At 39.6% G+C, this 72,089-nt stretch overlaps 2 protein-coding genes, 1 long non-coding RNA gene and 1 pseudogene across 5 annotated transcripts; all 4 read right to left on the reverse strand.

The window, feature by feature from the left end:
- Window positions 1–10,664: 10,664 nt before the first annotated feature.
- LOC129454574 (uncharacterized) lies at window positions 10,665–25,501 on the reverse strand. 2 transcript variants are annotated; one of them, XM_073858066.1, is made up of 3 exons: window positions 25,208–25,501; window positions 18,017–18,464; window positions 10,665–12,281 (listed from the first exon to the last, which is right to left on the reverse strand). In XM_073858066.1, the coding sequence occupies exons 1-3, from the start codon at window positions 25,262–25,264 to the stop codon at window positions 10,861–10,863; spliced, it is 1,926 nt and encodes a 641-aa protein (XP_073714167.1). In that variant the 5' UTR covers window positions 25,265–25,501; the 3' UTR covers window positions 10,665–10,860. The 2 variants fall into 2 exon arrangements, with proteins under 2 accessions (XP_073714167.1, XP_073714166.1); XM_073858065.1 differs by lacking the exon at window positions 25,208–25,501 and adding an exon at window positions 18,554–18,874.
- Window positions 21,204–48,052, reverse strand: LOC141349143 (uncharacterized; annotated as a pseudogene).
- LOC141349189 (uncharacterized) lies at window positions 42,166–47,308 on the reverse strand. The gene is made up of 3 exons (XM_073858142.1): window positions 47,185–47,308; window positions 46,639–46,704; window positions 42,166–43,571 (listed from the first exon to the last, which is right to left on the reverse strand). Exons 1-3 carry the CDS (start codon window positions 47,306–47,308, stop codon window positions 42,337–42,339), a joined length of 1,425 nt encoding a protein of 474 aa, XP_073714243.1. The 3' UTR covers window positions 42,166–42,336.
- A 1,674-nt stretch (window positions 48,053–49,726) lies between the features above and the next one.
- On the reverse strand, window positions 49,727–53,769 carry LOC129440872 (uncharacterized). Of its 2 annotated transcripts, XR_012359660.1 has the most exons (5): window positions 52,133–53,769; window positions 51,873–52,045; window positions 51,721–51,772; window positions 51,246–51,638; window positions 49,728–51,142 (listed from the first exon to the last, which is right to left on the reverse strand). It is a non-coding gene; the product is annotated as an uncharacterized lncRNA (long non-coding RNA). The 2 variants fall into 2 exon arrangements; XR_012359659.1 differs by having other exon boundaries at window positions 49,727–51,142; window positions 51,246–51,772.
- Window positions 53,770–72,089: the final 18,320 nt, after the last annotated feature.

Consider the following 72,089-nt stretch of genomic DNA (forward strand, 5'->3'; position numbering starts at 1 on the left):
TTACAGAAATATTGTACTTTGAACGTTAAAATAGCACTGCAGCCCCCCGATGAAATTTCTGTCTTAGAAATGGCCCCAAGCCAGTTTGAGTTTGAGACCCCTGTCCTAGAGCTAACATATATAACGAGAACAGGATAGGACCTAAAACTGATCCCTGTGGTACGCCGTATTTAACCATGGAGTGATATGACTCCTCCTCATTTACATAAAGTGATAGCGATTGGTTAGATACGATCTGAACCAGGTTAGCGCCTGACCACTGATGCCAACACAGTTTTCTAGCCTATTGAGTAAGATTCTGTGTTCTAATGTGTCAAAGGCTGCACTAAGTTCTAATAATATAAGGAGTGAGATTTCGCCACGGTCGGATGTTAGGAGAAGGTCATTTGTAACTCAAAGCAGCGCTGTCTCTGTGCTATGGTAGGGCCTGAATCCTGATTGGAACTTTTCATACGTACTATTATTTGCTAAGAATGTGCGTAGCTGGCTTGCCACTACTTTTTCTAATATTTTAGAAAGAAAAGGGAGATTTGAGATATTAAGATCTCCCTGGTCAAGGTGTGGTTTTTTTAATGAGCGGTCTAATTGCTAGTTTGAAAGCTGTTGAAACGTATCCTAATTCTAGTGATGAGTTAAGGATATTTAGTACTGGGTTTGATACTACAGGGAATACCTCTTTAAGTAGTTTTGTGGGAACGGGGTCTTTTATACAGGACGATGATTTGGATGACGTTACTAATTTAGATAGCTCTTCTATTGTAGTAGGTTTAAATGACTCAAGATGTTCGTATGGTAAGTTGGCGTTAAATGTATTATTGGGTAGAGTGGTGGCTGCTTGCGTACCTACAATGTTTTCCCTAATAATCGTAATTTTCTTAGTAAAGAAGTTCATGAAGTCGTTACTATTGTGTGGGAGTTTACTAGTCGGTTCTGTTTGTTCTTTATTTCTAGTCAGTTTCGCAACTGTGCTAAAGAGGAAACCAGAGTTATTATGATTTTCTTAAATCAGTGTACTGAGATAGGTAGATCGTGCGATTTTTATAGCCTGTCTGTAGTGTTGAACACTCTCTTTCCATGCTGCACGCCATATCCTCTAACTTTGTGTTTCTATAATTTCTTTCCATTTTTGTAGCTGCCTTTTTAAGGGCTGCGGTATGATGGTTATCGGCATCCAGTGTGTTAGAACAAATACTGTTCAGGTTTTCTATTACAATATCTAGATTTTCACGGTTATCTGCTACATGTTTCATTTGGGAAAGGTCTGGAAGAGTGCTAATAAAGCTATCTTTAGTGGTAGAAATTATTGTTCTGGCTAGTCTGTAGCATATTGTGGATCAAATGATCCTATCTAGAAGTACCGTGTATGAGACAAGGCAATGATCTGAAACTGCATCGCTCTGAGGTGATATTTTGATGTCATTAATATTGAGCCCGAGTGACAGAATTAAGTCTAATGTGTGTCTACAGGTATGCGTGGGCCCTGTCACATTTTGTCTAATATCGAGAGAATTTAGAACATCCATAAACGCTAATCCTAATGTATCTTTTGGGTTATCAACGTGTAAATTAAAGTCACAAACGATAAGAGCTTTATCTACAGTGAATACAAGCTCAGACAGGATATCTGATAATGAAAATCTGCATGGTCTATAGATTGTAGCAAGGACAAAAGAAAGCTGTTTGTGGTTATGATCAGTTATTTCCATATTTAAAAACATTATTTCAAATGAATTAAATTTTAGTTCGGATTTATGGTTTGGTTTACTTTAAAAAATTTTGTTGTATATTGTAGCTACACCACCCGCTCTCCCTTTTAAACGATGTTCGTGTTTATAATAGTAGTCTTGTGGGGTGGATTCGTTTAAACTAATGTAATCGTCTGCTTTAAGCCAGGTCTCTGTTAAACAGAGTGCATCTAAGTTTTGGTCAGTAATATATTTCATTGACAATAGGTTCTTTATTGGTAAGCGATCTAATGTTAAGAAGGCCGAATTTTAACATTCGAGGTTCATCTGTAAATGTATTGTTTTCTAAATTTATGTTAATAAGATTTGTACGAGACGAGGTAAACGGTGCTCTGTTTGTTTGTTCGAGGAACGGACACAGTTGAAATGTGTTGATACTCTGGTAAGATAGACTCTAAGTGCTGGGATATATGTGATCTTGACATGTTAAGGCAGCTAACAGACGGACGGGTAAGCCGATCTATCAGTTTCTTGACCTGGGCCCTGGGTAGTCAGACTGTATTAGAACTAAGACTATTGGTCAGATTTCTAGAGAGTATAGCATTTCCTTCCGGGGACGGATGGAGGCCATCTCTCTTTAGCAGGTCAGGTCTCCCCCCTGAAATGCTTCCAATTGTTAATAAACCCTAAGTTATGCTGAGGGCACCATTTTGACATCCAGTTGTGAAGAGAGACTAATCTGCTATAAGTTTCATCACCCGGTAGGCAGGGAGGAGATCAGAGCATATAACATTATCTGACATTGTTTTTGCAATTTCACACACCTCTTTAATATTATCTTTGGTGATCTCTGACTGGTGGAGTCTGGTGTCATTCGTGCCAGCATGAATAACAATTTTAGAAAACTTACGCTTAGCATTAGCCAGCACTTTAAGTTTGGATCTAATGTCTGACGATCTGGCTCCCGGTATACAGTCAGCTATGGTGGCTGGTGCCTCAATGTTCGCGTTCTTGAGTATCGAGTCTCCAATAACCAGGGCACTTTTAACAGATGTCTCAGCCGGTGTATTGCTTAGAATGTCGAATCTGTTAGAAATTACTAGGGGGGTCTCCGGTGGGCACCGGATATGACTATGCCACCTGACAGTCACCCAGTTAGTCGGCCGCCTTAACTCAGTTGCCGGAACCGAGCAACGTGTGTATTACGCGTTACAGTAGGCACACCCGAAACAGTGTTTGAAACATTAGCATTAGTGGTCTTACTGTCCTCAACTAGCGTTCGGATGCGCGCTTCTAGTTCTGCAACCTTCTCCGTCAGCCTTACTACTTCAATACACTTAGCACATATAAGCCCCTCTGTGCTGACGGAAGAAGCTAAACTGTACATGTGGCAGGTAGTGCAGGTTACAATAACAAGCGGAGTCTAACCGCTTTCATGCTGGGTGATGGCGTCTCCGTTCGCCCGAACGCGGTCCGTGAAGCTACATCGCGAGGGGTGCTCGCTTGCAGTACGCCTCGGTCGCCTGCGAACGTCTGGAGCCAGGGTGATTTGAGGCACACTGTACCGCAAATTGGATCTGCAAAGGCCGGGCAGCAGCTCCTCCACAGCTTCCCGATTTGCCATTAAAACAGTAGGTACTGTATAGTATGAATCCTGGTAGTATGAATGTGTTGTAGTCGAGACCAAGTCATGACCAAGACCAAGACAGGCCGAGACCGAGACAAGACCAAGACTTAAAAGGGTCGAGACCAAGTCAAGGCCAAGATGGGCCGAGACCAAGTGAAGTTCAATACCAATGCAAGTCACTGCATTAAAAAAACTTATGATAAAATGTAGAATATGCATATGATTAGGCACTTCTTGTCTGTGTGTGTGTGTGCGTGTGCGTGCGTGTGTGTGTGTATGACATCAGAGAAGTTGATAAAATAATCAAAGGCATTGCAGATATGTGGGAATTTATCTTTGTCTATAAGCAAATAAAAGTGAACGAACTTGGGCTGAAATCAACCATTTATTCTGAACTGTCTTTCCATGGCTTGCCATCCACTTAACACAACGCAGGAGAAACTTAAACAGTGCTTAAACAATGCATCATATGCCAAACCTGAATAAACTGCCTAAAATGAATGATAAAAAATAAATTTGTGTTGTGCCATTGTTGTGGTCTTGACCTGTCTTTAAATAAAATTCAGAGTCCTCTTTGTCTGAGACCGAGACGAGACCGAGTAAAAATAGGGCCGATTCCAAGACGAGACAAGACCTTTAAAAAATGGTGTTTCCTTACTGAATAAATCAGTTGAATCTAGGGGTGTAATGATTAACCGTGCAAATGCGCGTTTTCTCAATGAATGAATTTGAATTAATAACGGTGAAATCCCGGCACATCCGAACGCCAGGGGGCGCTCTCTTGCAGAAACTTCCTTTGTGCCATAGAAGTAGCAGCATTATAAACGCTATTCCAGGAAATGTCTATATTTATACGCTGTTCTTCAAATTGTTTCAGGTATTTTCATGACAATAAATAATTTTTTGAATGATTATTATTTAACGAGTGTTGCTTTATTAAATGCACGTTATAAAAGACTCCGACTCATAACGATTGTAGATTGATAAGGACTTCCTACTGACCAAATGCCGTAGTACACGCACAAGCTGTGCATGAAACAAAGAATCGCAGCCTTGTGATTCAGAATTGATTTCAGACAGGCATTTTTAATGGGACTTGCGATTGAGATTCAACTAGGGATGTAACGATTCAATGACTCAATCATTAACAGTGACTTGCTGCCTCCTACTGGCGGTTTTAATTTCAAAATATAATTTATGTCTGTGTTAAAGCATCTAAATGCCACTTCAAATGCAGCTTCTGTGTTTCCTCTCCATTGCAAATATTTTGTTGATACAGTCCTTTTGTGTCTTATTATAATTTAATTTGATTACATTTATGAAATTTACACAAAAGATGATGCATGCATAATTAGGTAACCTAAAATACTATGTGAAGGACAAAAGATAATTTAATAGTTATATTACCGTGTGGTGAACCTATGAACCTTACATATTTAAACACATATTTAAATAATTGCTTTGTGTTGTTGGCCAGAGAAAAGAAAAAAGTGAGGGACAGGGAAACCAGGGACAGTCAGGTTTAGAATCTCAAGAAGTGTGTTGAGCTTTTGTTAATTATTTTTTTTTGGAGGTGTGTCTGTTTAGCAGATGAGCACCACTGGCTCAACAATTTATAGTAGGATCAGCCAATTTAACAAGTGTTATGAAAAAAAGTGTCTTTATTTAGAAGTCTTGCTTTTGGGTTGGATGAGGTAGTTATTAGGAATATGCAACACATCTTCTGTTCCAGGAGTCAGACTGTCCTGAGACAGCGAGAGTAGAGGAAGGGTCAGAACCAGGGAAAGAGACAGAGAAAGCAGCACAAGGAGACTGCAAGTATTGCAAGCACCGCACAGGGGACATGAGCATAGTCTATAGTTCAGATCTCAGTGACTGCACAAAGCCATACCAACCACATCCCAAGTGTATCGAAAAACAAATACTTCCACACAAGTCATTGGCATTTCAAGAGAAATGGTACAAAGACTTTCCATGGCTACATTACAGTCCATCAGTAAGAGGGGTCTTGTGTTTTTACTGCAGCAAAGGTGTTTCTAATCAGTACCCTTTAGGTCATAGAGCTGATGCGGCTTTCATTAGTACAGGCTTTAGAAATTGGAAAAAAGCCATTGAAAAATGTACAGCACACCAGACCTTCCAAGCCCACCGACATTATGTGACTGTGAGTGCACATCAGTCAAACCCAATCAGTGCACAGTTATCCAGTGCATGGGGTAAACAGCAGGAGGTGGCAATTGCTTGAAGAGAATTGTTAGCTCTGTACGGCATGTGGCCAGGCAGGGACAATCTTTAATAGGCCATACTGATGAAAGTGGGAATCTGTATCAGCTCCTGAAACTTATGGCAGAAGAGGGTGATCCCATTTTATTGAAATGGTTAACAGATCACAACATTGCATACACAAGCCCTAAATCACAGAATGAAATCCTGAAAATTATGGTCAATACAATAATCTGAGGCATTGCAAGTGAGATTAGGTCTCCAGCCCTTGTTCAGTTTTCTGTGGTAGTTGATGGTACCCAGGATATTTCTGGTGTTGAGCAGGAAAGTGTCTGCCTGCGCTATGTGGACCATGACCTTGTTCTGCATGAGGAATTTATTGGATTATACAGTTTATCAGAGACAACAGGCCAGGGCATTGCCAAGATGGTAACTGATGTGCTGTTGAGGCTTAATCTGCCCATGTCTGCTTTACGTGGGCAGAGTTACGATGGATCTTCAAACATGGCAGGAAAGTACAGTGGTGCACAGGCAATAGTGAAGGAACAGCAGCCATTAGCCCTCTATGTGCATTGCAGTGCCCTCAATGATTCGGGACTGCCTTTCTTGGGTCCACCAGTTAGGCATCCTTTTTAGCCAGTCAGGAAAATTTGAGAGAATGTTTGAAAACATAGTTACCTCTGAAAATGTACCCATTACCACACTGAAACCCCTTTGTCCAACCAGGTGGACTGTGAGCAATTGTGCTATAATAGCTGTGCTAGGGCAGTATGAGCAGGGACTTGGCGGCCTAGAGGAGATGGCAAAAAGTACATCTAGAACAGCTTCAACTGCCAGTGGTTTATTCTTCAGCAAAGGTAAGACTGTGTTGGGCCTCACACTTACTTCTGCTGTTGTTGGAGAGCTTGAATGCCTAAACATTTCACTGCAGAAGAAGACCCAGACTTTCTCTGGTATGCAGACTGCAGTAGATTGTGTCCGATCCTTTCTTCAGGGAAAGAGAAATGACAAGAGCTATCTTGAACTGTATGAGAAAGCTACAGCATTGGTTAACTCCACTGAATCAGTTGACTCTATTGAGACAGCAAATTCAAGGCGCTTTGCTGGCAAAGCAGTAGATCATTACAGGGCAGAGTTCTTTAAAGTATTGGATTGTGTGAAGGGGTTCAGTTTGGTGACCGTTTCAATCAAGACAGTCTATAGACTCTGCAAAACTTACCGAGTATCCTTTTGATCGGGGTGTTAACTGATTTAATAGTTGAGTATCCTGTGTTGCATAGAGGTTCTCTCTCAGTACAGTTGCCCCTCTTTCACCAGAAATACCCCTGTAGCAGCAGTGGAGAGGCAGCAGAGGTCCTAAGGGGAATGCCAGTGGAGGTTTGGGGGTTGTTTGACCAAGTTGAGGTCCTGGTCAAAATTTTGTTGGTGGTGCCAGTGTCCTCATGTGAAGCTGAGAGGAGATTCAGTGCATTGCGGAGACTGAAGACATGGCTAAGGGCTACAATGGGCCAAGACAGACTCAACAGTCTTTTAGTGTGCAATGTGCACAAAGACAGGCTGAACAGCCTTAACATAAACAAGATATGCCAAGAGTTTGTGGGGCACAGTGAAACCAGAAAAAAAAACATTTGGTACTTTTGTTTAGCGCCTGTCCTATCATGCAAGTTTGAATTAAATTAAATCTATGTTTTATTACTACATATGTCTATAACCTAATAATTTTATTTGTTACAAAATAATTCAATTTCTTTAATATGGGGACACTTTTACAATATTGATGCTTTTCATTACTTTAAAAGTTAAAAGTTACTTGTCTATACTGATCTCACTATACAGTTGTGTGAGGGTTTATTTCTAAAAGAGTTTTGTATGTTCTAATATAACTGTGAAGCAACAATGTTGCTACTAAATGTGCTATATAAATAAATACATGTTGAAGTTAAGTTCAAATTTCATTGTATTTTGGTGGGTTGACTGTGCAAACAACTTAAAAAACATTGCAATGAAAATGTTTTTATGATTTTGAAGATTTTTTGGTCAATTTAGTCAGCTTTTCCATTGAACCAGAAAGAAACTTTAAGAATGAAAATGGAATGGTCTCCAATACACTAAGAATAGTAGTAAAGCTTTTCTCTCTTTACACATTTCCTTTCAAGTAATTTTGCCTGTATTATTGGTGTCCCCTTCAAAAATTGTTCTTGAAAAATTTTATGTTTATCCCCCCCCCAACATTTAGATGAAATTTTCGCCCCTGCCGAGGACGCTAAGTTACAGGCATCACTTAACACGACAGCTTTGTTATATATCAAGACCGGGTGTGCCTCATAAGCCTTGAAAAGTGAAGCTTCTGGCTCTTTGATCGCCCCCTGGTGGCTGGCTGCAGTACAAGTCATAACCCCGCCCTCTCCATTCAAATAAATAGGACTTTGCTCTAAATAAAAAAAATATTTACACTTCCAATAAAAGTTTTCGAAAGATGGTTTTGGTCCTTTCAAGTAGTTGTTATCACGCTGATATATGTTCTCAAGTGTTAATTTTTGTGATAAGTTTCATTTTAGCTTGTAATTTGATGCTATAGAAACGGGGCGTGTCGTTATGATTGGAGTGGTTGAATTGGTCGCACGAGCGTTTGGGCGGAAGTTTGATACCGCGGCTCCGCCTCTGGCTTCACGGACGATTCCTTCTGCGCATGCCTCGGCTCCAAACTGACGTTTTTACGTAACATTTTTGGCTTCAATTCATTACAATGGTGGGAGGCAACGTCGCGTCGTCCATCTTTTTTTACAGTCTATGATCAAGACTCAACATTTATCATCAATCTGGAGTTAGATGTCGGCTGCCAGCCAGTCCCTCCAGTTCCTTGCAATCGTGGAAGAAATAAAAAAAATCAACAAAATGTCGCATTTTTGGGATCCTGCATTATTTGTCATATTCTGTATTAAATTGTCCAGAAATTAGAAATTTCTTGTAAAAATAAATAAAATAAAATACCTGTCATGATATATAGAGTAGGCAACTTGGTGAACATAATTTACTAACGTGAATGAACAATAGCACGCTGTATACCGTTACCATAACAGCCCTGCACCCCACAGTTACAGAAAACCGCATCTTTTGAGTAAGCATAAAACCATTATCTCTACTATATTTCTAAAGTTTATTGGTAAGTTATAATGCATTATTTTTATTTGGTATAGAAAAAAATAGTTTGGGGTTCCTCTGATAACTGCGATTACATCCAACAGCACAACATATCCCGTGCATATTGTAATCTTTTTATGAACCTCCTTTGACCAGCATAATTCCCATGGTCACCAGCAAACCAGCACCAACACCACATATTTCTTGCTAGGGTGCACAGCTGCGACCGGAAACAAAAATGGGGGCGACAAAACAGTGATGTTACATGGTCCGGATGAAGAGGTCCCATCGCAAGTAGCAGCTGCCTCATACGCAAACAAATTGAAAAACAGCTTTGTTCATGCACAGCAGGGTAAATAACATTTTTGAAAAAAATCTAATAAATATAAATCAAACAGCTTATCCATAAATCTTGTGGAATAAACACAGGACATTAGCCTGACCACTTTGCAATACCTTTTCCCGCTAGAACTACCCGGGAGAGCCGCGATCGGATTAGGGTACTTAGGGGTTGGCCGTCTATTAACAAAAGGCTAATATCTTTTTTAAAGTATGTCAGTCAGCCTCCATCTTGCATTTAATTATATTATTTTACGTTCAAATGTATTTTTCCAAGCAATTATGTGCTGAGTTAACTAGCAAACATATGTTTTTGTTAATCCTGTCAATTCATGAATATCAGCTGACGTCACTCACTTGTCTTCCACCATTTTGAGTACCTGAAGTGGTCGCAAAAGAACTAGAAGCTATGCCTTTAATATGTTGTGAGCATCAAAATTGCTATTTTTTACAACACTAAGGAGGCTCGACACAACATGATACTTTGCTCGAAGTATTTGTCTGTACATTTGTCTGTACACGTGAACTCGAGCATTGAGAACATTGTTTGTGTACACAGAGTTTACTAAAAAGAATGTTTTGAACAACTTACTTTGGTTGTTTTGGCGTCCGCTCACCTCCATCTTGCCAGTCAATATGTATCGATCCTTGAATGCGACGCAAGGAGGGAGGAGAGTAAAGATGGACCGCTCTTAAAGCCTTAGTGTTGTAAAAATAGTGTTAGTTTGGTAGCAGCGGTCAGCGGGTGGAAGAACGCATCAGGGATTGAGTAGGCATCACACCCTAACCAAGATATTTGTAAATAGTATATATTTGTATGTAGTAGCGTTTCTTTTTATGACAGTCGAGGTGCGTAAATGTTGAGCCCTCTCCTGTATCCGTTAGAATCATAACATTCTACATCATACTTAACAAGCAGATACTTCAAATCAGGGCGGCACAGTGGGTAACACTGAGCAAAGAAAGGTCCCCAGAGCCCTGGATATAGGTTAGGTGGGCTTTCTGTGTGGAGTTTGCATGTTCTTCCTGTAGCCTCGTTTAGACCGCCAGCGACTTTCTCGCCCGTCACTAAATCTGTTTGTCAAAAACAAATGAGTACCGTTCACTCCAGTAACCAACGAGAGAAGGATGACGTGAACTCCACTGGTTCGCTCCCGTTGGTAGCCGCTCCTGAAAATTGCTCATCATTTGCATTAAAGGCGGAGTCCACGATGTTTGAAAAACGCTTTGGAAAAGGAGATGGGCCGACTACCAAAACACACTTAGAGCCAATTAGCAGTAAGGAGCGTGTCTACTAATCGACATCCTTGCCGGGTTGCGTATGTGTGGGGCGGGTCTATCAACAGAAGGTTCAGATTCTATTGGGGTAGGGGCGTGTTTGTTTAGGTGATTTCAAATATCAACATTGGCTTTCAAACATCGTGGACTCCGCCTTTAAGTTAAACTTTTCTTAACTTTCCCGTTTCGTTGGACACATCCATCCAGTCACTTTTGCTCGTGTCGCCAAGCTTCCATTGAAATTAATGAGATTGGATTGCTCTGCACCTGCTAGTCGCTGGCAGTCTGAATGGGGAAAACATGCAAGTTAGGTAAATTGGACATATCAAATTGCCCCTACCCCAACCCAGGTATGGATTAACTTGTGTGGATCAACTTGTGTATGGTTTAATATTAAACAGTTCTTGCCATGAATATAGCCATAGATGCTGACATAAAAACCACTGAAAACTCATATCAGCATTAAAAAACAATACAGCACCAACATTAGATTTAAACAGTATTAAGAAAAACATTGTAGAATAGAGTAACTAGATACAATAAATATAATATAAAAAATAAAAGTCACTATGATGATTTCAGTGTGGTTTGTTCTTCAGTGTGTTTGTTCTGATGATACCGAAGACTTTTAGAGTTAGCAAATCTCTCTTCACAAATCAAGCAGTGGTATGGTTTCTCTCCTGTATGAACTCTCTCGTGGATTTTAAAGGTATTTGAATGAGCAAATGTCTTGTCACACTGAGAGCATTTGTAAGGTTTTTCACCTGTATGAGTTCTCTGGTGATTCACTAAATTGTCATGTCGATTAAAACATTTCCCACAAACACTACAGTAAAAAGGTTTTTCTCCAGTGTGAACTCTCAGATGAACTCTTATAGAAGTTGAATTATTGAATCTCTTTCCACAGTGAGAGCAGGCGTAAGGTTTCTCTCCTGTATGAACTCTCTCATGGATTTTTAAGTGACTTGACAGAGCAAACATCTTGTCACACTGAGAGCATTTGTAAGGTTTTTCTCCAGTATGAATTCTCTGGTGATTCACCAAATTGTCATGTCGATTAAAACTTTTCCCACAAACACTACAGCAATAAGGTTTTTCTCCTGTATGAACTCTCTGGTGAACTTTAAAAGAACTTGAATTAGTGAATCTCTTTCCACACTCAGAGCAGACGTAAGGTTTCTCTCCAGTGTGAACTCTCTGATGGATTTTTAAGTTACTTGAATGAGTAAACGTCTTGTCACATTGAGAGCATTTGTAAGGTTTATCACCTGTATGAATTCTCTGGTGATTTACTAATTTGTCATGTAGAATGAAACTCTTCCCACAGACACTACAGTGATAAGGTTTCTCTCCAGTGTGAACGCTCTCATGGCGTATCAGATTAGATTTCTGACAGAAATGTTTATCACAGTGTGAACATTGATAGAGTTGAGAGTGAATATTCTGGTGTGATTTTAATGAAGCTGAATCCCTAAATGTTTTGTCACATTTACTGCACTGATACGGTCTCTCATTGGTGTGTAAACGCACGTGTCTCTTCAGATTGCTTTTATGTCTGAATCTCTTCTCACAGTGAGGACACTCGTATGGTTTTTCTCCTGTGTGAATTCTCTGATGAGCATCAAGACTTCCTTTGGTGCTGAAGTAATTTCCACATTCAGTGCAGGAGAAAGACTTTTCACCACTGTGTGACGTCATGTGAACTTTTAGCTTAGATAAGAAGTCAAAAATCTTTCCACACTGCTCACAGTGAAACTTCTGCTGCTGCTGCTTCTTCTTCTCTCTGTGCACTTTTGAATGATGAAGTATCTTCTCTTGTAAGGTAGTAAAGTTGAGTTTCTGTTCTGTGTGTTTTCTCTCATGTCTCTCTAAATGTCTCTGTGAGCTGAATGTCTTTCCACAGGTGATGCAGGAGAGAGTTTGTGCTATCAGTCGATCTTCTGATGTGGAGGACGTTTCTTTTTCAAAACATGACTCACTCTTCACATCTGATAGAAACATGATAGAGTTAAAACAGCTGAAAGAATTAATAGTCTACCCTAGGGATGCACCGGTTGACCGGTCATAAATCGTTTTTTTTCCGGCCGATTTTTCGCAAACATGTCTTTTGTGTGAAAGTATTTCGAAACCTGTGCGAAGGTTGTTCAGATTGTAAGCTGCAGTGTCTGCAAAGGACAAGTTAATCACGGAGAAACAACACTACATTCGCAGGGCTTTCAAGTCTCACGCACGCACTGTAAGATACACGAATTTCAGTCAGTTCACACACTCACACCTTGTCTTTCTAAGAGACTGATAACTTTTCCTGCTATATACAATTAATGGGCGCAGGGAAGTTCTCTGTTGAGTTCATAGCTGTCTCGGATGTCATTTACTTTGATGCGCAGCGCGCGCATGCACGGAACGAAAGTTAGAAGATCAAGATACGATAAATGCTGTAAATAACGCAGGTTTCTTGAATATAGCCAAATACGTGTTAAGTTATGCTTGATTTATTAAAAAACTCTCCAACTGCTTTGCAATCAGAAGCTTAAGCTTACTTGAAACTAACGTAGAGGCTTACTGAAATTAATGAAAGGACCAGAGATGTATTTCATTATTATTGCCATGTACTACTGCTATCTCTCACACACACATCTTAAAATACACGCTGATGGCAAGTTCTGCAATCCTAATGTATATAATATAGATTTTATTTTAATTTTGATACATTTGTATTTTTTAAAGTGCCCATATTATGAAAAACTCACTTTGTCTGGGTTTTGGGGTGTTATTTTGTGTCTCCGATGCTCCCACAAGCATACAAACTTGGAAAAAAATCCATCCATGCTGTTTTGAGTGAGATACAGGTTTCTGAATGTCCTCTGCCTTGAGTCTCAGATTGCGTGAGTTCAAACTCAGCTACGTTGTTACGTAACTAACCGTTTCGTCACATTCAGTTTGAATTTTCCCTCCCTCCACCCCACTCGCAGGTCTCCACCCACCAGGGAGCTAGAGATGTGGCGGTTCTACACGGAGGCCAAGGGTGGCCCGTGCCTCTGTAGGCATGTCACTGGGCACACCCGGTGGCCACCCCGTGCTGACCAAATAAAAAAGTATAAATTTATTTTGATTTTACACGCGAGCGCCAAAAGCGGAACTAACGCGACGCAACGTTCTACACTGGCAAATTAGAGCGACGCACCCAACCACTGCACTGTTGCTGGCTGCGGGTGATGCTCAGCGAGTGTCTCAATTTGTTCCCAATCTCCCGATGTTGTGAATGTGTATGCAGGTTCGGGCACTGGTAAGGACTCTAGCTCACTTGACATTGGGACACTACTTATTCTCCTGTGACGTGGCTGCGCGTTGTGATCATTCACAGCTGTTACTCATCAACAAACAGAAAAACCAACATCTCGCTAACTTTTTAAAGTTTACACAATGTAAAAAGCGCTGTAATTATGTTCTTACATATACGTGCATAAAATTGGAGGAATATTATTAAATGTTACATATAAAAATCTTTACAATTTAAAATAAATATTATTTTAAATATTGAGTAGATTGTGGTCCCTAACTGTCTAGCAATGTGTGTTTATAATTTAAACTAAAACAAACGTTTGTCTTTATAAAAGTTTGCATTTCATAATGTTTATTGAGTAGGCTCGTGTGATTTTCGGTTGGAGGGATTTAGAAAAGGTCACGTGATTTCCAGTAAGGGAATATAGGAACCATCGATGCTCACTGGTTTTTGCGTTGCATGAAATTTTTAGGTAACTAACGTTTGGCATAATGGCAGACTACCTAACCACAGTGCCCTGACTACTGAACAAGGGAGCTGATGAGACCCCAGCTCCTCTTTTGCACCTGCACTCACTCTTAAATAAGTATGTATATGATTGTAAAGTAAAGTAAAGTTTAAGGGGTGTTTTCCCTTACAGGGATTAGACTAGTCCTAGACTAAAATAAATCTAAGAGCTGGCCAACCTCAAAAAACTAGCAATGCCATAACTTAAAATACACCAGTGCCTTTTGTTTTGCTTCAAAATGCACACAAGTAATGTTTTTAGTAAGGCATGTTTGTTAACTAGTTATATTTCCTAATTAAACTAAGGCATAGTCCTGGCTTAAACTAATTCCTGTAACCACCCCTATAATCTTTAAATATCATTTCTTGCCGTTTTTTAATGTGCCCCTCTGGTAAAACACTGGCCCCTCCTTGGCCCCCCTAGTGAAATTTGTCTAGAACCGCCACTGAGCTAGAGAGAGCACAGAACAGTCAGTCACTTCGCTCGCTGATACCCTGCTGTTATCATGTCTCACTGAAATAACAGCGCTATTTGGATATTATGGATTATACTCCCGCCTACTTTTAAAAACAAAGTTTTAACGCGTGGTTATTGGAACCCGGAGTAATCGTATATACAGTGTGTTACGGCGCAAATAATCGGAATCATTGTGTGTCATGAGTTTCTTCTCCTGGAGTGTACTTATTAGTGATACGTTTCTGCATGATTTGTCTGTTGGCAACATAAACCGTTAATAATTATAATATATAAAATAATAACACAGTATGGTCTGTACTGCTCACGATATCACTATGCACGCGCACATGACGTTAGTAGTGGGGCGTGATCAAAGGAGCAGCAGCTCATAAATGTGTAATGACTAGCTCAAAACGGCGCAATCTGAAATGCCCTAAAACAGAGGCTCCTAGAGATGGGTAACAATCTTTTCCTACAAGCTATTTTGAGCAAACAACTTTTGAAACATGCTTTATGGAACTCATACACCTATTTAACTTGTGGAAAAGCAGTCATAAGATGGGCACTTTAATATGTAGAGCAGTTTATTTAATTTGGATAAATTTGTCTGTCTTTTATCAGACTTACCAATTGTTATAATTTATATCGTCGTTGCCCGATGAAACTCACTTATGTCCAAAACGTTTACTTTTCAGAAAGTGAAAAAAACACTGTATATCAAAAGCAGTTGAATGTAGCGTTGTCATACTTGGTACGGCATCTTTACATGTAAACATATTTTTGCCAGTGCAATGATATAATCCACATTTGACCAAAATTGAGTTTAAATAATGGACATACGTGCATATTTTACCGTAACGGTGGTCGATACGCGTTCTTCAATCATTAATTAGAATGGCCAAGTTGCATTTTATATTGACAGATGAATACGCTCAGTTCATTAAATAGCTACGTCTTAGTTTATTAAATACGCTTAGTTTATTTAATATTAATTATAGATTCATTAAATGTCTCTTGCAAACTATGAATATAATAAATCAATACACTGACATGGTAATGCTAGACAGCAGGGGCGTCAGTTTGTGTTGAAAAGTGGTGGGGACAAAAGATCAGATAAAAAACATTACTGCAGGATGGGAAAAATATTGAATAACGCCGCATCAAAAATGGGCATAGTGTAGGCCAGTCAACAACAAGAAAATACTCAGCATAAAACCCTCAACAATGTCGACTGCACACATGTAACAGTCCCTGCAACACCAGCTCAACCGAACAGTGCCAAAGCACCATAACGTAGAAAACAGCAGCGCGTTTAGTCAATGATTACAATGAATTTCATTACATATGTAAAAGAAAACACACCATAAGCATACAACGCAACATGTGACCCTGGACCACAAAACCAGTCTTAAGCATCGCTTGATTTTTCAGAACATTTTAACCAAATGCTTTCAAAAAGTGGTGGGATGTCCGCAGTGACAATAACACCTATGCTAGACAGATACTTTGTTTGCACAGTCCTACCGTGATTTAGTCACTCCTAGTCGGACATCTGGCGTCAGGGGGAAACGTTTACCTCGTTGAAGGAAAGTCATTGTCATGTTTATTCGGCTATATCCAGTGCTGAGCTTCGATGAAACTTTACGAGACCGGCAAGACGCTTCACAGGCAGGAGATACGCGGCGTGATTGACAACTTTGACACCAAATGGATATACGTGAAAATCAGATGACATGATTTCACAACTTTTCATTGGCCATTTAGGTATGTGTCGCATACTGTATACGGAAATGAACCTGGACATTCAATCCGTCGAAAAATCTCAAAATCTGTGTTTAAAAAGTCTGTTGATAATGCAAAACAGGCAAGACCTTCAACCCCTCACTCAACCATCCATGTCATGGTCTCATTTAGCCACTTATGTTTGTATTGAATGTAGCCGACTGCACAGTTACTCCTGTTAATTTTAGATTCTAAATGGGATTGGCAAATAACCACAAGCCAGGAATCGAACTTGTGTCGCCGAAAGTGCGAAAGCACCACATGTCGGAGCGCTGCCCACTACACCATCGGCTCTACTTTCATCCTGAAATAAATTATGAAGTCAAAGTTGTTTTTTAAATTTTTTTATTTTTTTGTAGCCTATAATATGCTGTCAAATATTCGCCCAAGAAAATTTCAGTCGCTGCATCTCTAGTATCAGGGTTCCCACACCTTAGTTAACTTTAAAGCAACACTATGTAGTTTTTTTACCTTTAAATAATGTCTCTAAAATTATTTCAGTGATAGAACAACTTTTAACTGGACAAATTGTACTGTTGCTGCAACCTGAGCAGCCTCCTAGCTGCAACAAGCACACTCTGAAAGTGTCGGTGGAGGGTAGAGCACACAGCACCGCCCCTCCCCCTGCCTGCAGAAGAGTGTCTGATACCAGGCACTGTTGCGCTTTTCAACCACATAGGGGAGCTGAAGTCATTTTTACATGGAAGTTACATAGTGTTGCTTTAAATTCAAGGTCCTTTCAAGGACTTTCCAGGTCCAATACCATAAAAATTCAAGGACTAAATGTGGGGACACATTTCAAGTGAGAGCAAGGTTACATCGTGTTACCTTTTAAATACATTGTTACAGTTCCCTTTCGAGGGAACTCACGCTGCATGACTGCGGTGACACTTTGGGGAAGCCTCCAGGGGTAAGTGCGTCTGAATGTGTATATCAAAATCAACCAATGTTGAGGCTTAATGACAAAGACAGGGTGACTCGGGAGCCAGGAAGTATATCGCTATCTGATATATTGCCAAAGACGGGGTTACAGGGACGCAGGAAGTATGGCAAGGGAGACGCAGCGTCTCGTTCCCTTCTCAGGGAACAACAGTAACATACGTAACCCGAGATGTTTTCATGTGTCAAACACAACTATGCAAAAAAGCATTTTGGTATGAATTCGCAACATTCGCATACTGAAGCTTTTAAAGCAAACAGTTTAGCATGTGTGCTTAAAAAGTCAAAAAAATTTATGATATTATCCTACACTACACAGGGAACAATATGGATTTTTTTCCAGAAAACTTCTTGCATAAAATAGATTCAAGCACTTTCAACGACCTGTATTTATGTATGTATATTTTCAAAAACTTTGCAGGGCCTTGAATTTTCCCCCCAGATTCACAAACTTTCAAGGATTGCAAGGACCCGTGGAAACCCTGTAGTATATATGGTTTAAAGCTCCTGTAAACAAAAAACATTTTGTGTGTGTGTGCGTGCGTGCGTACTTAGCGAACAAAGCTGATTCTGACAATTTTGCTCTTTTTACTTTTAATCCTTTGTATTTACACAAAGGATTAAATGAGATTCTGTATCTTGTATCTTTTCGTTAGTGAGTTTGTGACTGAAAACCCACTTTTATAAAACAGTTGCTCACGTGACAGTTAAAAATTGTATAAATACAACCATAATTAGAGATGAAATAAACATACCTGATAGAATAATATCATCTGCATGATTGTCTTCCTCTTTATAATTGTGATCTTCCTCTTCTGTTGGTTCAGTTTTAATCTTCATCATCAGGTTCCTGCAGTCGATCAGTTTGACTGAACACATCTTCAGTGTGGTCTGCAGGATCTGCTGCTGTTCTCCAGCGTTACAGACAGAATCCAGAGACTCTGTGGAGGTTTGATCAGTAGATTCCTCATCCTGTAAGCCCTGATTACTGTCACACACAGTGTCCTGAGCGTCTGTGGGCTTTGACTCAGTATAACAGAGTAAAGTGAGACTGAGCTCTGAGTCCTGTGTGTGTCTGGATTTCTCTTCAGAGAGTTTAGAGTCCAGCAGTGGCTGTGGTGTGCGCCTCTGATCTCTGCTCATCCACACTGAATCCAGACATCCATCAGTCACATACACTGAAGATTCACAACAATCCACATCCTGCACAACACAGTCATACGATTATAAATGATTTAATGTTGTCAAACAGACAGAGTGATTCATGTAAAGGATGTTTAAGCTGTACAAACCTCTTTCTTCACTCCTTCATCTCCTCTTGACCTCAGCTTTGTCTCCAGTAACGCCACCTCTTTCTTCAGCTGAGAGATTTCTGTGATGAAATCATCAATATCCAGCATGGACAGATCAGTTCCTACTGATTTACAGCACATCTCATCTCTCATCATCAACATCTCAACACTAAAATACACAGAGACAAGACTCTGTTTACACTCATCAAAACACTTAAGAGAGAAAAACACTGAGGATAAACAAACACATCACACGCGAGCTCTATCTTTCTTTCTTTAGTGGGTTTATCGGCGGACTAAAGAGCTGCAGAGCGCCTCCTACTGTACTGGAGAGAGAAGACGCTAAACACTTATTCACATGTCAAGGGGCTTATTAAGAGATACCTGCCTGTATTATCCCGCTTTTCCAGAATAAATTTAGGGAAACATAAGAGGATGTTTTTGGTTAGCCAGAAAAGATTTTTCTACGAAAAAAGAACGTTATTTTTAAGGTTCGTTTAATGTTAACCTAACTTTCGTTCAGGGTCAAACGCTATGAATTATTATATTGCTGTTTCATGCACTAATAATGAACGATTAATCAAACTCTAAATAAATATAAAAAGCCCCAAACTATTGTCAATTATTCTTTACTAATTTCTTGTCATGTATAATGCTTTAGTAAGTACACACAATCAGGTCAACATTTCAATTGAATTGTAATAAAGACAAAAGAATGATAATTAAAGGGCCATACAAGGCTTAAGATGTGTTATGGGTGCCGCCAGGGCTGTCTGAGCAACAAAACAATAGAGACAGACAGTACACTGAATGGATGCTTAGAAAATGTAAATAATAAAAAAGCAACAAATTCACGATAAAAAAAAACATTTAATACAATTCAGTTTTAGAGTTATCATCAGATTTGAAACAAAACATAGACAGACCTGTGGCTTTAGCTAGAGTGCATTTCTACACTGTCAAAAAAATTCTGTAGAAATTACCGTATTAGCTGTTTCCCAGTAACTAACTGTACATTTAAATGTATATTATTTACTGGCAGCAGTTTGTTCAAAGTTAAATGAACATAAAACTTCATAACTACAGAATAAACTAAAATACCCCCCCCACCCCCATGCAAAACATTCAACACTCTTTAAAATAAAAGGTGATTAAAGGTTCTTCAGAGCGATGCCATAGAAACATTTTAGTTTCCTCAAAGGACCATTTAGTAAAAGTTATTTTAAGGGGATTTTTAAGATGTCAAATAAATCTTTGGTGTCCCCAGAGTACGTATGTGAAGTACTAGCTCAAAATACCATATCATTTATTATAGCATGTTAAAATTGCCACTTAGTAGGTGTGAGCAAAAATGTTTTTGCATTTTTTTCTTTTAAAATGCAAATGAGCTGATCTCTGCATTAAATGGCAGTGCCGATTAAGGGTCGGTATTATCCCCCTTATGTTATAACAAGGGGAGCCAAATTCCAATGACTTATTTTTCCACATGCTTGTGTTAGATGTTAGGGTCACATATGTTGATTACATCACGGCACAGTTGCAACACATCAGAAACAGAAAAATACACAAATCCTTCATTTGCAGAAAATTATTTACCAAAACTAAATTACTGTGGTGATCTTTTTCACATTTTCCAGGTCGATAGAAGTACTGGGGACCCAATTAACCCTAACCCCAAACACTAAAACCTGGAAAAAGTCAGATTTTCATATATCTTCTTTAAAGAATTTTTTTATAGACATTTTTTATACATTTTTATAATCTGGCAAACCTTTTTTCACCCTAAAGAATCTTTCATAAAGCAGAAAGGTTCTTCAGATATTAAATGTGCTTTAAAGAAAAATTCAGACAGAAAATGTTCTTCCTGAGTATCCTATCATAAAGATATTTCATGTAGGTTTTGTAAAGCTACTAGAAATGTGTAATAAACTCTTTATAAGTATTGTTTTTCATTATGACATCAGTTAATTTTGACTTTACAAACTTCAAAGTGTTTGCTTTCAAATGAGACGAAACTTGTGCTTTTAGTGCCAACATGCCTTCATAAACAGTTTCTATTTGTGAGTCCAGTTTCACTAGATCTGTACAATTCTGTAGTGAAACTTAATCCACTTGCACTTGTTAATTCTGACATCATGCAGCCCTTCCGTTCATCCAACCAATTTGAAAAGCCATAGGGAATTATCAAAAAATCATGCTATTATACACTCGCATCATGAAGCAAAACTACAAAAAAACAGATCAAAATTTTTATATCCATAAAAAATCTGAGATGACCAGACATGGACTCATCATGGTCATGGATTATTTTTACATATTATTAATATATTGCTGTCAGTGATTCCTTTAACCTGGTGACTGCAGTGTGAGTTTATAAAATTCACTTAAATGTGTGATATGAATAAATAGTGCTCATAATAACAGTTTAAATAATATCCTCTATTGAACTGAGTGAAGGCTTGGACCCGGAAACAGTATTCTCTACTTAAACAGGAACGTTTCCATGTTTAAGTGCTATAAGTGGGTCCCCAGTGCTAGAAACTGTGAGAAAGATCAACCCAGTAACTTTTGGTAAACCATTCTCTGCAAGCATGTGAAAAAAAAACATATACAGAGAAAAAGGGAAAAAAACAGCCGGCAAGAGATGAAGTGATGTTAAATAAAATGAAGATTGTTTATTAAAATATTCTTAATTGTGATCTTGATCGTTACACAAATAGTAGCAGATCTAGAAGGTGTTATAATACTAAACACAGACAGTGCAGTTTCACAACATTCTCATCACGTTAATAAAAACCTTGAGAAGGAGACCATTGAAGACTCATATCAGTTTCTCTCCAGTGTGAACTCTCTCATGGATTTTAAAGGTACTTGACCGAGTAAACGTCTTGTCACACTGAGAGCATTTGTACGTTTTTTTTCTCCTGTATGAATTCTCTGGTGATTCACTAAATGGTGACGCTGCACAAAACTTTTCCCACATACACCACAGTGATGAGGTTTCTCTCCCGTGTGAACTCTCTCATGGACTTTTAAGGCACCTGAATGAGCAAACGTCTTGTCACAATGTGAACATTTGTAAGGTTTTTCACCTGTATGAGTTCTCTGGTGCATTACTAAATGTTCACGCCGCCCAAAACACCTCCCACAGACACTACAGTGATGAGGTTTCTCTCCAGTGTGAACTCTCTGATGAACTTTAAAAGTACTTGGATCAGTGAAGCTCCTTTCACACTGTGAGCAGACGTAAGGTTTCTCTCCGGTGTGAATTCTCTGATGGGCTTTTAAGTTAGTTAACTGAGTAAACGATTTCTCACACTGAGAGCATTTGTAAGGTTTTTCACCTGTATGAGTTCTCTGGTGACTCACTAAATTGTTATGTCGATTAAAACTCTTCCCACAAACACTACAGCGATGAGGTTTCTCTCCAGTGTGAATGCTCTCATGAACTTTTAAAGAACTAAGAACAGTGAAGCTCCTTCCACACTGTAAGCAGACGTAAGGTTTCTCTCCAGTATGATTTCTCTGATGGGCTTTTAAGTTACGTAAATAAGTAAACGTTTTCTCACACTGAGAGCATTTGTAAGGTTTGTCACCTGTATTAGTTTTCTGGTCTAACAGTAATTTGTCACATAGTTTAAAACTCTTCCCAAAGACACTACAGTGATGAGGTTTCTCTCCAGTCTTTTCAGAGTGAATATTCTGGTGTGATTTTAATGTACCTGAATCCCTAAAGGCTTTGTCACATTTACTGCACTGATACGGTCTCTCATTGGTGTGTATAAACACATGTCTCTTCAGACAGGTTTTACGGCTGAATCTCTTCTCACAGTGAGGACACTCGTATGGTTTTTCTCCTGTGTGAATTCTTTGATGACCATCAAGACTTTGTTTGGTTCTGAAGTAATAGCCACATTGAGTGCAGTAGAAAGGCTTTTCACCACTATGTGTCCTCATGTGAACTTTCAGCTTAGATGAGAAGTCAAAGTTCTTCCCACACTGCTCACAGTGAAACTTCTTCTTCTTCTTCTTCTCTCCATGTACTTTTGAATGATGAAGTTTCTTCTCTTGTAAGGTAGTAAAGCTGAGTTTCTGTTCTGTGTGTTTTCTCTCATGTCTCTCTAAATGTCTCTGTGAGCTGAATGTCTTTCCACAGGTGATGCAGGAAAGAGTTTGTGCTGTCAGTCGATCTTCTGATGTTGAGGACGTTTCTCCCTCAGAGCATGATTCACTCTTCTGATCTGAAAGAAACATGATGCAAATGGCTTCACTTAGTGAAGTTCTGTTGAAGTTTTATGTCTTGTTACAGACATAAAGCTCTACAATCTTGTATAATCATTTTGTCTGTGTCCATTGCATATCGCAACATTTTACTTCCTCTGTGGTTCAAACTGTTCTGGGTCAGTATGTCTACCTTGAACTGTTTAGTGCAAATGCTGATATCAGATACAAGTCTGTTAAAAGATTATTTAAGCAGGTAGTCAAAATAATCGGATACAGGCAACAATTCAAATTGGGCATCAAATTTGCAGTGTAAATTCAGCCTTGTTTGTATTTGTTTAATTGTTGTAGGGTTTTCAAAAAAAACATATATTGAACCACAAACAGTAGCCATTGTTTTAAAGTAATGGGGAATAAAGTTTTTTTTAACAACAAATTTTGTATATCCACTAGGTGGCGATCTTACACAACTTGTAAAACCCAGAAGTATTCCCTTAGGGAAAACAGTTCAAAGTACTCTGTGTGTTTTGAGGGTCGTTCTGAATCTGAATTCTATCAAATTATTCCTTCACAAATATGCAATTATCTTTTTGCTCAACATTTGGTATTTCTTAAGAAACCTACCCATATTTGAGAGGGGATGAAAGAGAACAAATGAAGGTAGGAAGAAACCTTTTTGTTTTGTTTGAAAGAAGAGGGTCTGTTCTTTCTTTTGATATAGGGTATGTTTATATTTTTAAAGAAGAACATTTTCTGGAGGGCATTAAACTTTTGTGAAAATCATTAAAAAATGCTGCCGCTGGCTGGCAAAAAAATAAAAACGCTGGGGGAAGAGTTGACATTAAGGGCTGCACGAATAATCAAAAATAGAATCACCATCTCGATTCATAAATGCAATCTTCTTTCTAAATGATGGCGATTCACTTGCATATACAGTATTTCCCTGTATTCAGATGCTGCATTCATGTGTTCACGTATTTACATTACAATCAAGGTGCTACATCAGTCAAACTTGCTCACATTCACAGAGTGTAAAACAAAAACCTATTCATTCACCAATCAGTGTTTGGATCCTAACGAATGAATGGTGCTATAGGCTAAATGAATGCACTGTACAACGATTAAGTGCACGCATTGAGAAAAGAGAGGTATGTATTAAAGGGCCGTTCACATTAAAATGACAGTTGCAATGAAATTCACTACGCAATGCTTTTTCCTACCACACTGACAACGCCAAAGGGTAAGATATTAACTTAGATTACACAAACTAAATTCACTGTTTAGACTTACACGAAACACAGCGTGTTGAGGACAGCTGCTCGTTACCCGCGGTGTAAATGCAACAAGAACAGCATATTTACATATTCCGTGACATGTAAACAATTGCAACAGATTTTATTACAAGAAATAGCCAATAAAAGTTTATGTCATTAAAGGCAAGTATTTGTGTGAGTGCCCCGCGTGTGTGCGAATTAGCATAAAGTTATCGTTATAATGTGGAAGCTAATATAGTTATGGTTAATGTTATATTAATCATTATAATGTGAATGGCCCTTAATTCATCGAAGTTGAGGGAAGAACATAGTAAAATATTGAAAAAAAACCCTATGTTGGCCTCCATGCAAACATATTGTACAATAAATTTTATAAGCGGAGGGTTGTGGGGGCCTACATCAATATTTTTTTAGGGTGCCCCAAATACTCTAGCTACGGCCCTGGGGTATAATATGTATAAAAGATATCCTAAACTCCTTTCAGATTTTAGTCCTTACATTTTTGGGGTCTTTTTGTTGTGAGTTTTTGACTGAAAACCGCCTTTTATAAAACTGTTGCTGACATGACACTTAAAAAAGTATAAATTATTAATATATAAATACAACAATAATTAAGGAGACATACCAGATGAAATTAAATCATCTGCATGATTGTCTTCGTCTTCATTAGTGTGATCTTCCTCTTCTGTGGGTTCTGTTTTAATCTTCATCATCAGGTTCCTGCAGTCGATCAGTTTGACTGAACACATCTTCAGTCTGGTCTGCAGTATCTGCTGCTGTTCTCCAGCGTTACAGACAGAATCCAGAGACTCTGTGGAGGTTTGATCAGTAGATTCCTCATCCTGTAAGCCCTGATTACTGTCACACACAGTGTCCTGAGCGTCTGTGGGCTTTGACTCAGTATAAGAGAGTAAAGTGAGACTGAGCTCTGAGTCCTGTGTGTGTCTGGATTTCTCTTCAGAGAGTTTAGAGTCCAGCAGTGGCTGTGGTGTGCACCTCTGATCACTGCTCATCCACACTGAATCCAGACATCCAGCAGTCACATACACTGAAGATTCACAACAATCCACATCCTGACAACACAACACACTCAGTGTAAGATTATAAATGATTTGACAGACAGAGTGATTCATGTAAAGGATGTTTAAGCTGTACAAACCTCTCTCTTCACTCCTTCATCTCCTCTTGACATCAGTTTTGCCTCCAGTAACGCCATCTCTTTCTTTAGCTCTTTCAATCATCCAGCATGGACAGATCAGTTCCTACTGATTTACAGCACATCTCATCTCTCATCATCAACATCTCAACAATAAAATAAACAGAGACAAGACTATGTTTACACTCATCAAAACACTTAAGAGAGAAAAACACCGATGATACACAATCACACGTGAGCTTTCTTTCTTTCTTTCTTTCTTTCTTTAGTGTGTTTATCGGCGGACTAAAGAGCTGCAGAGCGCCTCCTGCTGTACTGGAGAGTGAAGACGCTCAACACTTCATTCATCTGTCAAGGGGCTTATTTCGCGAAACCTGCCTGTATTATCCCGCTTTTCCAGAATAAATTTAGGAAAACATAAGGGGATGTTCTAAGGTATGTTTTTGGTTATAATGCTTAAGTAAGTACACACAATCAGGTCAATTTAAATTGAATTGTAATAAAGACTAAAGAATGATAATTAGAGCCATACAAGGCTTAAGATGTGTTATGTGTGCAGACTGGGCTGTCTGAGCAAATAAACAATAGATACATTGAATGGATGCTTAGAAAATGTAAATAAACAAACGTTAGCAATAAATTCACGATTTGAAAAACATTTAATACAATTCAGTTTTACCGTTATCATCAGATTCGAAACAAAACATAGACACACCTGTGGCTTTAACTAGAGTGCATTTCTACACTGTTAAAAAATTCTGTAGAAATTACAGTATTACTGTACATTTAAATGTATGTTATTTACTGGCAACCGTTTGTTCAAGGTTAAATTAGTAAAAGTAAAAGTTATCTTTACAGAATAAACTCAAAATAACACCCTCCATCATGCAAAGCATTCTACACTTTAAAAATAAAAGGTGATTAAAGGTTCTTCAGAGCGATGCCATAGAACCTTTTTGGTTCCTCAAAGAACAATTTAGTCAAATGTTCTTTAAAGGGGACATTGCACAATCTTTTTTTTTAAGATGTCAAATAAATAACTCTGTGGTGTCACCAGAGTACGTATGTGAAGTACTAGCTCAAAATACTATATCATTTATTATAGCATGTTAAAATTGCCACTTTGTAGGTGTGAGCAAAAATTAGCAGTTTTTTCTTTTAAAATGCAAATGAGCTGATCTCTGCATTAATGGCAGTGCCGATTAAGGATCGGTATTATCCCCTCCCCTTATGACGTAACAAGGGGAGCCAAATTTCAATTACTTATTTTTCCACATGCTTGTGTTAGACAAGCATTTTCTTAAAATTTAGAATCCATTTAATACGTAAAATAAGTAAGTTGGACCAATAAGTGCTTATGGGGAAAAGAGTTTTAATGAAGGTTGTTGTGTAGCATAGTTCTTCAGGAGCAATGTTGTTGCGTCAACCTTCTACATTCTTAACCCAAAGTTCTGTCGGTGGGACAGAACATTATACACAATGACAAAAGGGCTTCAAACAAAGACAACCTTTTAGAGCCCTATTACAGAAGATTGTTCTACCGAGGAGTCTTCCCTGAGGAATAGTGGTGGGGCCATACATCTGTAGGTGGCATTTGGTTCACACCTTTACTGCAGGCACATATGTTGATTACATCAGGGCACAGTTGCAACACATCAGAAACAGAAAAATACACAAATCCTTCATTTGCAGAAAATTATTTACCAAAACTAAATTACTGTGGTGATCTTTTTCACATTTTCTAGATCGATAGAAGCACTGGGGACCCAATTATAACACTTAAACTTGGAACAAGTCAGATTTTCATATATCTTCTTTAAAGAAACATTTCTTTTATACATTTTTATGATCTGACAAACCTTTTTTCGCCCTAAATAATCTTTCATAAAGCAGAAAGGTTCTTCAGATGTTAAAGGTGCTTTAAAGAAAAATTTAGACAGAAAATTATCTTCTATGGCATCGTGAAGCACCTTTATTTTCAAGAGAGTATCCTATCATAAATATATATATATTTATAAGTATTGTTTTTCATTATGACATCAGTTAATTTAGACTTTACAAACTTCAAAGTGTCTGCTTTCAAATGAGACAAAACTTACGCTTTTAGGGCCATGCCTTCATGAACAGTTTCTATTTGTGAGTCCAGTTTCACTAGATCTCTATCCCCGACAGGAAATCACTAAATCTGTACATCTCTGTTGTGAAACTTAATCCACTTGCACTTGTTAATTCTGACATCATGCAGCCCTTCCGTTCACCCAACCAATTTGGACAATTTCCTGAACAAGGATGCACCCCAATCTTTGATACAGCATCATGTATTTTACTTTACTTTGAGAAATCTGTAACCAGATATTCATCATTTCCCAGGTAGGCAATATTCTCATTTGATTATATTTGTTTCTTCGTATTTGATTTGGAATGTAAATTGGCTTCTGAATTATGTTTTCCCACCTGGTTAATAAATTGTTATGTTATTTTATTCTGTGCTGCTCGAAAAATGTTGACACTGCAAGTAATATCATTGTATCCGTAGTTACCATAAGGACTAAAATCAGGCTAGGATCGGCCCAATCCCAGTTAGATAGTGAATAATACAACAACTAAGGATTTGAGAGATACGACTAGCAATTGGCGTTAGTTGAAGTGTATTTAGAAGCGTGAAGGCTAACAATGTGTTTCTGTCTAGAGTAACATTTCTGATTACTCTAAATAGGGTCAGCCTCAACCTCTGTTTATTTCAATGTTATTCTATTCATTAACTTAGATTAGGAATAATTATTGTAATAATTAAGTGCCACCTATAACGGGACTAAATAAAATATATTTAAAGGAGCGGTGAATCAAATACCCAGTTTTAACTGGATAATTTGTCATGTAAGAGGTCATCATACTTAAATGAACATCCTGCAAGTTTCAGAACTGAAAACGTCCATGCTACTGAAATATAACAGTTTTTGGCACCAAGCCAGTATTACGACCGAGTAGAATTGAAGCACCTCCCCAAAGCCAAATACAATAACCACTTTTGTAGCCCCGTCCACAGCTTCACGTGACAAACGTGTGTCTCAACAATCAGTAAACATGTCTTTAAAGATTGCCAAATGTAACCAAAATGACTTTTAAATACATTTTTTCGGAGAGACTTTTATTTTGACGCGGTGATCTGGTATGATAGAGTAACCATGGAAGCGGAGTTTCAGTTTTCGGTCGTGGATGAACCATCTATGGGAAGAACACAGACGCTGTATAACCTTAACTCGGAGGCTCTGAACATAACACTAGGAATGCGTGGTTAAAGGTTGTTTTTAAAGAAATTCCAGCTCGCGTGGGGAGTGTTTGTTTACTTTGTGTACCACGGATTCATTTGTAAAGAAGTCGATGCTGGATTTGCAGAGAGACTGTGATTAAAAGCACCACTAATATTGGATCTGACAAAAATGACACAGCAGTATACACAGTAAGTAAAACATTTAACTTTAAGTTACTGCGTTTCACTATTGCTTTGTTAAAAGAGATCGCTTGATATGTCCTGTTGCAACATCCGTGTCTAAACACACATGTTTGACTGTTTTAATTTACTTAAAACGTTACACGATTAATAAAGGTACAACCCTTAACAATACGATTGTAATTTAACAATAGAAATATACAAAGTTAGTGATAAGGAAGGACTTATCAGCCGCAATTTAGATTATGATGCCCACTTACTGTGTTGTATATGGTAATTTAGGCAAGTTCAAAAAGCTTTTTTATCATATAACTGTGGTAAGTAACATTACGTGTATGTAAGTGCAACCTCACAAGCACAATAGAAATATACAAAGTTATTGATAAGGATTTATCAGCCGCAGATTAGATTCTGATGTGCGCTTACTGTGTTGTATACGGTAATTTAGTCACGTCGAGTTTAAAGTTTTGTTTCTACTTTACGTATTGTCATTTATGTGTATCATCTTTAGTGCCCAGAATCTTTTGTGGCTCAAACATATTTGTGTTCGGCTGCTATTTTTACACATTAATGGTTTTTAAAACATTTCCCCACATGTAATGACGGGGAATAAAGCTGTATAGCAGTGGGCGTTTACGTCTAGGTGTTCAATGCAGCCCGCGCCTTCAAACGAACCATTTCTCCAGACAGCCACTTATCCATGTTACAAAATAGCCTATTACTTATTGCTTTTGATGTTTTTGAATGTAAAAACCACACGAACCTCATAAGTTGACATCAGACAACACAATAAAATCGACAAATTCACCGCCCCTTTAAAGTCGACCCCGCAGAGAGCGGCCGCTTAAGCATATAGTCCAACCTCTGGCAGCGACCAATACTGATCCACTTATGACCGTTGACCAGTATATTAATTATGAGGCAAGTACTAGGATCATGTGCGACTGTGAGAACCGAATGAACGAGTGCAATACCAGAGTTTATTCAGAATAAACAAACATCCATCCAAATTCTTTAAGTCTTAAAAGTAATAATCAATCCGATTTGTAATATAATGTAAACGATATCTTTATCTTTTTGGAGTCAGATAAATGAACCTAAATCACGTAACGCCAAAACATCATCTGCAAATTGCCGGAAAAGACAGAACACTCAAGAATCCTTTACCATGCCGTTGGTTACCGCCATTGGGCCAACAGGATGGATGGGTGACATGTCTACCCCCTTACAAAGCCATAGGGAATTATCAAAAAAAAATCATGCTATTATACACTCGTATCATGAAGCAAAACTACAAAAAAACAGATCACAATTTTAATATCCAGAGATGAAAAAATCAGAGATGACCAGAAATGGACTCATCATGGTCATGGATTATCAGGGTTTATACAGAAATCCTTGAGTTAAATTTACTACTTTTTACTACCTTTTTTACTACCTTCAGAATTTTTTTTAAAACCATCACGACACTGAATTGCAAGTGTTAATCAGCGACCTTTCTATTATTTACACAGATTTTGACATATATAACATACAAAAAAGAATTAAAGTGAGAAAAATTCTTTTGACTGAAATATTTTTCAGGCCAAGTCATATTCCTTTACCTAACACATTATGTAGGCGAGACCAATAGCATTTTAAGGGGAGATTTTTTTGCCATAAATTCCATATTGAAGTCTCATGTGGCATATAGCTAGCTGTAGTTTGCAGGGCATTTCAGATTAAGGCGAAACAGCTAAATAACTCACTATACTGTATAAAAAGAAAACATGAATATCACCACCTTTAATGAATCTTTTATTAATTATTTATTAATTGTAAATGTATTAATTTTAGCATTTACTAATAATTTTTAATCAAAGTTGAAACTGTTAACATTAGTGAATGCACCATGAACCACCGTCAATTACTGTAATGACATAAACAATAATTAATTAATGATTATATACTCTATATTTTTCATTGTTTGTTTATGTTATATAATGCATTTACTAATGTGAACAAATACAACTTTTTCATATCATATTATTCAGTACACATAAACAAATAATCCAGGGTCTGTTCTGTTGACACAACAGCTTACAGTCACAGCTCTAATACAGTATGTATAAATATAAACCCTGAACGAGCAACTCGAGTCAAACTCGTGTAAAATTCGCACAGGATGTCTGTAACCATAGTGACAGTTGTAAATTGAATGACTTTACCTTTATCAACAAATTATTATGTTACAATAGAGGCAGCGCTGATGTGCTAGTTTGTGCACAATGTTTCTGCTGTTTACTTTCTCTTAAGACCTAAATGGTCGTGTTTATATGAGGATATTTGCAAAGACGGGATTTTTGAGGCATATGTGTTATTTAAGGCCAATAAAGCGGCAAAAATACTTACAACACAAGCTCAATGAGAAACGAATGCGCGGTGTGGGATTTGATTTTGTTTTATTAATCGTGCTGTTTATAATCTTAATTTATGTGTATTGTTACAACAATGATTTCTGCGCTGAGTACAAGAAAGTTGTCTGTGTGGTTTCGTTTGGGGGAGAAACAGGATTAGCTGAGGAATTTATATCTGGAAATTGTCAAAGATAAGAGAGAGACAACCATGTATTAACCAATGCTTTAATATTCATAGGATAAAATATGCAATATATTTCTTACTTAATCAGTATTAATCAGTGAATAATTGATGTAATAAATATAAGATGTTGTCTTTGATAAATGTGTATTAACCAATGAAATGAAGGTTGCATACAGAATAATCTAATGGGGGGATGGCAGCTCAACTTGGAAGAACAGAATCTCCTGCGCTTGTTCTTTGTGTGTGTGTTTTCTTCCCTAACAGATGTTTTTTTGAATAATGATTAAAGTGTTTTGCTTAGAAGTAGTATTGCAGTAAAAGATTTAATATGTGTTTATCTATCTAAAGAAGTTAATGTGTGCCTTATTCATATAACCAATTTTACGAATAATGAAATTATGTCATGATATTGAAATGTGTTCTACATAATAATCACTTTTATCTTACAGTTTGTTTTTTATGAATAAATGAATGTTTTATTAATGATTTGTTTTTAAGAAAGCATTGTAAAATGCTATGTGAAGTCAATCATATGTAAAGTGGAAAAGTACTGGTGGGAGAAGGGACAAACTGCAGGACTCTCAAAGTTGGGGGAGAGCAGTTGTTTTTTCCTTTGTCTGTGTGTTTATCTTTGCCTATAGGCTTAAATTGGGTGTGGTGAGGGAGTCAGATTCACGAGGAAAAGCAGCCTTTGTGGGAGGAGATTCTAAGAAGAAGATCGACGTCACATACTTTATAAATAACTGTTTTCCCCAAATGCTGGCTGTTAGTCGATTGCCTATTGTGGCCTTGAGACTGCCCAGTGCACTGTAAAACTTTTTCATATCTGATCAATAAATAGTTTAATTTTAATACCGTGCCTTTCCTCTAATTATGAACATGCAAATGGACACTTTAAAGTCCAACAACTGGTGACCCCTGACGTTTTGTGGAGGGAAAGGAGAGAGTGAGCGGAAGGAGGGTTTCACATTGAAGAAACCAGAGTAAGCGAGGATTCCCTTTCAACACAAAAAGAGCGCTCTATTAAAATAAGGTAAGCAGAAGCCTGTTTTATCAAATTCTGCTAATTGGATATACCAAATTACTTGTGTTGATAAGGAGATCCGAACTGAATTACAAATTTATATTTTTATAAATTGATCAGAGTGAAAAACTTTTAATCTAATTGATTACAGTATTAAATTTAAGGGTTGAGAAACCTTTGGGTGAAAGGCCCAGGAATAATCTAATTGATTACAGTATTAAATTTATGGGTTGAGAAACCTTTAGGTGAAAGGCCTAGGAATAATCTAATTGATTACAGTATTAAATTTAAGGGTTGAGAAACCTTTAGGTGAAAGGCCTAGGAATAATCTAATTGATTACAGTATTAAATTTAAGGGTTGAGAAACCTTTGGGTGAAAGGCCCAGGAATAATCTCATTGATTACAGTATTAAATTTAAGGGTTGAGAAACCTTTAGGTGGAAGGCCTAGGAATCATCTAATTGAGTACAGTATTAAATTAAGGGTGTGGAAACCTTTGGGTGGAAGGCCCAGGAAATTCCATTGTGTGCTTGGTTCTGCAGTTACATTTGGGTATATTTCATTTTGACATTATATAAATAGAGGAATTGTATTTACAGTTGTATAAAGAATGGTTGAATTTCAGAAAGAGTGTGATGAGTATGGGTGTTCACCAGTGTATGTACAATGGCAAAAAATTATTAAATTAATGATGGCCCAAACTGATCCTAAAGATGTTAAGAAAAGACAAAAAGAGGTTGCATTAGCGTGGAACACGTTGAGAGAAGAAAACTGTTGGGAGGCAGAGGAGAAAAAGAGAGTTCCTCTCACGCCTATTATTTTTGCCATGGAACATAGACTGGTAAACAAAATTAAGATTGTAAAAGCAGAAGGAAAAAAGTGGTTTGGTAAAGGGCCAAATGTGACAAACTTAGAGAAAGAGTTGAGAATTTGGACGAGATTAGCTCTGGTTGCTGCTGCCATGCAGGCTATTAAATCAAATAAAAAAGGGGAAGTTGACAGTGGTGCTGCTGCAAAGCAAAAGGAAGTTAAAAAAGGAAACAGTCAGCCAGACTCAAGTGTGACACCTATGGCTCCTCCTCCAGCTCCACCCCCGGTGAAATCGATCTATCCCTCCTTGCCCACACCTCCTCCTTATGAGGAAGCCAAAGCCCCAATGCAACAGCCTGTTTTTCAAATCAATAGCGGTCATGTAGATGTAGAGGATAGTGAAGAACTAAAAGAAATAAAACATGAACTGTACAAACTAACACAAACTGTTATGAAACAGGGAGAGTTTATGACTTCTCCTAGAAAGTCTATGGTTGTTGAAAAACCTATTGATTTACTGCAACCATATTCACCAAAGACACCAGTGATACACCCGCCCAGTGGTGGTGATGTAAATGTTGCACATGGAGCATGTGGGGGCCCTGAGGGTGACACACTTGTTGGTCTTGGCCAAGAGAATGAGGAAAAGGAAGAGTTAGATAACCGTTCTGAAGCCAGTGAACAGAATGAACACGGCACACACTCTAAAGCACCGAGTGTTCGTAGTCACGCTTCAGAAACATCAGCAGAATTAAGACATAGCAAAGAACATAAAAGAATGGAAGGGATGAAAAGAGAAGTTAAGCAACTAAGGAAAATAGTGTTAGAGCATGACCGTAATAAGCACAGCTTAATACATTCAAAAGAACCCCTGAGAGTCTCTATGCAAGGTGAAATGTTTCTTGAGAGGTCAGGCACCAGATCAGGCTTAAACTACCACCCACTTTCTGATCACGAGTCACAGGGCCAACTAAATGTAGAGAGACCAGACACAGGAAGCGAGCGGAAACATCAAGTTCATCAGTGGGTAGCATCTCAATCACTGAAGAGTAAGTTATTAAACATAGAGCCAGCACCACTTCCAACAGCCACCTCACAACTTTTCGGAGAACCAGACCAAGATAAGGTAGATGGTACACAATTTCCCATAGTGGTGCACAAAGGAACTAAAAAATATCAACCATGGACACATAGTGATCTTACTGCTATAATGAGTAAACTACCACCAATCACTAGTGGTGGAGGGAGATGGTTAAATAAATTAATTACAATGAGTCATGGTGTAGCTCTGGCCGTGGGTGATATCAGATGTCTGTTAGGGCAAATTTTAAGTAAAGCTCAAGTACAAGATTTTGAAGAAAATGCCAATTTGACATTGACAGACAACGAAGCATTGTATAGTACGGTGAGTACAGACATCGGTAAGGCGCTTAGGGCCCAGTTTCCCACTCCACCAACAGTGTACCAAAATATCAAATTCAAAATTAAACCAGATGAGACAGGAGCAGCTTATTATTTCAGATGTAATGCTGAATGGGAACAATTAACAGAAGAAAATGGGTTAAATAACCCAGTCACCAGGGACATATTCAGGTCAGCTGTAATGGCAGGTGCACCAGCTGGAGTCAAACACACCATGGAAAATAATCCAGACATCCCATCAGCTTCTAATGAACTATGGGAGAGACATTTGATATTTTACATAGAAAAGGCCTTAGATAAATCTAATAAAGAGTTGGCTGAGGTTGATAAATTGAAAAATGAACTACTTAAATTACAATTGGAGCAAGCAAAACAGGCCACTAACAAAAAGAAACAAATGCCACAACAAGCCCAACCACCCACCACTTCAGGTCACCCCAATGAGCAGAGACCTAACCAGTATCCAAACCAGTATGGCCCACCAGATCCATATACAGGCCCACCATATTCAGGGAATCCCTGGGGAGGGTATCAACAGTATAGAGAGGCTCCCAGAGGTAGGGGTAGCGTAAACAGAGGAGGATACGGCGGCCCTGGAGGTAGTACATGTTATGTGTGCGGACAAAAAGGTCATTGGGCCCGTAGATGCCCTCAAGCTGGGCCACAGCCCCAATATTCCGGTGTAAGGTATCCACTTAACGCACCAAATGCAAGGGGATGGGGTCCCAATAGAGGAGGTGGCGGGCGTGGAAATGGTGGTTTTGCCAGGGGACCACCAGCGCCACACAACTCATCATCACCTGATTTAATGGCGCCTGTGCACCCATCATGGGGTCAGGGTGATGGTGCAGAGGAATGACGGGGCACACAGAGAACCACTATGAGGGGAATGGCTGAGCCCCTCATAGACGTAGTGGTAAATGATAGACCACTAAAAGCTCTTGTGGATACTGGGGCTACATACTCCACTGTAATAAGAGGCACCATACAGTCAAAAGATCTGAGTAATAAAACAGTGAGTGTGATGGGTTTCTCTGGTGAAATTGAAAAGTGGCCATTAACTAAACATTTACCAACAACAATTGCTAATCAATCTGTCTCGCATTCATTTCTGTACTCCTCCAATGCACCCATTCCTTTACTGGGCAGAGACTTGCTAATTAAATTAGGGGCCAGCATACTATGCTCACCAGATGGGGTCATAGTCGGATTTCCTGATGGGAATACCATAAATTGTTCATTGGGGTCAACAGAGACAGGAAATCAATGGATGTTGGTGGGGGGAAAGTATAAAGAGTCAGTTGACATTTATTGGGCAGAACTAGAGACAGATTGGGAAGAGGAGATGTCCAGTAATAGTGTAGTGACCCTTTACAACACATATAAGCCATGGATACAAGACATAGCTTTATTTCTACCACCCATAGATCCATTACATTGTACTATGTTTTATGACAGGTTTGATAACAAACCTATGAGGAACTTTTTCAGACGAGTGAGGGAACCAAGTGGAGGTTGGTGGGTGATGGCATATTTGTGTGCCAACAGGGTGTGGCTGCCACAATAATCTTATCAGAAAAACAAAAAGAATGGTATAAAATGTCTGACACAGCTGCACCTCACATTTCACTGGCATTGCATCTTAATCATGAGGCTAGAGAGCTAGGCAGTATGGTTAAGAAACTTCTGACAATTACTGATTGGCAGAAAACACACATCACAGGGGTATGGCATTCACATAGCCATGATGTGTATTGGATCAAACAACAAACTGAGGATGTCGCAATTTTAAAACATGAGCAGCTGGCCAGAAGTCATGATAGAGAAAAACAAAAACGGTGAGGGCACAGAACAAATGATTGAAAGCATGCCACATGACCTATGGTCACAAGGCCCCACAGATGTGGGTTTTTGTAACATTACCCCAGTCTCATTCAAACTATCCACCTCAGAGCCAGTATGGGTTCCTCAATATAGAAATAAGCCAGATGCAGAGGAAGGGGTGAGGGCTACAGTAGAAGGTTTATTGTGTAAACAAGTTTTAACTCCAACATTTTCTGAATGGAACACACCAATTTTCCCTGTACCAACACCCAGCTCAAACAAGTACAGGTTAGTACATGATCTCAGGGCTATAAACACCTTGATGGTGACAGGAACACTGAATGTACCAAACCCATATGTGGCCCTGTCCAATTTGTTGCCTGAACATCAATGGTTCACATGCATTGATTTGGCTAATGCCTTTTTCTGCATACCCATTGCTGATGAATGTAAACCATGTTTTGCTTTCACCTATAGGGGGCGCCAATACCTATAATCGTTTGCCCCAGGGGTTTGTTCTGTCCCCAGGAATTTTTAATCAGGTGTTGCAACAAGAACTGACCAAATGTGTACTACCTGAAGGATGTGTATTGATTATGTATGTTGATGACCTCTTATTAGCAGCCACGTCCATGGAAACGTGCATGAAAGCTACCAAATTGGTTTTGAAACAGCTACACATCAGGTTTCAAGGTGAGCAGGGAAAAATTGCAAGTTTGCAGACCATGTGTAACCTTTATGGGCAGAATGGTAACAGCGCAGGGTTCAACATTAACCCCACAACAGAGACAGAGCATCATTTCTCACCCAAGGCCAGAAACTGTTAAAGATATGTTATCATTTCTAGGCCTCACGGGTTTCAGCAGACAGTATATACCAATGTATGTGTCTGCTACTGCACCTTTAAGGGAGTTAGTGAGAGAGCAGGGCATGAAAAACCTGAAAGCAGAGTTACTGTGGACCCCAGAGGCAGAGCTGGCCTTCATTTCACTAAAAGCACAACTATCACAGGCAGCCCATTTGAATTGTGCAGACTACGCCAAGCCGTTCATCTTATCTGAAACACAAAACAGTGCACACGGGGTGTTATACCAGAAGTCGCCAGGTGGTAGGAAGGTTTTGATGTACAGTAGTGTTTTATTGGACCCCATTGAACAAAGACAGCCAGCATGCGCACGCTACGCAGCAGGACTTGCGAAATTGATAACAAAAACATCACACATTGTCATGGGCCATGCACTTACAGTACTAACCACACACTCTGTGATGTCATTTGTAAATTCAACTGCTTTCACTTTCTCTCCTCTCAGGCAGCGGAAGTTAGCAAAGATTTTGGCAAGCCCCAACATTACGTATGTGCATGAGGGAGTTAACATGGCAGATCTAATCACTGAGGGTGAGCCACATGATTGCATACCATTGACTGAAAAAGCAAACAAATTGAGAGATGGTTTGTTCGCGGTACCACTGACAACTCCCCCACCGGTAATCACGTTATTTATGGATGGCTTTGTTTTAGAGCATCAGATGGTACGCAAAAGGCAGGTTTTGCAGTTGTTGAACAGGTTGAAAATGATTTTGTAACAAGACTGAGTGGTAGGTTGAACGGTAAACAGTCAGCACAGAGAGCTGAAATAATAGCTGTTATCAAAGCCTTGCACTACACTGGTGAAGAGAGGGTGATTTTTTATAGTGACTATGCATATGTGATTGGTGCAGTATATATGGAACTGCCATATGGCAGATAGGTGGGTTTGAAACCAGGAAAGGCCGGCCTATAATAAATGTTAGCGAAGCCTGACACATAATACAGGCTGTGAAGGTACCTAATGAAGTGGTTGTTGTCAACTGCCTAATAAACCACTTATATCCCCAACCATGGTTTCCCAAGACAAAGTTAGATCTGACAAACTGACAAACACGCACTGGAATTGACATATAGTTTCGGGGCTGCTTATCACCCCAATGCCAGAGCAAAGCTGAAATAATAAACCTGACTTTGACATTAAAACTTGACTTGACAACATCTGTGCACAGACAAAAATAACATGGCTTGAGGTATTACCTATTGCATTAATGTCTATTCGCTCTTCTGTTAACAGGATTTCTGGTTTCACATCCGTTGAATTGCTTACAGATCGACAGTCTCCAGGCCCACGGAACGTCTTGGTGTAGGATCCAATCCTGCCACTAACTAATGATGTTTATTTCTAGAAAACTAACTGCTATGATTAAACATTTTTCCTGCCAGGCTACACGACACCGGGACAAAGACTAAGCTGTTACAAATGATGATTGAGTGAAAGTGAAGGTGTTCAGACGGTGCTGGGCCGAACCGAGACGGTCTCTCACAGAAACCGGTGTGGACCTGAGGACTCAGGTCCAAGAGAGGGAGAGTGTTGAAAGTGAAAGTGAATCAGCTAGAATACAGAGAGAACAAACAGGAAGTGAAACATCAGTGGTAACACTCACACAACACCAACAACAATTTCAAAAGACAATCTGTAAAATTGTGCATAAAAAGGTGACATTTTTTCCTAGCCCAGCAACAGAACCTTTAGCACACTGCACAGATTGTTCCTACGGAGCAGGTATAGCCGTACAATTCAAAGCGAAGTACGGTACACAAAAGGTTGTAAGACAGAACAAACACACAGGTGAATGTGCAGTTACCCATGAGGACGACGGCAGATTGATTTTTCATTTAATAACAAAACAAAACTGTACTGATTTACCAACATATGAGAATTTTACCAACAGCTGGGGTGTGGGTTAGATAAATTGGACTTCCATAAGGTGGTGGGAATCCTGACAGAAGTGTTCAGGGACCTGAACATCACAATTACTGTTTATTTATTATAACCTGGGTAGCTACATATCATATTGACCTTTGAATTTCTTAAGTTTCTTATATAATCTTACATTTCAATGTTTCCTTTTGAATCTAATTTTTAAGTTTCTTATACAATTCTACAGTATTAATTTTACATTTCATTTTTTTTTTTGAATTTATGATTGTTTTTTGAGTATTTGCCAATAGGCATAAGTGTATTTTTCCACAGAGATGAAGCTATATGGAGATTGGAAGGTTCTGTGGGCCCTAGGGGTTATGACTGCAATTATAATTACCATAATATTTAGCATAAACAATGAAGGTAATCTGAAAATTGACAAAAGGTCCAAAACTACATCACAAGATTAGTGTGTAAAGAGATATGGGGGAATTGAATTAAATTACACAAAAAATTTAACGACGTCATACACCTTTGATTTATGCAGTATGATAGACTGTGGAGGGCAATAGTAACCTCCATAGTAGTGTACATTGGTGTATTAGTGGCTATCCTGGTGACCTGTGGATGTTGTTGTATTCCCTGTCTTAGATCCCTGTGCAACAGATTAATAGTGTCAGCAATAGAGAAAAAAGAGAACAATCAGCCCCATATAGCATGCCCCTATTAGGCCTAAAGAACCTGGATGAGGAGGAAGTAGAAAATGTGTGACCTCTTTCAGAGGTCAAGAGAGGGAATTGTGGGATTTGATTTTGTTTTATTAATCGTGCTGCTTATAATCTTAATTTATGTGTATTGTTACAACAATGATTTCTGCGCTGAGTACAAGAAAGTTGTCTGTGTGGTTTCGTTTGGGGGAGAAACAGGATTAGCTGAGGAATTTATATCTGGAAATTGTCAAAGATAAGAGAGAGACAACCATGTATTAACCAATGCTTTAATATTCATAAGATAAAATATGCAATATATTTCTTACTTAATCAGTATTAATCAGTGAATAATTGATGTAATAAATATAAGATGTTGTCTTTGATAAATGTGTATTAACCAATGAAATGAAGGTTGCATACAGAATAATCTAATGGGGGGATGGCAGCTCAACTTGGAAGAACAGAATCTCCTGCGCTTGTTCTTTGTGTGTGTGTTTTCTTCCCTAACAGATGTTTTTTTGAATAATGATTAAAGTGTTTTGCTTAGAAGTAGTATTGCAGTAAAAGATGTAATATGTGTTTATCTATCTAAAGAAGTTAATGTGTGCCTTATTCATATAACCAATTTTACGAATAATGAAATTATGTCATGATATTGAAAAGTGTTCTACATAATAATCACTTTTATCTTACAGTTTGTTTTTTATGAATAAATGAATGTTTTATTAATGATTTGTTTTTAAGAAAGCATTATAAAAAGCTATGTGAAGTCAATCATATGTAAAGTGGAAAAGTACTGGTGGGAGAAGTAACAAACTGCAGGACTCTCAAAGTTGGGGGAGAGCAGTTGTTTTTTCCTTTGTCTGTGTGTTTATCTTTGCCTATAGGCTGAAATAGGGTGTGGTGAGGGAGTCAGATTCACGAGGAAAAGCAGCCTTTGTGGGTGGAGATTCTAAGAAGAAGATCGACGTCACATACTTTATAAATAACTGTTTTCCCAAATGCTGGGTGTGAGTCGATTGCCTATTGTGGCCTTGAGACTGCCCAGCGCTGTAAAACTTTTTCATATCTGATCAATAAATAGTTTAATTTTAATACCGTGCCTTTCCTCTAATTATGAACATGCAAATGGACACTTTAAAGTCCAACAGCGGCTAGCGTGCTCCTCTGACACAGAAACAGCGGACGCACTGTTGTTTGTGTTTGAATGGCTTAAAATCACTTGTTAAACTGCTGTGCTTAAATATATGTACAAATGTTACGTTTTTGTGACCACACGCAAATGCAACTGCAAGAACCGACAGGTGGATGACATCAAAGTCGCGCGAGAGCATTTCGGAAGCAGTCTCCTCTTATGATTCCTCGTCAATCGCTCTCAAGGGATTTGGATGTCATCTGCCTTTTGGTTGTTGTGGCGCCACATGAAGTTTACCCACGAGTTAAACAAATCCGTTGTACCAGCCACTGGCTATATCAGCATAGCATTAAAAAGCGTGCCGCGGATGATCAGTAACGTGAGAAATCATTGATTTACCCCCAAAATACAGGACCCCTTACGTTAGTCATACTGTGCAAAGACACGCAATTACCTGTTTGGTTTTCTTAGCCCACGAACTGAAAGGCTTGCCAATCTTCATCATTTCGCTAAGCCTTTTACAACTTTATCGATCTTCAAAACATCGGAGCCTTCCTGCATTATAAGTTTGACCATGCTAGCTGAAACTTTTACCTCAGATTAACGTGATACAGTCAGAAAACCCGGAGTGGATCCGGTCCGTAGTGATTACAGAACGCTTACTGCGGAGAGAGGAACGTGATTTGGCTCCACTCCAGGCTTTGATCACACCCCAGAGACGAAAGATCTTTGATTATTTGCCCAAATATGCGGGTGATTTGAACTAATTTCCAGGCATCATAACATTACAAAAGGCAATCGAAAATTTACTACCTCGTCAGATGACGCTTACTACTTTTTACTACTTTTTACTGGCCTTAATTTGGCATAATTTAATTTACTACCTTTTACAACCCCGCGGAAACCCTGATTATTTTTACATATTAAAATATTGCTGTCAGTGATTCCATGAACCTGGTGACTGCAGTGTACACTGTGAGTTTATAAAATTCACTTACGTAAATGTGTGATATGAATAAATAGTGCTCAATAACAGTAGAAATAATACCGTCTATTGAACTGAGTGAAGGCTTGGACCCGGAAACAGTATTCTTTACTTAAACAGGAACGTTTTCCATGTTTAAGTGCCATAAGTGGGTCCCCAGTGCCTCCACCAACCCAGAAAACGTGAGAAAGATCAACCCAGTAACTTTTGGCAAACCATTCTCTACAAGCATGTGAAAAAAAATCATACTCAGAAAAAAAGGGAAAAAACAGCAGGCAGGAGATGAAGTGATGTTAAATAAAATGAAGATGGTTTATTAAAATATTCTTAATTGTGATCTTGATCGTTACATAAATAGCAGCAGATCTAGAAGGTGTTATTATACTAAACACAGACAGTGCAGTTTCACAACATTCTCATTACGTTAATAAAAACCTTGAGAAGGAGACCATTGAAGATTCATTTCAGTTTCTCTCCAGTGTGAACTCTCTCATGGGCTTTTAAGGAAACGGAATGAGCAAACGTCTTGTCACAATGTGAACATTTGTAAGGTTTTTCACCTGTATGAGTTCTCTGATGCATTACTAACTGCACACGCTGCACAAAACTCCTCCCACAAACACTACAGTGATAAGGTTTCTCTCCGGTGTGAATTCTCTCATGGGCTTTAAGGTGAGTTAAATGAGTAAACGATTTCTCACACTGAGAGCATTTGTAAGGTTTTTCACCTGTATGAATTCTCTGGTGACCCACTAAATGGTCATGTCGATTAAAACTCTTCCCACAAACACTACAGCGATGAGGTTTCTCTCCAGTGTGAATTTTTTCATGGGCTTTTAAAGAACTAAGAACAGTGAAGCTCCTTCCACACTGTGAGCAGACGTAAAGTTTCTCTCCATTGTGAATTCTCTGATGGGCTTTTAAGTTAGTTAAACGAGTAAACGATTTCTCACACTGAGAGCATTTGTAAGGTTTTTCACCTGTATGAGTTTTCTGGTGTAACAGTAATTTGTGACGGAGAATAAAACTCTTCCCACAAACACAGTGATAAGGTTTCTTTTTAGTGTGAATTCTCTCATGACATATAAGATTAGATTTCTGACAGAAATGTTTATCACAGTGTGAACATTGATAGATTTTCTCTTTAGAGTGAATATTCTGGTGTCTTTTTAATGTACCTGAATCCCTAAAGGCTTTGTCACATTCACTACACTGATACGGTCTCTCATTGGTGTGTTTAAACACATGTTTCTTCAAATTGTTTTTATGTCTGAATCTCATCTCACAGTGAGGACACTCGTATGTTTTTTCTCCTGTGTGAATTCTCTGATGAATATAAAGATTTTGTTTGGTGGTGAAGTAATTTCCACATTCAGTGCAGCAGAAAGGCTTTTCACCACTGTGTAACTTCATGTGATCTTCCAGCTGAGATAAGAAGACAAAATTCATCCCACACTGCTCACAGTGAAACTGCTGCTGCTTCTTCTCTTCGTGATCTTTTGAATGATGAAGTTTCTTCTCTTGTAAGGTAGTAAAGCTGAGTTTCTGTTCTGTGTGTTTTCTCTCATGTGTGTCTAAATGTCTCTGTGAGCTGAATGTCTTTCCACAGGTGATGCAGGAAAGAGTTTGTGCTGTCAGTCGATCTTCTGATGTTGAGGACGTTTCTCCCTCGGAACATGATTCACTCTTCACATCTGAAAGAAACATGATACAATTAAAACAGCTGAGAGGATTAATAGTCTACCCCCGTCCAGCTCCAGGGTGAAGAAACGCATTATCCTTCCTGTGTGTTAAAATGCAATATTTTACAGTGCAACTAGGGCTACAACAACTAATTGATAAAATCTATTTAAAAAAACAATATTGAAATTCATTATCGATCAGTTGATCTGTGACGTTACATACTCCCGCTGGGGGGAAAGAGTTGACACTAAGGGCTGCATGATTAATCGAAAAAAGAATCACCATCTTGATTCAAACATAAATGCAATCTTCTTTCTAAATGATGGCGATTTACTTGAATATACAGTATTTCCCTGTTTCAGATGCTGCATTCACGTGTTCACGTATTTACATTACAATCAGTGCTTTAAGTGGGCCGGAACGCCCTTCACAATGTACACTTATTCGTCCCACCGAGAGCAGAGACTACATTACCCATACACCCTTGAGCTTGTGTTTGTGTGTGAAACGCGCAACCATAGCTGCTCGGTTAAAATGAAAATACAATGAACACTTAATATGCCCTCATTGTTTTAGACTCTCAGTAGTAAAAGAACAAGGTCAGAATCAGAGGACTCGCTGGCTGACATCCCACCACGCCAGAATGATATCGCTGCAGGTCAGACGCAAGCTTTTTCCAATACCCTTTTGTAGGTACGTGACAATTTACGCCAGGGCTTTTCAAATCTTACCCTGGAGGGCCAGAGCACTGCATAGTTTTGCTCCAACCCTGATCAAACACACCTGAGCAAGCTAATCAAGGTCTTCATGATCACTAGACAATCAGAGGTGGGTAAGTTTGATTAGGGTTGGACCTAAACTATGCAGTGCTCCAGCCCTCCAGGGTAAGATTTTAATAGCCCTGATCTATGCTATCGCGGCTGTCAGTTTGGTTCCCCTCTACGCAACTTTCCTTAGGCGATGTGCAGAGTAAAAACATTCTTGAAATTGTAATATACATTTAGTTTAATTGCTAAACTACAAGTGAACGAACTTTCAATGAATTTGAACGACGCGCACAGTTTTACCACCCGCAAAATGGAAAACAATGGGAAAAAATAAAGTGATGACTTTCTAGTTTCAAATGGCCAGTATTTTGTTATTCTTGAACCCATAGACATGGTATTGGTGTCATATTAAAGTTTTCACATATCTACCTTTTGCACATTTTATTTATGTTCAATACAATAGCTATTTCTAGCTCAAGCAAATCCACAAAATTATATAAGGATTTATTATTTTTTACAAGGTCGTCTGTTGACTGCTGAATATAAAACCCCTTCAAATATAGGAGTTGAGTCAGCAAAAAAAAAAAAAAAAATAGAGTACCATTTACATTATAACGATAACTATAAAAAAATAGTTTTGAAAATCGTTTTATATTAAAGTCAAAAGCAGAGTTCACACCACAACTACAACAAAAAAGATACAACGAACAATATCGTTGGGATCACTTTCTGAGCGATTTTTTTTTATGAACGATAAACCATCCCCTGCTGAAAAAACCAGCATACCAGCAAATGTTGTGTTTTGGTGCTGGTTTGCTAGTGAACACCAGCTAAACCAGCATCAAACCAGCATTAGCACCAGCTAAACCAGCATTAGCACCAGCATCCCATGCTGGTCATACCAGCATATGTTTTGTTTTGGTGCTGGTATGCTGGTGACCACCAGCTAAACCAGCATAATTCCCATGCTGGTTTGATGCTGGTTTTTACAGCAGGGGATCGACAGCCAATCAAATCCATTTGAACTTCAAGTGCACGTGAAATGACAGTGGTAAAGCTCAATGTGGAGGTCTTTAACATAAAATTGCCTAAGGTATCCAGTAGGGATGTAACGGTATTATAAATTTCGTGGTATTGCGGTAGAAGATTTTCCCGGTACCACCGTGGTCACATGAACGGTAAAACGTAAGGTCTTCCGGGCAACACGTGTAGTTTTTTTCCGGTCAAGTAAAGGGAGTGGAGGGACGCGGGAACTACAATTCCCATAATCCCATGCGTGCTACTCTGACGCCTCTCTACAAGCGGAGCGGCAATGGCGGAAGCAAAAGAAACACGGATTTTAAATCTGATGTGTCGAAAAAATTCGCGTTCGCTGTGACAAGAAATGAGGAAGGACAAAATGTGATGGACATTCAAAAAACGAGTGCGTAAATCCGTGAATGAGCAGAGTGTGTATGCCGTTTCTCAATTAGAAGGTTGCAGCCTCCTTAGGTCGCATATGCAGGCTGCATCCGTCATTAAACGCCTGGTGTATTATAGTTAACTGAGTATTACATTCGCAAGTCATAAGCGTGTTACAATAATATACGATTAAATAAGAATAATAGTCAACATGAAAAATGTTAATATTTTGAAATAAGACAGTCTTCATTACGTATGCAGCCTACAAATGCGACCCTTGGAGGCTGCAGACTTCCGATTGGGAAACGCGCCCCTGTATTAAGTGAGCTGACCTCAGCTCTAAGTCCAGCTACAATAAGTAAGCATTTTTCATTTTTTACTGGGTTGTTTTTGTTTTCAGGAATTGTCCCATCTTAAAACCCATCATCTTTTCTTGATTCTACAATCACAACCGTTGCTTTCATTAGCATTAATATTAATAATAATAAAAACTAGGTCAATTGAGGGAGTCACTCAATTCTTAAAACCTGACTGATTGGGAGTTGTTTAAAGTCGACAAACTAAAATGAAACTTTTTTTGTCCTTTTTATGAAAATTGTAAACACTTCACTACACTTTGTACATTGTAATGTTCAGTCTTGTTTAATAAACACTTATGGGAGTTTTTCCAAGTCTTCATTTGTTTTTTTTCTTCCTGCAAATGGTTCAATAATTACCGTACCGTGGGCATCATACCGGAAAAAAACTACCGTACCGTGAATTTTTGATACCGTTACATCCCTAGTATCCAGTGCAGATGCAGTTGCTTTGAAATTCACTACGTAATGTTTTTTTCCTACCACACTGACTATGCCAAAAGGTAAGATATTAACTTAGATTACATAAACTAGATTACACTGTTTAGACTTACACAAAACGCAGCGTGAGGGACATCTGCTGGTTACCCGCGTTGTAAATGCAACAAGAACAGCATAATTACATATTCAGTTACATGTAAACAATTGCAACAGTTTTTATTACAAGAAATATCCAATAAAAGTTAATGTCATTAAAGGCAAGTAGCGAATTAGCATAAAGTTATCGCTATAATTGGGACGCTAATATAGTTATCGTTAATTATATTTATCCTTATAATGAATGGCCCTTAATTCGTTGAAGTTGAGGGAAAACATATTAAAATATTGAAAACAAAACCCTATTAGATTACATTTGGGCACACATATTGTACAATAAATTTTATAAGTAGAGGGTGGTGGGGGCCTACATACATTTTTTAGGGGGGCCTGAATACTCTAGCTACGGCCCTGGGGTATAATAGGTATTCAAGATATCCTAAACTCCTTTCAGATTTAAGTCCTTTTTTTAGGTCTTTTTGTTGTGAGTTTTTGACTGAAATGACACTTAAAAAAGTATAAATTATTAATACATAAATACAACAATAATTAAGGAGACATACCTGATGAAATTAAATCATCTGCATGATTGTCTTCATCTTTATCGGTGTGATCTTCCTCTTTTGTGGGTTCTGTTTTAATCTTCATCATCAGGTTCCTGCAGTCGATCAGTTTGACTGAACACATCTTCAGTCTGGTCAGCAGGATCTGCTGCTGTTCTCCAGCGTTACAGACAGAATCCAGAGACTCTGTGGAGGTTTGATCAGTAGATTCCTCATCCTGTAAGCCCTGATTACTGTCACACACAGTGTCCTGAGCGTCTGTGGGCTTTGACTCAGTATAACAGAGTAAAGTGAGACTGAGCTCTGAGTCCTGTGTGTGTCTGGATTTCTCTTCAGAGAGTTTAGAGTCCAGCAGTGGCTGTGGTGTGCGGCTCTGATCTCTGCTCATCCACACTGAATCCAGACATCCATCAGTCACATACACTGAAGATTCACAACAAACCACATCCTGACAACACAACACAAACACACTCAGTGTAAAATTATAAATAATTTAATGTTGTCAAACAGACAGAGTGATTCATGTAAAAGATGTTTAAGCTGTACAAACCTCTCTCTTCACTCCTTCATCTCCTCTTGACCTCAGCTTTGTCTCCAGTAACGCCACCTCTTTCTTCAGCTGAGAGATTTCTGTGATGAAATCATCAATATCCAGCATGGACAGATCAGTTCCTACTGATTTACAGCACATCTCATCTGTCATCATTAACATCTCAACACTAAAATACACAGAGACAAGACTCTGTTTACACTCAATAAAACACTAAAGAAGAGAGAAAACACTGATACACAAACACATCACACGCTAGTTCTTTCTTTCTTTAGTGGGTTTATCGGCGGACTAAAGAGCTGCAGAGCGCCTCCTGCTGTACTGGAGAGTGAAGACGCTCAACACTTCATTCATCTGTCAAGGGGCTTATTTCGCGATACCTGCCTGTATTATCCCGCTTTCCAGAATAAATTTAGGGAAACATAAGGGGATGTTCTAAGGTATGTTTTTGGTTAGCCAGAAAATATTTTTCTACGAAAATAGAACGTTATTTTTAGTTTAATGTTCCCCTAAGGTTAACCTAACTTTCGTTTAGAGCCAAACGAATATGCCATGAAATATTGCTGTTTCATGCACTAATGGAAAAACGATTATTTAAGCTCTAAATAAATATAAAAAGCCCCAAACTATTGTCAATTATTCTTTATTCATTTCTTGTGTCATGTATAATGCTTTAGTAAGTACACACAATCAGGTCAATAAAGTACATTTCAATTGAATTGTAATAAAGACAAAAGAATGATAATTAGAGGCAGGGCGATTCCAGGATTTTATAAATGGGGGGACCAAGAACCAGTCGGGGGGGGGGGGGGGGGTCAGAAAATTCAAATGAAAATAAATACTGGTTTAGAAAATATTAAGCATGGTTCCCAAAATCTTGCAATGCCACTTTCTCTAATATAGATGGTATTATTTTTTTGTATTTTGCATGGATTAGACAACACAGTTCTGTTCCAGAATAGTTCACTTTAAATAAATTGCCATAATTTACTCATCGTTAAGTTATTTCAAACCTGTATGAGTTTTTCTTCTGCTGAACACAAATAAAATATTTTGAAGAATCTTAGTAGCCAGAAAGTTGATGAACCCCATTGCCATTGACTGCCATGTTATTTTGTTCCTACATATGAAGTCAATGGGATCTATCAACCGATTTTGGTTACCAACATTCTTAACTCTTTTCTTTTTTTGTGTTCAGCATAAGAAAGAAACTCATACAGGTTTGAAACAAGTTTAGGTATATGACCATTTAACCATTTAAATGAAGTGAACTATTCTTTTAAGTATCTAAATTACAAAAAGTTGCATGTAGCTGGTATTAGTTAACGTTCTGACATATCAGGACCGTTTGGGAAAATATTACTTAAAAATCAGTTTTTCTACTCTGTCTGATCTGACTTTCATTGTTTATTATATTGTATTTTAACACAACTGAATGCAATTTTTACATAATATCTGTTTTGTTGTCAGACACAAAGAAAGAGTTTAAAATAGTGACTTAACACGACCCAATAACACCTTGTGTTTAATCCAACCAGCTGCTACTTTATACTGCTAAATACTGATTTAAATGCGACATTGTCTGATAAAATCATCATACATTTACATTGAAGAGCTGATACGAAGTGATTTGGGATTACCTGCGTGTCTCATGCAGTGCAGAGCTTTACTGATGCTCTTCTCTTGTTGTGTTTATGAGCGCTTTTAATTTTAAATGCGAGTGATAGTTTTATTTTAGAAAGCGCAGACAATTCAGCGCAAATTCAAAAATATTAGGCGCGCGCGCATACTGTGTGTGTGTGTGTGGGGGGGGGCAATACTAAAATTTCGTTAAGTCATGATACTTGATCAACCATCTTCTCTTTTAATAACATCTGTTGACTGTTAACGTTTACGCAAAAAAAAAACAGGGGCCTATTGCACAAAACTAGGATAAAGGATTAAGCCGGGATATCTTGGTGATCCTGGCTCAATTGATCCGTGATCCGGTTGCACTAAAGCTGGAAGGGGGCAGGAGGATATGTTATGGTATGAATTACCACGGAGATCTCTTCTGTGGAGCTAGCCTGCTCCGGACCAGGCTAAATTCCAGGATCTATATTTAATCTCATCCCTTATGTCAGTCAGCAGTCACCACAAACGGAAACCTATAGTTATTTCACTGCCCAATATACATTGTTATCACATATAACTAGACCCACTGTCATTTTTTAAATGTTTGTGATCATTAATTTCAATAATTTTGGATAAATTATGATTTTTAGATGATGTTGCTATCATTAGATAATTTACAGTTTCCAAAAGACTATAAGGCTATATATAAAATGATAGAACATTAGGGCCACATAGAGAAAAAAACATACAGAGAATGAAGTCGTAATATTGTAACTTGTTGTTTTAGAGGAGGACAGTTGTTACAATAACAGTTTGTGGGGCATTTCGTGGAATTGTACTTTTTTTATTATGGTTTCACAAACAAGGACATACTTAATCTTTTGGCACATCAGCATCAAATTGTTATAAGTATCAGGACTGTAAAAACAATATGCATCTTTCCACAGAAAGAACCAGCCTCAAATGTAAGACTTTCTCCTTTCCTCGGTGTGGCCCTTATACTCTTTCGTATAAAATACCCATTCCATTTAAATATAAAAGCACAAAGTGTAACATTATGTTTCTTTATTGAATAAGGACAAAACAAAGCAGGTAAACCATCAGCTCTTTTCGAAACTGAAGTCACACAGGGACTCTACAAGACGGAAAGCACAGAATCAAAGCATATTATACAACAAAATGATAAATACACATTCAAAGGTCTGTATATAACACACCCTGCATGTCTGCACACTGAAATAAATGCAGGACAAATCCATACACATTAACTGAACAGACAATTTCAGACAACCGAAAACAAGACAATTAATGGATGCAGTAGCCTCCCTGCAAGCTTGTATTACAAACAGTATACACACAGTATACAGCACAAACATCAAAAGAAGCCAAATCAATAAAAAAAAAAAATTTGAAAGCACACATACTAACTAAAATAATTCAACACAGATTGGTCCCTCAGCAGCCGACTACTGTTGTCATCAGGGAAGATTTCCGGATTGTCCCAGTCCATGGCTGGCGGCACTCTGGGGGCCCTCTCCTTCCTCAGGCAGGCCACATTGTGGAGGACACCACAAGCCACAGTAATGTCACATGCCCTCACAGGGCTGACCCTTAATTTGTGAAGGCAGTGAAAGCGTGCCTTCAGGAGGCCAAAAGTCATTTCAACTCTGGCCCTGGTCCTGGCATGGGCATACTTGTAAGCCTGCTGTGCTTCCTGGGGGTCTGGGAAAGGTGTCAGGAAAAAAAGCTGGCAGCCATACCCCCTGTCTCCCAGCAATACACCAGAGAATTCACCTGTCAACAAAAAATCTCATCATTACTACCTCATAAACACAGTGATATTCTTGACACAAGCATTATGTAAAAAGTGGTTATTAATAGGGGTTGTGTGGCTCACCTTGTGATAGGCGCTGATAGATTTCAGAGGTCTGAAGGATTCTGGAGTCATGGACTGAGCCAGCCCATTTTGCCAGTGTTCAATGGAAAAAAATCAAAAAGTTATGTTCACCTGAACATTAATGCTGTGAAAAGATTTCATATTTACAAAATCTGCCTCATGGGCACCTGAGGGGGCTTTTATCCTTATGTGTCTGCAGTCCAGTGCACCAATGACACTGGGTCCTGTAAAAGAAATGAGATTTTGTGATGGCTCCAAATTATGACTCCTCACCATTGTAGACTGAATAGTACTTTCACAAGTTTGACATGATACATCATGCCTTCTGGAATCCAGAGAGATGGTCTCCTCGTCATCATCGCTGTTATGTGCTGATGAAATGGGGCCTTGACCCTATGACATTTAATCGGATTCATATTGAAGCTAGTAGACAAGACATGCCAGGCCTATAGTATGCCTTTGATGGAGTACTCACTGGATCAGCATCGTCTGGTGCTCGTGCTGGTGGCTTTAATAGTAACACAGTGCTGCCAGACAACGCAAGGCAATAGGCAAACCAAAGTTAGACATTTCAAATAGATTCAATATGAATGTGATTGTGTCCCATGTAGAGATGGAAGAACATACCTTGTTTGAAGCGGGTGGCATCTTGTGAGGGACCTATGCTTGTCTCTTTTCCCCCAGGGATCCCCTTCAACAGGCCTGCCTTTATCTAGCTCCAAAGCTGGCCTCTGCTGGGATGAGGTCAGCTTTTGATGACCCACTACCCGTGCCTTGTCTCTGGGTATTCTTTTTCACTGCTAAAACAGTACAGACAATGTGTAAGCAGGCACATTCTGGGTACAATCTATGCTTGTGCATTATTAAGTATTAGTCAGGGCCCTTACCATTCTGCAGAATGTTATTGTATTTGACCTGCTGCCATATCAGTTTGGCCCAGTAATCTACATCACACACACACCACACACAAAAAGAGAGACTTTCTTTATCACACAAGAACATTTAATGGACTCACACTGCAAAAAATCACTTACTTTGTATTTTTGTCTAGTTTTCAGTAAAAATATAAAAAAAAATCTTAAATTAAGATGCATTTTCTTGATTAGCAAAATGACCTAGGAAAATAAGCAAAAAAATCAGCCAATGGAATAAGAAAAATTGTTTTGAATTGTTTATGAAAAAGTATTTGAAGAAAACTTTTAATACATCTTAATTTAAGAAATTTTTGATATTTTACTGAAAACAAGACAAAAACACGAAGAAAGTCATTTTTTTTTTTTGCAGTGCAATGAGCAAGTGACCTTGGGTCCTTTGAAAGGCACTTTATAAATAAAATTGATTATTATTATAGCTCATCTATTTATTCAATTCAATTTTATTTATAAAGTGCTTTTCACAATTGTTTCATTGTTTCAAAGCAGCTTTACATTAATAAAAGCAGAAAAAAAGAAAAAGAAAAAAAAACGGTGGACAACATAAGAAGCAGAGTACATAATGAGCGTAGTAATAATGTAAGGCTTTCATAATAATTTATTGAAGCCTTATCCAGTGTGATGGAGTTACTTTACACAATTTCACTCATATTTGCAGTCCATTTCAATAAAAAAGTCAACTGTTTTATAATCAGAGTACAATTGCGTTTTTGGAGATGTGAATAAAATATTTTAATTGTAATAGTGATGTTTCAGCGGAGCGGTAATTGTGCACTACTTACGCATTCAGGCAGTCTGCAATACTTTGCCACGCTTTTTCTGCTTTATCAATGTGGCGGTGTTGCCTTTCTTCTTAATTATGTCTTTTACCTCCTCGTATGGATTTGTGCCTCAGACGGGCCGTGTGTCTCAATTCGTTCCCTAGCTCCCGAGGTCGTGAATCAGTATATCGTGTACACAGGTTCGGGCACTGGTAAGGACCCTAGCTCACTTCACATTGGGACGATGTTCACTTATTTTTCTGTCACGGCTGCTTAAGCGCGTTGTAATCACTCACAGCTGTTACTCATCAACAACCGGCAAAACCAACATCTTTCTGACTTAATTTTAAAAACAGTACATTGTGAAAAATGCTGTCATTATTCTCTTACATATCTGTGCATAAAATTGGAGGCATATAATTACATTTTAAATGTAATAAATATATTTACAATTTTAAATAAATATTATTCTTTTAAATATTGAGTAGATTGTGGTCCCTTACTGTGTAGCAATGTGTGTTTATATTTACAACTAAAACAAATGTTTGTCTTTATAAAAGTTCTGTAACATTTCATAAAGTTTATTGAGTTGGATCACGTGATGTTCGGTTGGCGAGCTTCAGAAAAGGTCACGTCACTCACGTGATTTCCGGTTAGGGAACATAGGGATCATCGATGCTCACTGGTTTTTGCGTTGCATTGTGGGAATTTTTAGGGAACGAACGTTCCAGTGCACTGAACGGATTTTGCGATTGAGACAGCCCTTAAAATGGCCGACTCCCTGATCAGTGCCCTGACTACTGAACAAGGGAGCTGATTGAGACACACGGGGGGAAAAGAACGCAGCTAGTTGCCATGGTGAATCGGTGAATCTGCGGGGTCTATTTGAGTGATCCGTGAGCGCGCACCTATCCAGGATTGGTTTCACCTGGCTTAATGAATCCGTGTCTGTTCATCCTGGCTTGGTCTTTGTGCAACCAATTAAGCCTGGACACACTTGTTTTGGCTTCACTGAGCTCAGCTCAGTCATTTATCCTGGATATCTTTTTTGTATTATTAAATGTACATTTTTAAGTGATTTTTGCCTTTATTTGATAGATAGTAATTACAGAGATGACAGGAAAGTAGGGTGAAGAGAGGGGTATGGGATTGGCAAAGGACCTCGAGCCGGGATTCGAACTCGGGTCGCCAGAAGTGCGTCTGCACCATGTGTCGGAGCACCGTCCACTACACCAGCGACTCCGACTATCCTGGATATCTTAATTGTACTTTTGTGCAACAGGCCCAAGGACACGGAGGAACCCAGGTGGAAAACAACGGCAACTTTTAATTCCTTCACAGTGTCATGTAAAGGGCGATTTATAGTCGTGCGTACGTTCTACGGCGTAGGCTATCCGTAGCCTGTGCGTAGCCTGACGCGCACCTCGCAAATTTTTTACAGCGCATCAGTTCTACGCGGACCGCAAGCGCTGTGATTGGTCCACCAGAACCCCTCCCATCAGGTAAAAAAACTGCGTCATAGGTATTTCCGTTTGCGACGGTAAAAACAAAGAATGGCCAAGTTGAGGAGTGATTTAACTCAAACTGCAACAAAAGTCGCTGTTTATTTACATCCATCATTGCTGGTCTTCATTTTTTTAAGATGTCAAATAAATCTTTGGTGTCCCCAGAGTATGTATGTAAAGTACTAGCTCAAAATACCATATAATTTATTATAGCATGTTAAAATTGCCACTTTGTAGGTGTGAGCAAAAATGTGCAGTTTTTTGGGTGTGTTCTTTAAACTGCAAATGAGCTGATCTCTGCATTAATGGCAGTGCCGATTAAGGGGCGGTATTATCCCCTTATGACGTAACAAGGGGAGCCAAATTTTAATTACTTATTTTTCGACATGCTTGTGTTAGATTTTCTTAAAATTTGGCGGCTCGCCAACGCATTAGGATGCATTTAATACGTAAAAAAACTAAGTTGGACCAATAAGTGCTTATGGGGAAAAGAGTTTTGATGAAGATTGTTGTGTAGCATAGTTCTTCAGGAGCGATGTTGTTGCGTCAACCTTCTACATTCTTAACTCTTTCCCCGCCAGCGTTTTTTAAAAAAGTTGCCAGCCAGCGGCAGCATTTTTCATGATTTTCACAAAAGTTTAATGCCTTCCAGAAAATGTTCGGTAACACTTTATTTTACGAGCCGCAAAGCACCGCGCAATTAAACCGAATTTACAGCTCACATTGTGAGTTTTGCCATAGGCGGAACTAAAATTGAAGAACATTGGTTCCGCCCGGGGCGGTTTCCACCCGGAAGACCCACTGGAGACTCCGGAATTTCCGGCGGCGTCGCGAGCTGCAAATCACGCCAGATGGGGCGCAGGTGCGGAGTATTAAGACAGCGGTTGGTGATTGGTGCATGCGAAGAAAGGAAGGAGCATAAAAGGGGCTTTGGGAGACACAAACGTGTGCTTGGTGACAGTGTTTTTTTTGGCTGTTGGTCCTTTGGTGATGGTGTGCTGTGCTGGTGATTGTTGGATGCCACAGAGGATTGGGAACTGAACGACGAGGTGAAAAAGAAACGCTAAGCGTGGAGTAGTTTGAATAGTGGAAGGAAAAACAGTGGTTGTTTTGCAACCGTAGCCCAAAGGGTGTGAGAGTATTACCTGTTCTGTGCTGTTAATCATTCCGGCCCCACTGAACGGAGAGAGATAAGCGTGGGCGAGCCGTGGAGCCATCTTAAAGGTGGAGCATTCATGTGAGTAGTATTGCTGTTTATTTTGTAATACCAATACCAAGTATCACCTGTCCTGTGCTGTTAATCATTCCGACCCCACCGAACGGAGAGAGATAAGCGTGGGCGAGCCGCGGAGCCGTCTTAAAGGTGAAGCAGTCGTGTGAGTAGTATTGTTGTTCATCGTGTAACCAACATCCAGTATTACCTGTTCCGTGCTGTTTATCATTCCGGCCCCACCGAATGGAGAGAGATAAGCGTGGGCGAGCCGCGGAGCCATCTTAAAGGAGAAGTATTCATGTGAGTAATACTGCTGTTCATCTTGTAATTCTACCATAAAGCATTACCTGGTCTGTGCTGTTTATCATTCCGGCCCCACCAAACGGAGAGATCAGCGTGGGCGAGCCGCGGAGCCGTCTTAAAGGTGAAGCAGTCGTGTGAGTAGTATCGCTGTTCATCTTGTAATCAAAACGAAGCATTACCTGTTCTGTGCTGTTAATCATTCCGGCCCCACCGAACGGAGAGAGATAAGCGTGGGCGAGCAGCGGAGCCGTCTTAAAGGTGAAGCAGTCGTGTGAGTAGTATTGCTGTTCATCTTGTAACCGACATCCAGTATTACCTGTTCTGTGCTGTTTATCATTCTGGCCCCACCGAACGGAGAGAGATAAGCGTGGGCGAGCCGCGGAGCCATCTTTAAGAAGAAGTATTCATGTGAGTAGTACTGCTGTTCATTTTGTGATATCAACAATAAAGTATTACCTGTTCTGTGTTGTTTATCATTCTGGCCCCACCGAGCGGAGAGAGATCAGCGTGGGTGAGCCGCGGAGCCATCGTAAAGGGGAAGCATTCATGTGAGTAGTATCGCTGTTCATCTTGTAATACCACCACAAAGTCTTACCTGTTCTGTGCGGTTTATCACTTTGGCCCCACCGAACGGAGAGAGATAAGTGTGGGCGACCCACGGAGCCATCTTAAAGGCGAAGCATTCATGTGAGTAGTGTTGCTGTTCATTTTGTAATACCAATACAAAGTATTACCTGTTCTGTGCTGTTTATCATTCCGGCCCCACTGAACGGAGAGAGATAAGCGTGGGCGAGCCGCGGTGTTCATCGGGATCACACGAGGAGGTCCCGTGCCTTTTCTTCCTGTCCAACCTTACCCCCAAGAAAGGCCAGTCCAACATCTGGACGGCATCCCAGGTCGAGGTCGGCTTCGTCCTTAAACTCACGAAGTGTGTGTGTAGTGCTGTGGATGAGTCCCTGTCTTCACTTGTGTGTGTGCGCTTGTCGCTTGCAGTGCTGTGCTGTGCCTTATTTTTTTGATAGAAGCCGGACCGAGACCCAGGGGGCTGTGAGGAAGCCCAGGCCATTGGAGGTCTGCGGGGTGTGAGGAGAGGCATACGCAAGTTGGGACCCCTCGTGTGCACAGTGGCCCGGTTCTCTGCCCCGACGGCCGAGGAGACGACGGCAGCAAGGCGTAACCAAATTCTGAGTGGAGCCTCTTCAAAGGTTCGCCCCGGTCCCGTATCCTTGACGCCGAGAGCGGCAAAAAAATCAGCCAATGGAATAAGAAAAATTGTTTTGAATTGTTTATGAAAAAGTATTTGAAGAAAACTTTTAATACATCTTAATTTAAGAAATTTTTGATATTTTACTGAAAACAAGACAAAAACACGAAGAAAGTCATTTTTTTTTTTTGCAGTGCAATGAGCAAGTGACCTTGGGTCCTTTGAAAGGCACTTTATAAATAAAATTGATTATTATTATAGCTCATCTATTTATTCAATTCAATTTTATTTATAAAGTGCTTTTCACAATTGTTTCATTGTTTCAAAGCAGCTTTACATTAATAAAAGCAGAAAAAAAGAAAAAGAAAAAAAACGGTGGACAACATAAGAAGCAGAGTACATAATGAGCGTAGTAATAATGTAAGGCTTTCATAATAATTTATTGAAGCCTTATCCAGTGTGATGGAGTTACTTTACACAATTTCACTCATATTTGCAGTCCATTTCAATAAAAAAGTCAACTGTTTTATAATCAGAGTACAATTGCGTTTTTGGAGATGTGAATAAAATATTTTAATTGTAATAGTGATGTTTCAGCGGAGCGGTAATTGTGCACTACTTACGCATTCAGGCAGTCTGCAATACTTTGCCACGCTTTTTCTGCTTTATCAATGTGGCGGTGTTGCCTTTCTTCTTAATTATGTCTTTTACCTCCTCGTATGGATTTGTGCCTCAGACGGGCCGTGTGTCTCAATTCGTTCCCTAGCTCCCGAGGTCGTGAATCAGTATATCGTGTACACAGGTTCGGGCACTGGTAAGGACCCTAGCTCACTTCACATTGGGACGATGTTCACTTATTTTTCTGTCACGGCTGCTTAAGCGCGTTGTAATCACTCACAGCTGTTACTCATCAACAACCGGCAAAACCAACATCTTTCTGACTTAATTTTAAAAACAGTACATTGTGAAAAATGCTGTCATTATTCTCTTACATATCTGTGCATAAAATTGGAGGCATATAATTACATTTTAAATGTAATAAATATATTTACAATTTTAAATAAATATTATTCTTTTAAATATTGAGTAGATTGTGGTCCCTTACTGTGTAGCAATGTGTGTTTATATTTACAACTAAAACAAATGTTTGTCTTTATAAAAGTTCTGTAACATTTCATAAAGTTTATTGAGTTGGATCACGTGATGTTCGGTTGGCGAGCTTCAGAAAAGGTCACGTCACTCACGTGATTTCCGGTTAGGGAACATAGGGATCATCGATGCTCACTGGTTTTTGCGTTGCATTGTGGGAATTTTTAGGGAACGAACGTTCCAGTGCACTGAACGGATTTTGCGATTGAGACAGCCCTTAAAATGGCCGACTCCCTGATCAGTGCCCTGACTACTGAACTAGGGAGCTGATTGAGACACACGGGGGGAAAAGAACGCAGCTAGTTGCCATGGTGAATCGGTGAATCTGCGGGGTCTATTTGAGTGATCCGTGAGCGCGCACCTATCCAGGATTGGTTTCACCTGGCTTAATGAATCCGTGTCTGTTCATCCTGGCTTGGTCTTTGTGCAACCAATTAAGCCTGGACACACTTGTTTTGGCTTCACTGAGCTCAGCTCAGTCATTTATCCTGGATATCTTTTTTGTATTATTAAATGTACATTTTTAAGTGATTTTTGCCTTTATTTGATAGATAGTAATTACAGAGATGACAGGAAAGTAGGGTGAAGAGAGGGGTATGGGATTGGCAAAGGACCTCGAGCCGGGATTCGAACTCGGGTCGCCAGAAGTGCGTCTGCACCATGTGTCGGAGCACCGTCCACTACACCAGCGACTCCGACTATCCTGGATATCTTAATTGTACTTTTGTGCAACAGGCCCAAGGACACGGAGGAACCCAGGTGGAAAACAACGGCAACTTTTAATTCCTTCACAGTGTCATGTAAAGGGCGATTTATAGTCGTGCGTACGTTCTACGGCGTAGGCTATCCGTAGCCTGTGCGTAGCCTGACGCGCACCTCGCAAATTTTTTACAGCGCATCAGTTCTACGCGGACCGCAAGCGCTGTGATTGGTCCACCAGAACCCCTCCCATCAGGTAAAAAAACTGCGTCATAGGTATTTCCGTTTGCGACGGTAAAAACAAAGAATGGCCAAGTTGAGGAGTGATTTAACTCAAACTGCAACAAAAGTCGCTGTTTATTTACATCCATCATTGCTGGTCTTCATTTTTTTAAGATGTCAAATAAATCTTTGGTGTCCCCAGAGTATGTATGTAAAGTACTAGCTCAAAATACCATATAATTTATTATAGCATGTTAAAATTGCCACTTTGTAGGTGTGAGCAAAAATGTGCAGTTTTTTGGGTGTGTTCTTTAAACTGCAAATGAGCTGATCTCTGCATTAATGGCAGTGCCGATTAAGGGGCGGTATTATCCCCTTATGACGTAACAAGGTGAGCCAAATTTTAATTACTTGTTTTTCGACATGCTTGTGTTAGATTTTCTTAAAATTTGGCGGCTCGCCAACGCATTAGGATGCATTTAATACGTAAAAAAACTAAGTTGGACCAATAAGTGCTTATGGGGAAAAGAGTTTTGATGAAGATTGTTGTGTAGCATAGTTCTTCAGGAGCGATGTTGTTGCGTCAACCTTCTACATTCTTAACTCTTTCCCCGCCAGCGTTTTTTAAAAAAGTTGCCAGCCAGCGGCAGCATTTTTCATGATTTTCACAAAAGTTTAATGCCTTCCAGAAAATGTTCGGTAACACTTTATTTTACGAGACGCAAAGTACCGCGTAATTAAACCGAATTTACAGCTCACATTGTGAGTTTTGCCATAGGCGGAACTAAAATTGAAGAACATTGGTTCCGCCCGGGGCGGTTTCCACCCGGAAGACCCACTGGAGACTCCGGAATTTCCGGCGGCGTCGCGAGCTGCAAATCACGCCAGATGGGGCGCAGGTGCGGAGTATTAAGACAGCGGTTGGTGATTGGTGCATGCGAAGAAAGGAAGGAGCATAAAAGGGGCTTTGGGAGACACAAACGTGTGCTTGGTGACTGTGTTTTTTTGCTGTTGGTCCTTTGGTGATGGTGTGCTGTGCTGGTGATTGTTGGATGCCACAGAGGATTGGGAACTGAACGACGAGGTGAAAAAGAAACGCTAAGCGTGGAGTAGTTTGAATAGTGGAAGGAAAAACAGTGGTTGTTTTGCAACCGTAGCCCAAAGGGTGTGAGAGTATTACCTGTTCTGAGCTGTCAATCATTCCGGCCCCACCAAACGGAGAGAGATCAGCGTGGGCGAGCCGCGGAGCCATCTTAAAGGAGAAGGATTCATGTGAGTAGTATTGCTGTTCATCTTGTAATCAATACGAAGCATAACCTGTTCTGTGCTGTTAATCATTCCGACCCCACCGAACGGAGAGAGATAAGCGTGGGCGAGCCGCGGAGCCGTCTTAAAGGTGAAGCAGTCGTGTGAGTAGTATTGTTGTTCATCGTGTAACCAACATCCAGTATTACCTGTTCCGTGCTGTTTATCATTCCGGCCCCACCGAATGGAGAGAGATAAGCGTGGGCGAGCCGCGGAGCCATCTTAAAGGAGAAGTATTCATGTGAGTAATACTGCTGTTCATCTTGTAATTCTAACATAAAGCATTACCTGGTCTGTGCTGTTTATCATTCCGGCCCCACCAAACGGAGAGATCAGCGTGGGCGAGCCGCGGAGCTGTCTTAAAGGTGAAGCAGTCGTGTGAGTAGTATCGCTGTTCATCTTGTAATCAAAACGAAGCATTACCTGTTCTGTGCTGTTAATCATTCCGGCCCCACCGAACGGAGAGAGATAAGCGTGGGCGAGCAGCGGAGCCGTCTTAAAGGTGAAGCAGTCGTGTGAGTAGTATTGCTGTTCATCTTGTAACCGACATCCAGTATTACCTGTTCTGTGCTGTTTATCATTCTGGCCCCACCGAACGGAGAGAGATAAGCGTGGGCGAGCCGCGGAGCCATCTTTAAGAAGAAGTATTCATGTGAGTAGTACTGCTGTTCATTTTGTGATATCAACAATAAAGTATTACCTGTTCTGTGTTGTTTATCATTCTGGCCCCACCGAGCGGAGAGAGATCAGCGTGGGTGAGCCGCGGAGCCATCGTAAAGGGGAAGCATTCATGTGAGTAGTATCGCTGTTCATCTTGTAATACCACCACAAAGTCTTACCTGTTCTGTGCGGTTTATCACTTTGGCCCCACCGAACGGAGAGAGATAAGTGTGGGCGACCCACGGAGCCATCTTAAAGGTGAAGGAGTCATGTGAGTAGTATTGCTGTTCATCTTGTAATCAATACGAAGCATTACCTTTTCTGTGTGATTTATCATTCCGGCCCCACTGAACGGGGAGAGATAAGCGTGGGCGAGCCGTGGTGTTCATCGGGATCACATGAGGCGGTTCCGTGCCTTTTCTTCCTGTCCAACCTTACCCCCAAGAAAGGCCAGTCCAGCATCCGGACGGCGTCCCAGGTCGAGGTCGGCTTCGTCCTTAAACTCACGAAGTGTGTGTAGTGCTGTGGATGATTCCCTGTCTTCACTTGTGTGTGTGCGCTTGTCGCTTGCAGTGCTGTGCTGTGCCTTATTTTTTTGATAGAAGCCGGACCGAGACCCAGGGGGCTGTGAGGAAGCCCAGGCCATTGGAGGTCTGCGGGGTGTGAGGAGAGGCATACGCAAGTTGGGACCCCTCGTGTGCACAGTGGCCCGGTTCTCTGCCCCGACGGCCGAGGAGACGACGGCAGCAAGGCGTAACCAAATTCTGAGTGGAGCCTCTTCAAAGGTTCGCCCCGGTCCCGTATCCTTGACGCCGAGAGCGGAGGAGGACCCAGGGAAGCGTACGGCTCCCCGTGTGAGTTTGTCCCGCCTGGTTACCGGAGGCCGTGAGTAAAATACCCCGTGTGCACCCCCTTGCTGCTTGGTCGGTCCATTTACCTGCCATTACTTACCTCAGCCCACACTGGGTCTCCTAGAAGAGATCCCCAGTAACGGTATTTACTTACCTTTCAAACCTCTGCTGAAGAAAACAAATCTGGATGTGAATATTCTTTCAAATTTCAGGCCAATCTCTAATTTACCTTTTATATCAAAAATTCTTGAAAAGGTTGTCTCCCTCCAAGTACTACATTTTTTGGAGACAAATAGAGTTTTTGAAAAATTTCAGTCTGGGTTCAGGAAACTTCACAGTACAGAATCAACCATACTCCGAGTGTCAAATGATATTTTATTATCTGTTGATTCGGGCCAGTCCATAGTATTACTTCTGCTAGATTTGAGCGCGGCTTTCGACACAGTCGACCATAACATTCTTATTTCGCAGCTTGAACAATGTGCAGGTATAAAAGGTCATGTATTGGACTGGTTTAAATCATTTTTGAAGGACAGAACTTTTTCTGTGTGTATAAATGGACATTTCTCCTCTAAATCAGCTCTGACATGCGGGGTCCCTCAGGGTTCTGTTTTGGCTCCAATATTATTTTCCTTATATATGTTACCACTGGGTTCAATATTTAGAAAATATGGTGTGTCATATCATTGTTACGCTGATGATACTCAGATATATTTGCCTATCAAGCAAAATGATAAAACTGGTATATGTACTTTAACTGCCTGTCTGGCAGATATAAAGGCCTGGATGGCAAATAATTTCCTGAGTCTCAATGAGAATAAGACTGAGATAATTGTGCTTGGTCCTTTAGCCGTCTCAGGCAGCGTACACCAAACACTGGGCAATCTATCTACCTATGTAAAGCCGTCTGTTAAAAATGTGGGTGTGTTTTTTGATTCTGCTCTGTCCTTTGATAAGCAGGTGAATTCTGTTGTTAAATCTTGTTTTTTTCAGTTAAGATTACTGGCCAAAGTTAAAAATCTGTTAAACCCTGCTGAGTTTGAGAGAGTAATTCAGGCGCAGTGTTTCCTCTAGGATTTTTTCCAGCTGTGGCGGCAGGGGGCGCCCATGATGATTTTAAATGTACATTATTTTTTTAAATATAGAATATTGGCTACAGTAAACTAACATGTATTTTTTATCATTTTCATTCTGTCATTTACTTTTCCTTATATTTATAGCATATTGCTTTTCTATGTTTGATCTAAACTGTATTTTCTTAAAAATACGTTACATAACCACGTAGTACGGATCTTTCATTGTAGTTTTAATTTAGTGTGCATTGCAAGTTCGTGCTCATGTTTCCGTGTTGCAAAGTCACGCACAGTCCTGTTTGATAATCCGCACCGCTGTGATTGACCGAACACCTGACCAGTTATCCGACATCAGCAGCAATTTTATTCCACACCCGGCCTGATTGACATAAAGACCCCGACCCGGTTTCACGCAAATCGCGCATTTAAATAGAAACCTTTAACGGTCTTTAGACAGATCTAAAACACACATAAGCACGGGCCATTTAAAAACAAGTCGAATTTTGGTCTTGAATGTTAGACCCGCATTTTACTCTTGTCTATTGGGTCCCGACCTGCATCTACAACGCAATGAGACGCGAATAGCCTATTATTACACCCGTTACATCAAATATTATGCAGTTCACCCGCGGGTTCCCAGAGCCTGCTGTTTCGTCTGAAAAGAGTTAAAACAGTCTCACAGTCTGCCTCAAGTTTCTCTTACAAACAGATTCGACTATTAATGTCTTACAGTCGCGAGTAGTATTCAGTATTTAGCCTTTTGTTTTTGGACAAATATCTTATAATTTAATGTGAAACTTAATGTGAGTGTCGAAGAACGGAAGATTGACAGCTGAGCGGTCAGCAGTGCGCTGCGTTTATAGCCTTTGTTCTAAATAACTAATGGCCAGATAAGTTGATAATATGAGTACAGTGATTCCAAATGAATGTATAAAAACTCGTAATATGTTAAATCGAAAGTTTAATCATGTCTTTTCTCGCAGCCCTGCGCTGCGTCGGTGTAGATATGCGCCGGTGAACATCATACAACGCGTAATGACCTTGCAGCTTAAATTACCCTAAATTTTTAGTCATAAAGATAAAAGTAAAACAACATTCGAAACTTCAAATGATGTATTTTTATTTGTGTAAACTCACAATAAGGAGAAAACATTGTGCTTATTTAAAATCATTAAAAACATGACGTGCCTTCTGCTGCTTGTAGAGCGCATCACAATAAAAAGATCAGAAACTCAAATACTTTTTTATTTGTTTTGTCAATTTAATAATTATTTAAGTGGAAAATATTTCGTATAGGCTTATTTATTTTATTATTATTTCTCAAAACAGAGACGTAGCCTAATCATCATCTGTTGATTTAAATCTATTTGTGCATGAAACTAAACCCAGGGAGGAAATTATGATATTTTAGGAGATTTATTTATAAATAAGAGAACGCGAATCCAGAAAAGAATTTATTTCTAAGACAGCCAGTCTGGCAGGTCGGACATTTCGGTAGCTTTATTTTGCGATCTGCCGCCGGGGGTTTTGTCTAGAAGGGATACAGCAAATGCCGAAAAGTTAAGGATTAGATTTGGAGGTAGGATTATTAGGATGAAAACAGCGGCTCTGGCTAAATGAGATACAAATACATCCTACAATCGTGTGAAATTTTGTGTTTAGAGTTGGGTTTGGGTGAAGGATTAGGATAAAACAGTGCTCATCCGGCGAGATTTCGTTTGCTGTATCCCTTCTATCCACTACCGCAGGCGTGGCGGGCCGCCACGGTGGAATGTATATAGCGGAAACACTGAGGCGTTTATTCTCTCTCGGTTGGACTACTGTAATTCGATCTACATAGGTATTAGTCAATCCTGTGTGGATCATTTACAAGTGGTCCAAAATGCTGCGGCCAGACTGCTTACAAGAACTCGCAAATACGACCACATTACGCCTGTCCTATTCTCCTTGAATTGGTTGCCGGTAAAATACAGAATAGAGTACAAAGTTTTGCTTTTTGTCTTTAAAGCTCTTAATGGGCTAGCTCCTGTATATCTCTCTGAGCTCTTATGTATAAATGCACCATCTAGATGCCTAAGATCTTCTACCCAAAATCTGCTGAAGGTTCCCAGAACGCGGCTAAAAACAAAGGGAGACCGAGCTTTTGCTGTGGCCGGTCCCAAATTATGGAACAGTGTACCGCTACATATAAGGGAAATTACCCATGTGTCCTGTTTTAAAAAAACTCTAAAACGATACCTACTACAGAAAGCGTACAATCAATGAGCACGTAATGTGTTATTGTCTGACTTTGTAAATTTTTGGTGTTATGTTTTATATGCTCTGTGTGTGGTTTTTATGTATTTATTTTTTATTGGCTATGTTCAGCACTATGGTCAACACCTGTTGAAATATAGTGCTATAAAAATAAAATTAAACTAAACTAAAACCTTTGTTCGCAGCATCAGTTCAGAGGGAGAACCAGTTTAGCACCGCAAAGTCCCTTACCTGTAATTGCAGCACGAATCTATAAGAGATCCCCAGTAACGGTATTTACTTACCTTTGTTCGTAGCACCAGTTCAGAGGGAGAATTAGTTTCAGCACCGTAAAGTCCCCTACCTGTATTTGCAGCACGAATCTAGAAGAGATCTCAAGTAACGGTATTTACCTACCTTGTTTGCAGCACCAGCCCGGAGGGAGAACCAGTTTCCGCACTGTAAAGTCCTTTACCTGTATTTACAGCACGAACCTAGAAGAGATCTCCAGTAACGTTATATACTTACTTTTGTTCGCAGCACAAAGCCCGGAGGAAGAAAAAGCTTCGGCCTTGTAGAGTCCTTCACCTGTATTTACAGCACGAACCTAGAAGAGATCTCCAGTAACGTTATATACTTACCTTTGTTCGCAGCACCAGCCCAGAGGAAGCAAAAGCTTTGATATTGTAAAGTCACTTACCTGTGTTTACAGTACGAATCCAAGAAGAAAAAAAATCCCAGCAACGTTATCCACTTACCTAGTTCACGACCCGAACCTCGACGGACGAAGTGCCCTTTGGTACACCGTGGGTCCGGACGCCAGGCTGTAACGAGAAGAACAAGCCAGACAATTAGGTGAGAGGAAAATTGAAGTGTAACGACTGTTCTTCTGTTTGATCTGCCTCCAGGAGAAGAGGAGGGCGCCACGGGTGTACAAAGAGAAAATTGCAAGACCCAGCGCCCGTGGGCCCCCGCCTGGAGGCATGATAGAATTCAGTTTTAAATACCCCTTCCCCTTTCCCTTGATTTTAAATAATTTAATAAAGATTTATTTTAATATTCATACTTCTCACTCGTGTTTGGTCATTGGGGTGGCTTTGGGACCTCCTCGAGGTGGAAACTAGGAAGGGGCGTGGCGGGTTTCTATCCCGGGTCCGCCCTGACCTGTGACATATGTATTAATTCGTGGAGGTAATAACATAGTTTAATATGGCAAAAGGGTAGACTATTCCTTTAAGTTTCAGTTAATTTTGACTTTACAAACTTCAAAGTCTCTGCTTTCAAATGAGACAAAACTTGCGCTTTTAGTGCCAACATGCCTTCATGAACGGTTTCTATTTGTGATCCAGTTTCACTAGATCTCTATCCCCGTCAGGAAATCACTAAATCTGTACAACTCTGTTGTGAAACTTAATCCACTTGTTAATTCTGATCATGCAGACTTCACTATGCGGTCCCGGGAAAACAACTCTCTACGATTCAATATAACAACAGAATTCAATGTTAAAGTATAAGTAAAACTTCATTCAATGTTGATAGACACCTTCCATCCTAAACATAAACCAATCACCCACTGTATAGAAACTAAGACTAGCCCTGAGTTTTACAACAACCAATCAGTACCAAATTCCTCTATGCTTTGTCTCTCCGGATATTTACGGAAATTATGCAAAATGGTTCAGGTGTCTTAGCTCTTATAGGCTGATTTCACTTCTAAATACAGATCAAAAAAATCTGGCAAAGATTTTAGCATGCAGACTAAATACAGTGATAAGTAACTTGGTGCATCCAGATCAAAATGGCTTTATACCAAAACGTAACTCTTCTTCTAATCTTAGGCATTTTTTTTAAATATTTTGTACTCGTCCAAAGCCCAGAAACAAGATTTTGCCATTCTCTCATTGGATGCAGAGAAGGCATTTGATCAAATTGAGTGGCCTTACCTATTTGCTGTACTGAAGAAGTTTAATCTTGGAGATAATTTCATCTCATGGATTAAATTGTTGTACTCTAGTCCATGTGCAAGAATTTTCACAAATCAAACAATATCTTCTCGTTTTGAATTACACAGAGGCACAAGACAGGATTGTTCGATGTCACCACTTTTATTTGCATTAGCGATTGAGCCTCTAGCTCAGGCTATTAGCCCATTCGGGTATTAAAGGCCATAAAAACACTGATAATAAATTGGCATTATATGCAGATGATGTAATTTTATTTATTTCTGAACCCAATAGTAGCATTCCAAATATCCTTAATTTGATTAATTACTATGGCACATTTGGAGGATATTGTCACGAATCCGGGATGATCAGTAGTGGGTGTGTGTGTTTATTTACCTGTTGGTGATGGATCCTCTCGTGTGCACTCACTCCCCCCTCTTGTTTCACTAATTATCCTCCAGCTTTGTCTCGTTCCTGCCTTTCTATTTATAGCCCTTTTGTTCTGTCTTTGTCACGCGCTCATTGTTAGTTGATCTCTGTCACGCTCGCTGTCCATGGTTCCAACTCGTTAGTATCTGCTTCACCTTTACATACTCTCGCTCCAGGTTCAGTCACCGGCGTCTGAGGGTTTGCTCTGCGCTGGATTCTGACATCCTGTGTTTCGGCTGTGGATTAAGTTTGAATGCACGTTGATCCTGTTCTCCGGCACTACAGGTTCGCGTCGCCTTCAAGCGGTACACCTGTATTCCCGGTTTCCTGCTAAAGACTCTTGTTCATCCGCGAGTGGATTACGTTGCGGAATTTGCTTCGGTTCTCCGGCTCTACAGGTTCGCTTCGCCTTTAAGCGGTACACCTGCATTCCGGTTTCCTGGCTGAGACTCTGATTCCATCTGCAAGAGGATTACGTTGTTGGATTGTTTACATCCGTGTGTGGACTAGTTGAGGTGCCGTGAACTGTGGAGTGACTTTCCTATCTCTCTATCTTCTTCTCTTATAATAAATTACTATTCGCAAGAGACTCCGACCCTTGTGTTTCCTGACAGATATAACATTAATTGGGACAAGAGTGTGTTGATGCCAGTTACTATCAAGGATTCTTGGCTTCATGGATTGCCCTTTAAGGTTGCTTCAGAACAATTTACATACCTAGTAATTGAGGTGACAAAAAAGTTTTCCAACCTAGTTAAAGCTAATTTTCAACCCCTGCTGTCGAAACTTAATTCCTTGATTGGTTTATGGAGAACACTTCCTCTTTCTCTGGTGGGAAGGGTAAATGCGATCAAGATGATATTTCTCCCACAATTTTTATATGTGGTACAGAACATTCTGTATTTCTGCCCAAATCCTTTTTCAAAAAGTTAGACTCTATCTTGGTCCCATTTGTTTGGAACTATAAAGCCTACAGGATTTCGAAACACCACCTGTGTAAATTCAAAATACAGGGAGGACTCGCTCTACCTAATTTTCTCTTTTATTATTGGGCTGCGAATCTGAGGTTCTTGACTTCATGGATAGATTTAACGCCGGCATGGGATAGTTTGTTGGTGTTGGAACAGGAAGAATGTGCCCCATATTCTATTAATGCAATTCTTTTATCACCCAAAGGTATTCATAATCCTATTTGTATTTGGAAACAATTACTGACACATTTTAAATTCACAGAAATGTCATTTCTGTTATCAATCTCAGCTAACCCCGCTTTTTGCCATTTCGGTGTTGGATAATGCATTTGAGATTTGGAAAAAGTTAGGGTTATGGAAAATAGGGGATTTATATGTGAATGGAAAATTTGCCTCCTTTCAGCAGTTGTGTGAAAAATACAATATCCCCTCTAATCACTTCTTTAGGTACCTTCAGATTAGAGACTTTGTGAAGTCTAACATTCTTAATTATGCCACAATGTCACAGGTCGGAGCGGACCACCAATGTTGTGAGTCTCGCCCCTCCCTAGTTTCCAGCTTGAGGAGGTCCCAAAAAAACCCCAATGACCAGACACACAAGGAGAATAAGTAAATTAAAACAATCTTTATTATTTAAAAAGGTAAGTAGGGAAGGGGAAAGGGTATCTAAAATCAAGCTCTCGGAGCCGGAGAGCGTCAGTTCTGAGTCGCTTCTGACTCTGTCACAGGGCCCACAGGTAGGCCTTCCGACCTCTTCTTTGATTCCCACAAGTGACCTCAAACAGAATATTCACAGCTGGGTCTTTGTTGATGTTTTTCAGCAGAACCACTGGTGGAGCCTTTTACACTCCCTTTCCTGGACATGAGGAAATGAAAACCGTTGGTTACACTGAGAAATAGATGAAGTGAGTACCTTGGGCTAGCGGCCACAAAGTATAAGGGGGGGCCCTTGGTTCGAGGTTTGAGCATCTAGCTGGTATGCAGGTGTGTTCCGGGGCTCAATGCTGGAGGCACCTAGAGGGTACACAGGTAAGTATATGAAGAACAACTGGGCCAAGTATGATGGACGTGCCGGTAAGTATACAGGTAGGTGCACTGGATTCTTGACTTTCGTCGTACGGGTAAGTATGCAAGGGAATACACTGGATCTTGACTTTGGGTGTACAGGTGAGTATACAGAGCGGTACACTAGCTCTTAGCTTTGAGCGTACAGGTGAGTATACAGAGGGGAACACTGGGTCTTGACTTTGGGCATACAATTAAGTATACAGGCAGGTGCACTAGCTCTTAGCTCTTTATAAGTGGGTCCCCAGTGCTTTTATCAACCTAGAAAATGTGAAAAAGATCAACCCAGTAACTTTTGGTTAACCATTCTCTGCAAGCATGTGAAAAAAATCATATACAGAGAAAAAGGGAAAAAACAGCAGGCAGGAGATGAAGTGATGTTAAATAAAATGAAGATGGTTTATTAAATAATCTTAATTGGGACCTTGATCGTTACACAAATAGCAGCCATGGCCATAGCTACCATTGAGGACACCCAGGTCATGTCCTCTGTAGTTTTTCTTGAAGTTTTGTTTCATTTTGATGTGAAAATAGCAGACGAAACAATTATCATTGCATCTACGGACCATCACGTGAAGTGATGGAAATAACGGCGTTATAAATAAACGGTGTTACTAACGGTGTTATTTTTTCAGTTACGAAAAATCTAATAAAATTCCATCGTTACTGTTACTGACATTCAAAAGGTTGCGCGTTAATCTCACTGAAGCGAGTAGACTATCAGACAGGCAATATTTTTCTCTTCAACTGATGATGATTGGCCTGTGTATGTTAAAGGGGGTGGGACAACCACATACCCAATGATGACTGGCTGAATTTCCATTGTTAGCCAACCAGAAGCAGGCTTAGTTCAAGTTCATACACTGTATAAACATGCACAGCAGTGCCGTGTTGCCAACTTGATGATGACTTTGTCCCTAGATTTAGCCATTTTTAAACCCCTTTAGCGACTTAAAAAAAGCGACAAAGGACAAATCTAGCGATCTTTTCTGGCGTGGTTGGAGACTGACGGAAGAGCATGTATCATTCTCTCCACTCAACGAGCAGTGGGTGCTGCTGCTAGACACTCACAGACAGCCCAGTCCTCACGTGCAGTCTGCCCGACAGAGCGATGAACGATGGCAAGTACGACAAGCTCAACGGTAGCAGTCGCAAACACAAAGGGCCCTATTTTAACGATCTAAGCACATTGTCTAAAGCGCACAGTGCAACGTCTAAATGGGCGTGTCCGAATTCACTTTTGCTAATTTAACGACGGGAAAAATGTTTTTTTGCGCCGAGCGCATGGTCGAAAATGGTAGGTCCTATTATAATGGGAGTATTTTGGGCGTAACGTGCAATAAACCAATGAGAGTCTCAGCTCTCATCCCCTTTAAAAGCCAGTTTCGCTGGTGCTATGTCCAATCCCTATTTAGATGACGGACTTTGTAAACTGAAAAACTAAGCGGAGGAAGAAGATCCCCAGTTTAAGTTTAATGTTAAATAATTGTGTTGTTTTTCACTTGTATTGAAATTGTAATTTTTTTATTAAAACCTTTAAAAATCGTTTTCTTTTAGTCATGGAAGTAAAAAAGCAGACTTTTAATTTATTTAAATGTATGGCTATCCAATATCATCAAAAAATAATTTACACATATGTAAGAAAAGGTTTGTACTCTAAAAATACTTTATTTGTAACAAACAGGAGATAAAGAATTTACAAACGACTCTCCAGCAGGTTCAGCACTTGGACAGCGTTTTTTTAAGCAAAGAGTTTTTTATTACTTAAAAATGTTTCTCATCTCACCATATACAATAAATCCGTGAGGTAGCAGATTCATTTGTTTAAAGCAAAGCATTTATTTACTTACCAGGCTGTAGGTGAAGCAGCTCTTTGCGCCTTCTAACGTCTCATTATTGGTCCTCATTTATGTCCAAGAGACTCAATAATAATCTTTTACATTCAATCCTTTAATCTTTCATATTTAAAAGCATTTTTTTGCTGCTGCGCATTCATGTACTATTTGATAAGCAAACCCGCGTTGTCCTCCCGTTTATAGGTGCATATTACTAATGCGCTCCTTTAAATAACAAAAAAAAAAAACATATTGCGCCATTGACTTTAGACTTTAGACCAGGTTTTTGTTGGTCAATGGCGTAGTCTATTTTAGTTGCCTCAAAATAGCAACGTGCCAACAATGCGCCTGAACACATCTCGTTTTCAGACCAGAACGCCCATGGGCGCAAAAAGGGGCGCAAATGCATTTGCCATTTAAACAACGTGGCGCTAAACGTAAAAGTTATAATTGTGCAGGGTGGAAACAGGCGAAAGACACTTGCGTTGC

The sequence above is a fragment of the Misgurnus anguillicaudatus genome, chromosome 20 (genome assembly GCF_027580225.2).
Source record: "Misgurnus anguillicaudatus chromosome 20, ASM2758022v2, whole genome shotgun sequence".
NCBI classification, from domain to species: domain Eukaryota; kingdom Metazoa; phylum Chordata; class Actinopteri; order Cypriniformes; family Cobitidae; genus Misgurnus; species Misgurnus anguillicaudatus.

Excerpts from the sequence above, each read along its gene's own strand:
- LOC129454574 (XM_073858065.1), bottom strand. The coding sequence starts at position 18,715 with ATGTTGATGATGAGAGATGAGATGTGCTGTAAATCAGTAGGAACTGAT. Across the intron at positions 18,465-18,553 it reads ATGAAGGAGTGAAGAAAGAG|GATGTGGATTGTTGTGAATC; the intron begins GTTTGTACAGCT and ends TGTGTTGTGCAG. Across the intron at positions 12,282-18,016 it reads AGATGATATTATTCTATCAG|ATGTGAAGAGTGAGTCATGT; the intron begins GTATGTTTATTT and ends TGTTTCTATCAG.
- LOC141349189 (XM_073858142.1), bottom strand. The coding sequence starts at position 47,308 with ATGTGTTCAGTCAAACTGATCGACTGCAGGAACCTGATGATGAAGATT. Across the intron at positions 46,705-47,184 it reads AGATGATTTAATTTCATCAG|ATTATGCTGTTCTTGTTGCA; the intron begins GTATGTCTCCTT and ends ACTGAATATGTA. Across the intron at positions 43,572-46,638 it reads TCCCTCACGCTGCGTTTTGT|ATGTGAAGAGTGAATCATGT; the intron begins GTAAGTCTAAAC and ends TGTTTCTTTCAG.